Below are 60948 nucleotides of genomic sequence, written 5' to 3'. Positions count from 1 at the left end.
TGAGGACGGTGCATGAGGAGATAGGGTTTGAGAACACAGATTTGTCTGGGACTGCAGCCTTGGAGCCGGACTGCCTGGGTTCAACTCGGCGCTAGCTGTGTGACCTTGGGCAAGTCACTTCCCCTCTCTGAGCCTCGATTTCCTCACTTGTTAAATGGGAATCATTATAATACCAGCCTCCTAGAGTAGTTCAAAAGCTATACCAAGAGAATGTGTGTAGAGAACTTTGCAGGGCTCGCCGTTTTATTATTATTATTATTATTATTATTATTATTATTATTATTAGAGACTGGCGCAGTCACATACCAGCAATGGAGGGGGAACTCCAGGCACACATCTGGTCACAGACCCAAGACACATTTTGGTTTTAGGAACTTTTATTTGCATGAGAAAGATGGGGAAATTGAACCTGAGGAAGGGGTGAGAAGAGGGACAAGAAGTGGAGTGTGGACTCATTTGGGGGGCTCAGCAGCCAGGACCGGGAAGCAGCCCTCACGGTGCCACTGCCTGTCCCGCAGGCGGCGCACCGCCTGCATCTGGGGCTGGAAGGCCCCCCACTCGTTCCAGTGCCGGAAGTCACCAGGCTCCAGGAGGTACTGGTACCCGCGGTAGCCGGGATACTGATAGCCTACCCAGCTACAGGGGTGGGGGAAGCAAGAAGGACTGTGTAGAGATGGCCAGCCTCACTGCCCGCCATCCAGACCCTTGCCTGGACCAGCCAGTCCTCCATGTTTCCCTGCGGTCTCCGCTAGAAAGTGGGGATGGCCACCTTGCAAGGTCTGGTTTCAGTTCTAGCCTCCTCAGATAAGCCTCTGGCCTTTCCTGCACTCCAGCACATCTCCCCAGAAACCGTCCTTCTTCCTCTGGCTTCCTGTGTGGACCATCTCTTCCTTAGCAGTGTTGGACATCATCTCACAGCTATATGTTGGTCTCCCTGTTAGGCTGAGTAAGCCCCCTGAAGACAGGAACTGAGCCTTATTCATCTCTCCCTCCCCGGTGTGCCTAGCACAGTGCCTGGCTCCTACCAGGCACTGCTTTGTACATTTCTGATGACTTGAAAGCAGGGATATGAGTTTCAGGGAAGAAGAAAGGAACAAGAAAAAGGCCAGGACCCTGATGGTTTTACAGGAGCTCAGCAAGAGTCTGCAATAGAGAAATAGAAGCCTTACATTTACCTAGAGGATTGTTTGGGGACAGGGGTGGATAAAATGACCTCCTTTGGGCATCTAACCCTCCCGTTTTCCCACAGACATGGGATCACAGGGTTCTGTTTAAAATGTTTCAAAACCTGAAAGTTCAGAGCAGAAAGAGCCTTTTTACATCAAGGAGTTTCGTGTACCTGTTGTATAAATAGCAACACCGAGGTTCAGAGAGGGGCACGGGGCTTGCCCAGGTTTCACAGCGGATCAGTGACGGAGTCGAGTCTCTTTCATTACACGGTCTCATCTCTCAGAAGTCATTCTGCTCATTTCCCTGGAAGCTCTGGATTTCTCTGAATTTCTTTCTCCCTAGATCCACCCACACTCATCTATCTGCATCAACTCGGCCCCCTTTACTCAGTTATTCTTTTAATCCCAATATGGGTTTAGAAGCCCCTATTCTCTCCATCTTCATGCTTTTTAGACTCAGTTGTCAGGTTTGTTTACACTGACTTGTAACTCATCAAACAATGACTCCACCTCCCCGAGGGGTAAAGCTCCACTGGTGGAATTCCCGCCACAGCTCTGGCAGAACTAGGGAGAGGCTGTGGCCTTTCCTACGCGTCTGATGTTGTATCATCTAAGAGGCACAGACGCCAAGTCTGTCTGTGCTTGAAGCGGGGGCTGAGCATCTGGCAGGAGGACACTTACGTTCCACTGGAGACCCTCACGCTGCCCACGCGGTCACAGAAGCCATAGACCCAGAGACTGGGCACATCGTCCTCCTGGATCTCCATGGTGTTGCCCTTGAAGTTGGCTCCTTCAAACAAGCAGATCTTGTGCTCCTGGGAGTCCTGGGGAAGGAGAGACCGAGCCAGGCATTGTAAGTATGAACAGGGCAAAGAGAAGCAACTTAGCTGGGCCTCCTAGATGTGAAAAGTCTGCTCGGGCTACCGTGGGACTCTCCCTGGATCGCTGCCGTCCAGCCTGGAAGGGCTCTCCTCACCTGTGAGAACAGCTGCCAGCCTCTACTTCATGGAATTGATACATTTAACCACGAGGGTTAAATGAGCTGATACACACAGAGCACTTAGCACAATGCCCAACACACCTTCAAAATTCTTATTCATTATTTTTATGACTACAGTCAGGATGCAGAGGCTCAGAGACATCAGTTCTTGATTAATGTCACACAGCCAGCAAGGGGCAGAACCTTTTAGAGAAGCATTTTATTTCTCCCATCTGATTTGGTACCCCTCTCCCCTCCATTCCCTTTGGCTGATTTTTTCTTTTTTATCCTCACCCAATTACTTTTTTTTTTTTTTAATTGCTTTTAGAGAGACAGGAAAGCAGGGAGAGAGACAGAGGGAGAGAGAAAGAAAGAGAGAAACATCAATTGGTTGCCTCCTGTATGCACCCCAACAGAGGATCGCACCCACAACCTAGGTGTGTCCTGACCCGAATCGAACCTGCAGCCTTTTGGTGGATGAGACAATGCTCCAACCAACTGAGCCACTAGGCCAGGGCCACACATCCAGTCCTCCTAGCTTCAGAAACTTTGCACTCACTGTTCCCTGGAAGGCTTCTCCACCACTCTTCACATGGCTGACTCAGTGTCCATCCTTCAAGAGTTGTCTTCCCTGATTAGCCCCTGAGCACTCCTCCCCCCCAATATCAGAGCTCCAGTTCCTCCCCTCCGCTGTCCCAGCACACTCATTGCATGGTCCCTGTGCAGCGTGGACCACACTGGTTTGTCATAACAGATTGATTTCCATGATAAGGTTTCAATAGCTGCCTCCCACGAAGTCAGGGACCATGCCTGTCCTCTGCAGAGCTGCAGCCAGAGCCTCCCACTGAGCCCAGCGGAAACAGATCAACCAATAGTGTTGAGAGGCATGACTATAAGTGGAAGATGGTTGGGTTAGAGATCCTTCCGCTACCCAGAAGAGGAGGCTGGAAAGGAGACAGGGAACTCAGTGCAGAGGGAACTGGAGATGTCCGGGGGGGCAGAGATAAAGGTGGCCCCCAGCAGGATGGAGGCAAGGATGAGGGACTGGTTTAACCAGACCAGCGGCTCTCAGCCCTGGCTGCACAATCCACCTGGGGGCATGAAGAAGATAGCAGTGCCTGCATCCTAGTCCCAGAGATTTGGATTTCGTCAGTCTGGGGAGGGGTCCAGGCATTGGGAATTTTTTCTAATAATATATTTGATTTAAGGAAGTATGTCCAAAATATTATACTTTCAATTGGTAACCAATATAACAATATAAACAGGATAGTTTACATTCTTATTTTGCTTTTTACTATGTCTTCAAAGTCTGGTGTGTATGTCGCACGTACAGCATGTACCCCGTTGGACTGGCCCAGACGTAAGTGTTCAGCAGCCACATTCGGCTGCTGCCCCCTGTACTGAACAGCAAGGCTGTAGGAGCTACTGCGAGTGCCCTAGCTGACGGCCCTTCCAAAAAGCTCTCTTGACCTAGACTGTCATTTAAAGACGCTTCCTTGACAGAAAGATACACCTATGAATTCTTACAAAGGGTCCATTATAAAGGCTAATTCATTCAGCCTCAAATTCTGAGAAGAACGTTGGAAACGATCTGGTTGAATAATCCACTAAGATAAGTTGGGTGGGGCCCAAAGAGCTGGCTGTTGGCCTCCCAGGGGGCCACTCTGAAAATTCTTCAGGAAAATTCCATCCAGGGAGGCACAAAAGTCGGTTACCATGAGAATCGGGTGCTGGCGAGTGAAGACGTGGTGGGTTCATGAGTCACAGTCAACACACTTCTGGAGAAACTGAGGATTGCTTAGGGGTGACTCCACCTATCTTGGCTTTGAGTCTTCTTTAAGTCACACTATTTAAATATTATAAAAGGGCTAATGCAGTATATCGCCTTCCCATTGAGAAGTTCCAGGTGCCTTTCTACAACACCCCTCTTCTCAGACACTGCACAGGTTTCCACCTGCAAGCTGGGTGTTTTGAATGGATGCCCGGATGTTCAAAGCTCCCCAGGAGGGTCTCCTGTGTAGCCGGGAATTGGAAACCTTCCACACACAGAATCAAGGAAGGTGCTGAAGTTTCTAGCTCCAACCCCTGGGAGGTTGGGTCCCCTCTTGATAGCAGCAGGGAAGGAAACAAATGGGTTTCATGTTTCTCATTTACCCAGGGCTCCTTGCTGGGGCTGGACACATTGGAGATGCCTCAGAACTCTGATGGCACAGACTCTGATGGCACAAGAGTCCCTGACCTTGGACAGTGCACAGGTCTCCACGCCTCCTTGCTCACCAATCCCTCCATCTTTCCCTTGCTCATTCCCATTTGCTTGCTTGCTGTCAGACCTCAGACTTGCCCCGGCCCTCCCCACCCATGCCCCAGGCCCTGTCTAGGAGCCACTCACCATCCTGACCGGTCGGAAGGACATCAGCCGGTCGCTGCGGTAGCTGCTGGACCAGGTGTCCCAGCGTGGGTACTCGCCCTTCTCCAGGACAAACATCTCCCCCCGGAAGTTGGACTGCTCAAAGGCGACCCAGCTGGATGTGAGAGAGATGCGGAGGGTGAGGAGGGGCAAAGGCAGAAAGGAGAGAAATCGTTAGCAGAAGCCCCTCACCCACTTGCAAGGTAGCCCCAAGGCCAGTGGTTCGATTCTAGTCTATGCCACTTTCTGGGTTTGTGAACATAGGCAGGTGGCTTTACCTCTCTGAGCCTTAGCTTCCTCATCTAATACCCCTATTTTCCTGGAGTTAGAGAAGGATTACCGTATTTTTCAGACTATAAGATGCACCCCCCAAATTTGGGAGGAAAATGGGGGTGTGTCTTATAGTCTTAATGTAGCTTACCTAGCTCACTGGGGTGGGGTGGGGAGGAGTGACGATGGAACCGGGGTTTTTTTTTCCTATTTTCCTCCTCTAAAACCTAGGTACGTCTTATGGTCTGGTGTGCCTTATAGTCTGAAAAATACGGTAAATGAGACAGTATGTGTAGTTAAGTGAGCAAAAAGTTCCCCCGATGTAGGATTCACTCATGATTTGAGTACTGGGAGAACCCGGTGTAAAAGACCACATGAGAAGACATTTTCCTTTGAAACCTGATTACAGCCAGCAGACTCGCCTGGGTGCCAATGTGCCCTGAACACTAAGCTCCGTTTTTGTAGCAATGGAAGAGCTGGCCGCGGGCACAGGGCCTGGGGCGGGCAGCAGCCCCACAGCGCTGCTCTGTGCTCATCGTAGTCATTTCTATGGACGCCTTTCACTTACAGCAGGAGATACCAGCTTTCTGTCCGTAAAAATGATGTAAAGGTTCTTTTAAAACATATTTGTTTCTGTTTAAAAGGGTCATTTTAAATGAAATATATTAAATAAAAGTAGTTCTCCAGGTCGAGAGGAAAGGGGACAATTGATAAGGTGATTAAATCACGTGTTCAGGATAAAGCCTGGCCTGGCCGTCCGGGCCCCGTCGCTCAGCTGGTTAGAGCATCGTCCCCAGCATTGAACCCCAGGTTGCAGGTTCAAGCTCCCGTCAGGGCAGCAGGGCAAGTACAAGAATCAACCAATGAATGCATAAATCAGTGGAACAACAAATCAATGTCTCTGCCTCTCTCCCTTCCTCTCTCTCTAAAAACCAATAAGGATAAAAAACTGGCCTGGCATACAGAAGACACTCCGTAATTGGTATGTGGGCAGTAGAAGGGAAATGATAGATAATCATGTCCACCTCTCAGACACCTATGAGAATTAAATGCGATCGTGTATATGAAGGTGTTCATTCCTCAATAAAAACTAACAAGCTTGAAGACAAATGGGGGCTTTGCCTGCTTTTTTCCCTTCTGCTGCCTGATTAAGGAGGGAAGTGAGGTTGTGTTAGAAGGACCAGGGATTCTGGGGGAGATGGGATGATCCCCATTTCATTGATGAGAAGGCTGAGACTAAGGGACCCCTTGACCTTTGCTCTTTATGCGTTTTCAGGAATGAAAGAGGACACTGACATCAGTATCTTCTCCCTGGGGGCTGCTGGGACGTTCCTCTACCCAAGGAGATAGGGAGATAGGGTGGAGAGTTGGCTACCACCGTCACTGAAACAGAATGTGTCCCTGAATTCTCAGGTCTTGTCTGAGGAAGGAGCCAACCCATACAGGAGTGATAGAATTGAAGATTCAGACTTATCCTCCCAGAATGGAGTTGAATCTGCCTCAGTCCCGCATGGCATGGAGTAGGTAAGAAAAGGAGGGATGGACGGATGGATGGATGGATGGATGAACCGATGGTTGGATGGATGGGTAGATGAATGGCTGAGTAAGTGGGCAGGTGGCTGATGGACGGGTAGGTGGATGGCTGGATCTGCGGATGAGAGTATTGATGGATGGACGAACGGCTGCATGATGGAGAATGGGTGGGTGGAAGGAGGGGTAAGCAGGTGGATAAATGGATAGATGGATGGGTAGATGGATCTATAGATGGATGAATGGGTGGATGGAAAAGGGATCCTTGGAAGAAGGTGCCAGGTAGGAGTGGAGGGCATAGCCTCTGACAACAGAGACCTGAGCTCTAATCCCAGCTCATCACTTATTTTCTGTATGAATTTGGGCAAGTCGCTTAAGCTTGCTAAGCCTCAGTGAGAGAGGAAATGACTGCATCTACCTTGCCAGGATGTTATGAGGGTCTAAAATAGGAATCTACAAAACAAGTCCAGCACAGAGAAAGCACAATAAATAGTATATTATATGACTGAAGAGCAAGGGAAACTCCCGGAGGGCTGAGCTCAGGGAAAGGCAGACACTGATGTGGTCTCGCCACGCTGCCTGCTTCCCCCAAGCCCCCCCCTCCACCGTCCTCTTCATAGTGCCCGGGGAGGACCTGTTACACGAGTAAGAAATGTCCAATGTTTGTTTCAGTGCCTTTTCTCATCTCCTATGACTGATTTGAGCTTTAGGAGCAAGGAGAGAGGTAAGGCAGGAATCTGAATTTACAGATCTCGAAACTGAGGCTTGGAGGGGTTCAGTCACCTGTTTAAGGTCACACGAGGTGGCAGGTGGCAGGTTGAGGTCTCCTAGGCTTCAGGCAGGCAGGCCCCTGAGCTGAGGTCACGCCTCTCCTCCCCTCCCCTGCCAGCCTCATCCTCTCCAACCTTTTTTCCCACTATCGTTTTCCCTCATCCCTGCTGGTCCCCACACCAACCAGGGGCCCTGGACCACGGGATCTTTTCTCTCCCCATCAGGCACGGCCCGGGGACACACACTAAAGACCAGCTGTAGCTTTGTTTGAGGAGAAATACTTTGGGTTTGAATCACTGGCACTGAAAAAAGCTTAAAAACCCAAACTGGCCACATCCGGCAGCTTCTGTTCCCAGCTGGGCTTTAGGAATGGGGGTGGAGCTGAGGCTGTGTTGACCACACTGGGGGTGGGGGTGGTTGCAGGATATGGAAATGTGCCCCGCCCACCCCCTCACACTCAACCAGGGTGACTCAGCTAAAGTCACGGGCAATGAGGAAGGCCAATGATCATCACTGTCCCTGCCATACTTGGGACTCAGGAAGTGCCAGCCCCAAGCTGCATTATCTCCTTCCGGGCTCAGAATAATTCAGCGGAGAGTAGTGGGGACATCATTTCAGAGATGAGGACACTGAGGCTTGGAGGCTGAGCAAGGTCTGGGGGACTGGCACCCACACCTGTCTCAGCGCAAAGCCCATCTCTGCTCTGCGTACTGCAAAGAGCCCCAGGATGCTGGACATACGGGCTGACCATACCCCTTGGGGGCTTTTGGGCTAGGGAGACAAGCAGCAAAGGGGCCACGTGGGTCTTGTCATGTGTCCTCACTTCAGTCCACAGGACTGAAGCTGGTACAGCCACTATGTCTAATGGAAAATTATTCCTGGGGGTCACTCAGGCCCAGAGAAGCCCAGAAAGTCAGGGCAGGCGGGGGACCATTAAGCATGAACTTGGTCAACTGGTGTTGAACCCAGGTTCTACTGGCAGGGTGACTTTGGCCAAGCAACTTAACCCCTCTGAGCCTCAGTTTGCCCATCTGTCAAATGGGTATAAGAATAGCTCCTCCCGCAAACAGCACTGTACGATCTAGATAAAGCCCTCAGTCTGTGCCTGACACCTAGTGGGTACTCAACAGATACTTATTGTTCCTCTTAGGGTTGCTTAATGCCCAGGAGAGGAGACAGCTGGTAGACACTGGCTCTTGGTCTCCTGCCCTCAGTGAGGGGCAGGGCTCCTCTCATATAGAAGCAGCATGTCTCTGGAGCCCAGAATCGTGACTTACTGTCAGTGTGACATTATGGTAATCAAATCACCTCCTGAGCCTCAGTTTCCTCAGTAAAACAGGGAGAATAATAGCTCCCTCTCCTCCCCCTCAGTCCCACACGGAGACTAGAAACAATGTGTGTGTCTCTGCCAGCATGGAGCAGACGCCCCGGTCAACGACCGCAGCTACTGCTGCTTCATTGTTGTTTTACTCTGGCAGCAAGAGTGTTCCTCTCCTGCCCGACACTCACGGTCCAGAGGTGACGATGAGGCTGCGCACTCGGTTGAAGCCTCGGTCTCCCAGGTTCAAGCACTCCCCGGAGAATTCCACCCGATGGCCCTGGAAGTTCTCCTGCTCAAAGACCACCAGCTGGAGGAGAGAAGCCCCAGGTCCGGGGTGGGTTGGGGGCAGAGTGAGTGGAAAGGAGCACCTCCAAACTGGAGAAAACTGTGTTAAGTCCCTCCGTGAGTGAAAGCAGGTCATGTACAGATCCCAGGAGAGTGTGCCATGAGCCAAGGTCTGAGAAATGACTCTTTGCTCCCTCCACTTCTGAACTTAATATCCGCACCATTGTTAGGAACTGATGGGTCTTCCTTCCAGGCCTTTATCTGTGCTGTTCCTTCTCCCTGGCACGCCCTCTCCACCACACATCCCCATCCCAGAGCTCATGTTCCCTGTTCTGTTTCAGGCTCAGACATCACCTCCTCCAGGAAGCCTTCCCTGATGCCCTCTCTTTAGGTGCACTTGGTTGAGTGCCCACTACTGTGCTCACTCCATCAGCAGCAATACAAGTAACACACTATACACTCACACTGCTTTCCTTCTGGGTCTCTCTCTATGCACACCCCTCCCCCTTTTCTCAACCCCTCTGAAGACCAAGGGCTCCTCCAGGAATGCGGGGTTGACCCATTCCTGGATCTCCAGCTGCAGCCCAGCACCTGCCACAGGGCTGATGCTCAGGAACCACTTGACTTAACACGTGTCCACCCAAGAAACTTCTGTCCCAGGATACATAGATAAGAACATGCTGTCCATGAGGCTCCCCTGAGCAAAGCTAGCAATTATGCACATGGTCCTGGGGAGTGACTGTCACACTCTGAAAAACCGTGCAGCTGTGAAAAGGAATGGCCCCCAGCAATGCGAAACAATGTGGATGACTGTTGGGGACTTCAGAGCTGGCGAAAAGCAAGGAAAAGCCCAGGATGACCACGTATGGCATGTTGCAATAAGCTAAAAACACATGAACAACAAATAAACACTTTTAAAGGCACAGCGCCTAAAAATGCATTAACAAGCAAACAAAACAAGCAGTGGACAGATGGGGTGAGGATGGCAGTTACCTTGAGCAGGGGAGTAGGGCGGTGGGCTCCTGGGGGACATTTCCCTTAGAATTAGAGAGCCTTTTTTTTTTTTTTTTTTTACCAAGTCCTAGCTTTTAATATGGGTGGTGGGTCTGTAGGTGCGAGTTAAAAATGAAATAAAAATAAACAATTCAGTAAATGACTAGGTAATAAAAGCCGGCCAGCGTGGACCACACGAGAGAGTATGCCGCTGAGGTGGAAACCATCCCAACCCAACGCCTGGGGCCTGGATGAACGAACGCCTTTGCTCTCCAGCAGGACTTGCGGCCTGAACTTCGGACGATTTTCAGGAGGGTCGAGGCCACCCTGCTGTCTTCAGAGAACCTCCGGGGACAGGTGTTTCCTGCTGCTGAGCCAGCCCCCTTTCTTCCCTTCTTTTGTTTCTTGCTTTCACAAACGCTAAACGCGTGCTCGTGCAGGTCAGAGACTGGCAGGACGGGGGGAGGAGGGAGGAGGAAGCGTGGAATGGAACTCAGTCACCCCACCCCCAGGTCCTTACCCGGTAGCTCCCAGGAGGCAGTTCCCCCACTTTGGCGGTAGGCTTGGGCGTGGATGCTGGGGCCGGGGCGGGGCCGGGGGCGGGGCCTGTGGGCGGGGCCCCCTTCCCCTTGCTATCAGGCCCTGGGTTCACCGCAGCTGTGGTTGAGGTCTTGACAGGCTGAGACATGGTTCCCACCAGCAAACGCCTGTAAAGGCACCTTTGGCCTAGGTTAATTCAGGGGTGGCACCCCAAAGCCTCCTCCCCACTCTCATACCCCCTGCCTCTGTGTTTTTCAAGCTCCTTTCAACTCATTTCTGATTTTCTCCTTCTAAAACATAATCCTCGAAGTCTTCTGGCCTGACCTCCCTCCCTAAGCAAGAAGTTCCTGACTGGGGACCATGCCTCCCAGATATCACTTCCTCCAGGCCTTTAACCAGGGGGATCCCTCCACCGGTCTTGCCTTTCTTTCCACCTGCCATGTTCTTCCTGTACACCTGTAGTTTTTCACACTCCTTATCACACTTCTTTGCTTGTGCAGCTTCAATCTGCCTCACCAGGTTAATAACAGGAAGTCGCACTTGTGTGCAGGGTAGGTATGCCCGGCTCTGCTGGATGTAGTAATGATCTCATCCGGTCTCATCCTAACCTCATGCTGCAGGTGCCATCTTACCCTCTCTGAGCAACCTGAGGCCCAGAGAGGGAAGCTGACCTGCTCAAGCCCACACAGCCACTAAGCGGTAGGACTCCAATTTCAGCTCCAGTGGATGGACCCAGCAGCAGGGCTAGGAAATGCTCTGCTGTTTACTTATGCTGATGCATTCACCCTCCGTCCCCAGCACCTGGCTCAGCCCCTGACACGAAGGGGATTCTCATCTAATGTGTGCTCAGAGAGTGAGCGGATGCTCCTTCCTGCCTCATTCCCCAGTCAAACTGCTGCCTCCAGCGTTCTCTGGGAAGGAGTGTGTGGGTGCAGATTTGGACCTGGGACTGGGGAAGGAAGGAGGTCCCCAGAGGATATCTTCAGTGCATGTCCGGGTTCTAAAATGAGGATTGTGGCTGTGTAGGCGTTGGGTGGAGAGGGCTGTGGCCCAAATTTCAGTGGTTCCTTGTTGCTTTGGGGTCATGGATGCCTTTGAGTGTTTGACAAATGCCTCGTCTTTGTTCCTCCCTGGGGGGGGAGCCCCCTCTCATTTTAGAGACAATTCCCAAGGAGTCGAAGACCCCTTGACAATGCAGATCGAGACCCTGTGGTCCAGCGGATTGCAGAAGCCAGCCCCCCCTTTCCCCCGGGGAAAGACTGTTACTCTGGGGTGCTCTGCCCGCCGTGGGCAGGCCAGACATCTGGGCCACATCTGTGGCTTCCAGGCTCTTGCTTACTCCCCTGTGTCATTCTGTGAACCAACACTCCCTGGGCTAGTGGCTGGACTCATTTCTTCCTGGAGATATATTCCTGTTCATTTCCTCCCCACCCGACGCCTGTCTCTCTCCTCCAGCAACTTGCTTCCTTAGAATCTCTGCCTAGCCCTCTGTCTGTTCTTTATTACCATATTTTCTTCTCCCTCCCTCTCCCCACTTCCCTTTATTGCCTCCTCTCTCTAACTCTTCTGCAACTGTTCTCTCTGCCTCCCACCTTCTCTGACTCCTCTCTCTTCTCCCCTCCCCTTCAGCTCTCAGTGGCGTGGTGAGTTCCCTCTTACCTGGGGACCTGTAACTTCCTGCTGGAGGACAAGCAGACGGATGGGTGGGTGCTGTGGGCCACTGGGGCCGACCCCCCACTTTATAGTCTGGCAGATACCAGGTCCTGTAGTCTGTGGCACAAAGAGGGATCTGGCTCAGCAGGCCCTGGGCGTGCAGTGGGGGTGGGAGTGGGGGGCCTGAGGCTGCCACCTCCCTGGGTTACTGCAGAGAGAAGCACTTTCCATTGTGAGCCCAGCATGCCCATCAGAAACCCCGGTCAGCAGGGACTGCACCCCGTCTCTCCCCTGCTGCCTCACTCTGAAACTCCAGCCCGTGGGGAACTGTGGGGTCCCCGCCAGTTGCCAATTTGGGGGCAGGGAAAAGGGCCCCTGGAAAGTGAGAAACCTGGATTTGAATCCTGGCTCAGCCACTGTGTGCTGTGTGCCTTTCGGCAGGTCTCTGCTCTTCGGGACCTCTGTGACTGCGGGTACAGCGTCCCTGCTGGGAGCTGAACAGGAAAGAAGGTGGTGACGAGCACAGGAGATGGGAAAATGCTTTGTAAAGGCTCGTGGGGTTGTAATATTCACAGCCGCACTTACGAGTGCTTGCTGGGTGCCATCTGGATCAGTATCCAGGACAGCCCACCTTACTGGCACTTTCATTACACCCATTTCCCAGATGACCGAGGCTGGGGCACAGAGAGGTCAGGGTCAGGAGTTGGCCCAGGTAGGGAGGCCTGAATGCTCCATTCTCATGGTGTCTGACCTTGGCCCTGGCTTGATTTCCTGCTTCTAGACAGAGGGATAGGGATGGAGGGATCTCCCTGGGCTCGGTGGGTTGACTATTTAACGCACAGGCAGCAAAAACAAGGCCCGCGGGCCGAATCTGGCCCTCCATCCTGTTTTATCCAGCCTGGCACCTTGTTTCTACCCGGTGGCAGCACCAAGCTCTCGCTTAACTGTTAAGGAGCAGTTACATTTACACAGTCCTAAAATTACACTCGGCCCTTTGAAGGCAACCACAAGGCTGATGTGGCCCCTGGTGAAAATGAGTTTGACATCCCTGATTTAATGCTTGGGTCCTGTTCCTCTGCTCACATTGGGCCCAGACTCCTCTCCCCGCTTTCTCCCGACCAGCCTATAGACCCTCATCCCACCGTTTGACTCCAGGGACAGAGCTGGTGGCTGGGACCACGACTGCTCCTCTCGGAGCTTCCTCTGGGAGACTCTCAATACCACCACACCCTGTCACCCCCAGGCCTCAGCACCTGGCACAGGGCTTGACACAGAGTAGGTGCTTTATCAGTTTGGGGGGGCTAGATGGTCACAGTGGATCATAATGGAAGGTGGGGTACAGGGGGAGATAGGGGAACCGAGATGGGGAGGCAGAAATGGGGACACTGATGGGGAGAAGTGGAGAGCGACAGAGAAAGATGATGGAGACAGAAATACAGAGGGGCTGGGAGGGGACCAGAGAGTGAAGGAGAGAGAGGGGAGCAGACAGAGAGAGGGAGGCAGACGGAGAGACAGGTGCAATAGAGTGATAGACCCAGAATAGGGGAACAGAGACCAGAAGTCCTAGCAGCCAATTGCCTCATTTCCCAGATGGAGAAACTAAGCCCAGGCAGGACAAGTGACTTCAACCAGGTCACATGGTGTGAACTCACAGTAGAGCCAGGGCTGAAGGAACCCAGAGGAACTGCTGAGCCAGCTCAGCCTGCAGTCTGACCTCCTCCCGCCCTACCCCAGGTGGGCTTGGGAGAGAGGGGGGCTTGCCCGGGTTCCTGCCTCTTCTGCAGACTTCCAGGGGCCCACATTTCCCTTGGAGCCCAGCTCTGCCTTGAAATCACCATAGCCAGTCCTCTTTTCTGCCCCTCCACCCACCCCAGCACTCCCTCACATCCCAGGTGCTTCCTCAGTCTTTCATCCTGGGCCAAGGCCTGGGAGGCAGGCAGGAACCACAGGATGGGACACAGGAACGGGGCCAAGACACATGGGTGGTGGGGGGCCACCCACAGGTCTGGGCTTCAAGGCCAGGCTGTCTGGGGCATTGCCCTGTCTCCTGCGGCATTAGGGCTGCCTGCTTGGCACAGAGGTGGGGAATGGCCCCCCATGCCGAGTGGCTCCACTCTGAGCACATGCCTGACCTGGCTCCTGTAATCCTCACTCTGATGCTGGGGGTCTCCCGGGTCGATCCTATTTTCAGACAAGGAAACCAAGGCAGCCCCCCTGCCCCTCTCTCAGCCTATTGGCTCATCTGTGAAATGCAACTGGGAAGTCACATCTTTTAAACTCCTGGACCAAAGCTCTTCAAACTATGCACTGCTGGTTTTATATGAACCATGATTTAGCAGTAATCACGGCTATTATTTGCAGTGACGATGACAATGATGATGGTGGCACAGAATACCTTTCGTGCACCGGTGTATTCATGTGTAATTCACGTTCCCCCACTTACCCTTATCTCTTAGGCTGACCCGGTTCACTCTGTCGTACCTGTTTCGCGCACGAGGAAACTGAGGCTCGGAGAGATTAAGTTAACCCGCTCAAGGTTATCCAGCCAGCAAGAGTGGGATGCAAACCCAGGCGGTCTGGCTGCTGAGGCTGCATTCTTAGCCTTTTATCCTCAAAGCAACCCTTTATCGAAGCCATGCCTTCGACAGGGCAGCTTGTAATTTAACCCTCCCAGAGGGAGCAACGTCGCCCCTATATAGGCCAGGGGCTGAGATCAGACATTCTCTAGGTCGCCCAGCTATTCAGAGGCAGCTCTGGATTTCACCCAGGCTGGTCTCTGACTCGCTCTTGCCTGCTCTGTGGGAAGCCCCTTTTAGGTCAAATCAGAAGGTGTGGGACGAGGATGCGCGAAGCAAATTCTACAAAGCCTGGCTATGTGGCAGGCGTGCCACAGACCGTAGGCACGTGCGCACCCACCGGCTGCTTCAGTCTGCCCACAGAGCTACCTGAACTCCTTTACGGGCTTTGTGGGCCCTGTGGGCCTGGGCCCAGGCCATCTTTCCTGCCTGGCTCCCTTTACTCCTTCAGGGTTTCTGAACTCCAGCTCAGTCGGGCTCTTTCTCATACACGTATCCTAAGTTCCCACCTCTGCACTTTTGCCTAGAAATGCATTTCCTTCCATTTCATGTACAAATCCTCCTCACCCTTCAGAGTCTTTTTTAAAATGCCACCTCCGACAGGAAGCCTACCCCGATTGCTCCTGCTGGAAGAAGAAGTAGTGTAAGAAGGGGGAAAGGTATACACATTTGCTGAATATTATGCCAGTCATGTGATATAACATCACAGCACCCCATGATGTGGTTTATTTTTGTCCCATTTCGTAGGCAGAAACTGAGGACAAATGACCCGCAGCAGGTCACACTGCTAGGCAGGACCTGGTTTTTGGACTCCTTGTCCAGTGCTCATTCTCCTGCTCCAGTCAGGGGTCCCATGGAGCTGATTAAGGCTGACCTTCCTCCTCTGGCCTTCTTTGTGGCTGATCCCAGAGGGAGGCCACCCACCTACCCCTTTCCCTCCCAGCTGAAGCCAATGGTGCTGACACCTCTCCTCTGGGGCTTCAGCCCGGGCTGCCTTTTGTTCCTGCTGCTCACTTGCTGAGTCGGAGCTTTGTCTCCCAGAGGCCCTCTCCCCTCCCTGCCTATAAGAGCCTGACCTCTCCTGGTCCCAGGTCGGGCATGTTCTCTGGGTCCGTCCTCGGTAAGTGCCAGGCTTGGAGGAGGGGTGGGCTCCAAACTCTGAGGGAGTATCCTGGGAGGTAGAGGAGCCCAGGTGCCCAATCCTGGGGACATCACTGTGTCATCCTGCATGGCTTCCTTATCCTAACCCAGGCCAAGCCCCAGACATCAAGACTCGTATCTGCTATCCCCACTTAAAAGCAGAATTATTCTTGTAGTCCCATTGCTTTGATTTCCAGCAGAGCGGGTGAGTTTTGAGATGGTGACAGGAAGGAAGCAAAGCAAGTGGGAAGGGAAGGAGAGGGACAGGCCAAAGCTGTGCCTTGCCCCTAGCCCAGGCACATCTGGACCCCATCTGGATCCCTATCTTGCTTAATAGGAATGTCAGCGTCAAGGAAGAGAGCAGAGTCGGGGCTCAGGTTACCATGTTCTTCTCTTGTGTAGGAAGGCAGCAACATGACCTTGCAATGCACCAAGTCAGCGGGACACTGGAAGGTAGGAAGGGGCATGGGAGGTGCCTGGGAAGTGGGGGGCACGGGTCAAACCCAGGTCCAGGACATCCCTCACCCCCACCTCCATGGAATCCCCACCTCACAGTTGTGAGGCCCCCTTTCACAGAGGATGGAATCTATGTTAAAAGAGGGGAAGGAACTTGGCCAAGGTCACACACAGGGATTTTAATTTGGGTCCTCTGGTCCCCAGATTTAATCATTACACTCTCGGGCAGAGATGGCAAACTGGTGATTGCACAGTCTTTCAGCATTATTTCTCTGGCCTCCTCTGTGTTTTAAAAAAAGCCTTAGATTTGTCATCCCCTTTAAAAAATTTGAGGGGTGCAGGTACAATGATTATCTTCAGGTATTGGGAAGTTGGCCCGCATCCCCACAGGACAACAATAGGTGGCGCTGTGCAGAGGCCACCTATTCCTGCCGGGCCAGTGCGCTCCTTACCAGTCTGGCTACTGGAGGCATCTGAGTTTGCCTGCTTTATATGTCCCGCCTCATCTTGAGTCCTGGGGTGAGCCCCTAGCCCCTCATCCCCGCAGGACTCTGGTGTGGGTCACCATCTTTTCTCTCTGTCCTAGATTGTGGTGTGGGACGAGGAGGGCTTCCAGGGCCGGCGGCATGAGTTCACCTCGGAGTGCCCCAGCGTGCTGGAACTTGGCTTTGAGACCGTGCGATCTTTGAAAGTGCTGAGTGGAGCGTGAGTCCGGGGGAATCTGAGCCGGGGTCGGGAAGACAGCAGGGCGTCTAGAGAGGGGTGCTGGGACCTTTAGATGTTTTAGGCCCTATCTTCCCAGGCTGTAACTTCCGGTGGGTCAGAGAGCTGGGGAGCGCGCGGAATGGCAGTGTAAGGTTATGTAGGTTGTGCACCGCCCACACATAGGGGGCGCCATTCACACAGATCCTGTCCACTGGGTGAGAGGACACTGCCGGGGCTGAAACGTCCTTGTTAGACGTCAGTCTAAAAGCAACATCACTTACCACAAATGGAAGGGAACCATTAAAATATAATTTAAAAAATGCTATTAATTTTTAGTTGAACATTGTTGCTTGACTGAAACTCTGAGCAGGAGATATGGGGGGGGGGGATGATGGATGAGATGGACAGAGGTGTTAAGGAGACACCAATACCATCCTGAGACTTTGTAGATCAGCGCGGTTCAGGCGAACTTTCTGCGGTGATGAAAATACTGCTCCTCCGCACTGTTGGTTTTGGAGCCACGGCCCCATAGGGCCACGGAGGGCTTGAAATGTAGCTAGTGCGACTAAAGACCTAAAGCTTTGATTTAATTTGATTTAGTGAAGTTTACCTTTAATTGGCGCCACGTGGGTAATGGCCACTGTATTGATCAGAAGTTTCTAGAAGGCTGGAAAGTAGATTGCAAGGAGAACAGTGTTCTCCCCATGTGTTTGGTCATGCCATGCTGTGCCTGTGAGGGCACCGAAGGTCATCTTGGGTGGTATTTTTGCCTCTCGCACCAAGGTGAACACCCTTTTAGCTTCTGCTTCGTGCAGGTGGGGAACTGGGGCTCAGATGGGGTCAGTGGGGTCAGATGGGGTCATCTGGACGACTGTCCAGGGATATGTCCAGCAGGCCAACAGACTGGGCCAGAAAGGAGACAACAAGCTCAGGTAGACCAGACAGTGTATTACTTATACAGACAGCAAGGGCAAGGTCAGCCTCCTGTGTCCCTTGTCCCATAGGATGGCACCAAAACAGCAGGGGCTATCTGAGAGCAAGAAGGGCGGGCCCTCTGCTGCTGGGGGGGGGGCAATGTATACTTCCGCTGTCACCTGCGCTGTACCCTCCAGGGTGGCGAGGAGGAAAGTCCCATTCTCCCGTGAAGCAGGGAGGCAGCTGAGCACCACCTCATGGAAGGGAGATGGGTGAGACCTGGCATATGGCAGCTCCTTGCAAGGTTGCCCATCTTCCCACGGTCCCGAGGATCGCATGGAATCCCTTCAAGACTCATGTTAGCCTGGGGTCAAGCCTTGCCCACATGGCCTAGAGGGACACATGCAAGGCTGTCAGGTAGCTGCATGGAGCAGTTCCTTCCCCATGGAACACCCAGCGAGTCAGTGGGCTGCTAGGTCTGGACTCGGTTTCCCCACCTCGGCACAATTGACGGTTGCAGCTGGGTAATTCTCTGTTTGGATGGGGGCCTTCCTGTGCTTTGAAGGAGGTTTAGCAATATCTCTGGCCTCTATCCATTAAATGCCATTTGCAAACACCCCTTCCTCCCTCCTCCCAGTATCTTGAAGAAAAATGTCGGCAGACTTTGTTGAAAGCCTCCCTGGGGGGCAGAGGCAGCCCTGCATGATAACCATTGGTCTGGAACTCTGGGTGGGGGGTCTCATCTCTTGTCTCTTATGCTCTCCGCCCTCTGTCCACAGGTGGGTGGGCTTTGAGCACGCTGGCTTCCAAGGACAGCAGTATGTGCTGGAGCGGGGCGAGTACCCGTGCTGGGATGCCTGGGCCGGCAACACGGCCTACCCTGCCCAGCGGCTCACCTCCTTCCGGCCCGTGGCCTGCGCTGTGAGTCCTACTGCGGCCTCCTCCCAGGGAGGCCTGAGCCCCTTCCGCAGGGGCTTGGGAACTGGGTGTCCCAGAGTTTGATTTCTCTTGTCACTACTTCAAGCTGTGGGACATGGCAGTCCCTCCCCTCTCGGAGCCTCATTTTTTTTTAATTGTGAAATGGGGCCCTAGTACTCATATTGTGGGGAAGAAGAATGTTCAGCATCTGGGCAAACCCACCGCAAACATTCCACCCATTACCACTTCTGTTACAACAGGAGCAGAGTTAAGATATGAAGGAGACACACGGATGCTGGGCACCCCCTTTTTACGACTCAGGGACAGGGGAAGAGCTGGGTGCTGGAGATGGCAGGGCGAGGTGGGGAGGCAGGGTTCTAGTTCTTGCTCCTGATTCATGATCCGTGTTCCCGATTTTTGAGCTGCTGTTTATGGCCTATGGGTGGAGATGGGCATTATTATTCCCATCTTAGAGATGAAAAAAAAAAATCGAGGCTCCGAAAGGTATACTATCTGTTTCTTCAACAGCAATTTTTATTGATTTAAAATCACATAAGTCATACATATTTATCACCTAAAATTCAGGAAAAGCCCTGACATGCAGAATAAGAAAATAAAAATCACTCATACCCACACCTCTGAGATAGCAGCCTGTTGTTTATAGCGCTGTCTATGTCTAGATCTGTATAGCTATGCACACATATCATTCTGTTATAACAGTTAAATCGTAACAAACCAAAGGCCTGGAAACCAGCGTTTGTCACTAGGCAAATATATCACGATGATCCTCCCTGGAGATTAAATCTAATTTATAACATCATTACATTTATTCGAGCTCTGTAGAATTCCATTTTGTGAGCAGGATCATTTGTTTATTCACTCCACACGCGCCGGGGTCTTGTGCTGACACGGGACCCACGGTAGACCCTGACAAATGCAAACCCGCTTCCCTTAGTCCTCAGAAATAGTCCTGAAAAGCAGGTATGGTTAGTTCCGTTTCAGAGACTCGCAAACAGACTCAGAAGTGCTGTGTGACATGTCTAAGCTCGGCCAGCCAGTAGGTGGAGAGCAGGATTTGAACCCAGATCTCTGCACCCTTCTCTGATTCACAATGCAATAGGCCAGTTTATTTCCCGATTCCTATTGTTGGATAGTCGATTGAGTTCCCCTCCCCTCCTCTCTCCTCCCCTCCCCTCTCTTCTTTTTTTTTTTTCTTTACCTCTTGTAAGGTTTCTGGTGCCTGTTGCCCCTTTCCAAAGGATTGCAGGGAAGACAAGGGCGGGGCAGGGGTGGGCAGCAGAGGCTCCTGGACTTCCAGCTGTGCACCTGATGGTCTGCCCCTGTTCTCTGTGCCTGCAGAACCACCGTGACTCAAGGCTGACCATCTTTGAGCAAGAGAACTTCCTGGGCAGGAAAGGAGAGCTGAGTGATGACTACCCCTCCCTCCAGGCCATGGGATGGGCTGGCAATGAAGTGGGCTCCTTCCACGTCCAGTCCGGGGCGTAAGTGGATCCAGAGCTCTGTCTGGCAGGGAAAGGATGTTGGGAGGGTTAGGGACACCTACTATGACAATAAAGTGCTGGTGACTTTTGGGCTCTGATGCCCACATTCCAGAGAGGACACTGAAACATGGGGAGATATCAGGCAGAATTTCTGGGACTGCAAGCAATGGACACCCAGAGCAAACTGATATTAAGCCTAAAAGATATTTACTGGCTCCTGCAATTAGCTTCAGGTACAGCTGGATTCAGCAAGGTTCTGTTATTCTCCCCCTCCTGCCCTGCTCGCCAGTGTGGTTATATCCTTAGGCAGGCTCTTACCATATGAAGATGGCAGCTCCATCCTTTCATTTCAGCCAGCCTGAGGGAAGCAGTTTCTTTCTCAGTGATCCCACCAAAGGCCCCAGGGAAGGCTCTTATTGGTCCAACTTCAGTCACGTGTTCAACTCAGAACCAATCACCATGCCCACAATCACTGGGTGCTCTGATTGGCACCCATGCTTGTTGCTAGAGTGAGCATTTTCCCACACTGGCTGAGAGGGGGAGTGGGGACAGGCTCTAGCACCAGAGAGCAGAGGATGCACGACCAGCCACAACCCAGAGGTGGGTCAAGCTACTTGCTCCAAGTCCACCAGCAGGGAGGTGACTGAATCCAGCTTCCAGCCCAGAAATGACTGCCCCTTCCCACCCTTTTTACATAGGAGATGGCAGGTGAAGGCTGAGGTGTGAGGTCCTCAGCTGGGGAGGACATTGGAGCCACCTGCTGAGGTGCCCTTTGGCTTCTGGTAGGCAGGGCTGAAGGTGGGAGGTAGGTGAGATAGGGTTTTTGTTTTTTAATTTTTTCAGACATCACCAGAGAACTATATTGTTTTGGAGTAGGGTAGACCTCTTGTGATTCTTGAATCTACTCAGAAAAACAAGATAGCAGTTTTTGTCCAGTCCTGGACAGCATAGGGGTCAATGAATGGAAAGAATAGGCCTTTTCTGGGAAGTGCCTTTGGGTAAGGAAGGAGGGGGAAAGAATGACTCCCCAATCATCCATCCATCCATCCATCCATCCATCCAGCATATACTGAGCCCCGCCCCTGTGCCAGGCACTATGTTGGGCCTGGAGAGGACAGTAACCAGGTACACACACCCTTATCCCCAGGAGCTTACTGTTTGTTGAGGAGGGGGCATTTTACAAGTAATCTCTTAGTTACCTCATCACCTGAGTGCTCCAAACCTACAATAAGGGACTGCGCCCTAATGTGGAGAACAGTGCAGGCCACCCGGTGGAGGGATGATGGAGCTGAGACCTGAAGGATAAATACCACTTGGCTGGGCAAAGAATGGCTGGAATGGTGTTCCTGGGAACAGGGAACAGCATGATGAAAGGCACAGTGGTAGAAAGCGTAGGGCACCATCACGGCTGAAATGGGTTTGCAGCATGGGTCTCTTTGTCCCTGTCCCGACCACCGTGCTGGTGCCTCTCTAGGGTAACAATCTGCCTCTCCCCTCCCCTAGCTGGGTTTGTTCCCAGTTCCCTGGCTACCGAGGCTTTCAGTACGTGCTGGAGTGTGATCACCACTCAGGCGACTACAAGCATTTCCGGGAGTGGGGCACTCACGCCCAGACCTTCCAGGTGCAGAGTGCCCGCAGGATCCAGCAGTGAGCAGGAGGGCCGGCGCCCAGCCGGAGCCGGTGCTTGCCTGGAGCGGAGGTGCTGTGGGAGGTGGTATGTGCTCCCCGCCCCTGCAAGTCCACGTGGACCCAGCACCCACGTGAGCCAGTCCACGCGTGCACGGTCAGCACGAAAACCTAAAAGTAATAAAAACGTAATAAAGGTCCAGTGTTAGCTTGTGCGCTTTAATTTTCTTAATCCTCTTCCAGAACCACTTTTTAGCTTTGTTAATTTCCTCTACCATTTGTCTGTGTTTTATTTCACTGAGTTTTTGCTGTTTAATACTTTTCCCTTCTATTTACTCCAGGTTTACTTTACTTTTAATTTTTCTAGCTTTTCAAGGTAGACTCGAAACACTAAGTTTAGTCCCCTTTCTCCACCCTTGCCCCGTACAGTCATTTAGAGCTATGAATTACGAGCACCGTATTAGCTACTTCTACAAATTGTAATTCGATGTATTTTCAGTAGCGTTCGGTACCTGTGCTGCCGAAGTGGGCACCATTATCTTTCAGTTTGATATTTTTTAGTTTCCCTTCTGGTTTTTTTAATTCGACCCATGGGTTAAAGGTGTGTTATCTAAATACTTGGGATTTTTCTAGATAATTTATTGTTATTCCTTTGTTGTATTAGTCCATTGTACTCAGAGAACAGACTCAAGATTTCAATAACCTGGAGCGAGTTGAGACTTATTTTATGGTCCCGTATGTGGTCTATTTTTGATAGATTTGAAAGTTATTTCCATTCTGCAGTTATTGGGCATAATGTTCTGTAAATGTTGGTTAGGTTAAGTTGGTTGACTGTTGGGTTAGCTATTTCTGTATCTTTGCTGATTTTTTATCAGTTACTGAGAGAGGGCTGTTAATATCTCCTACTCCCTTTAGTTTTGTCCATTTTTCTTCCTGATTTTTTTTCTTCAAGAATTTGATGCCCTGTTAGTTGATGCACATATATTTATGATTGCTGGTTTCCAAATATTGTTTCTAGCTGGTGTTTTTTTAAGCCATGCACGGAGAGAGCCTAGTCTGTCCCCTAGCAACACTTTTATTCCTTTTCTCCCCCATTCTCTCTCACACACACCACCCTGGCGTCTCACTTACATTCTCCACCCTCCAAAGAAAGTCTTCGAAACAAAGAAATACATTTCCGTTCCACTTGCAGCCTAAGTGGGGAGATCATATTCATTCTCCTTCTCTCTCTCTCTCTCTCTCTCCTCTACTCCTTACTCTCTCCTGGTTCTTTATTCTATAGATTATCTTTAACAGTCATAAGCCATTTGGCTCTTTTTCTGCACGACCTTCCTCTACCATAACTGAGCTATAGGGACAGGATGGGTGCTGGTCACAACGACACGCTGGAAAAGATGCCATTACCTGGCTCAGGAAAGGGAGGGACATGTTTAGGAACATTTGCACTTAATTTTCAACCCCTCATTGTATCATTGTATCATTCCATTCATTCAAATGACCATCTGCCTGGGATCTACTGGGCACCGGGGCTGGGAACCAGTAAGCAAGACACAGAAAGTCCTTCCTCTCACCCAGCGGGAAGTGGAGGGCAGACGGGTGTGCCATGGATTGCAATATCCTGGGATAGAAGCTGTGGTGGGGCAAGTGTGGGGCTGTAGGGCTGCAGGAGGTAAGAACAGGCCTGGGACAGGAGATGAGAGAGGCAGGGAGGCTGCCTCTTCTTGGTGCTTATCCCCCCGCAGACCTCTGCTCTAATCTCCTGTGTGGAGGGGGTTTGGGGGACTGGATAAAATAAGGTGAAGGGATTAACATTAGCCAAAAAATGTACATGCATAACCCATAGATACAGACAATAGTGTGGTGACAGCCAGAGGGAAGTGGGGGGTGGGGGGTAGGGGGGAGTAGGGAAAGGGGGGAATGGGGACAGAAAGAGACTTTGCTTGGGGCAGTGGGCCCACGATGCAGAGTGCAGGTGATGTTTTATTGAGTTTTACACTTGAAACCTTCATGGTGTTGCGAACCAATGGCACCCCAATGAATTCAACAACAAAAAATAAATAAATAAGATTTGCTTTTAAGAAGAAAAAATATAAAGAGTTAAGAAAGTAACCCCTCACACTTTAGTATAAATAACTGGGGAGTGTCTCTTCTATGATAAGAAAGCCTTAGATCTTTGGAAACAAAACAGACAATATTTTCTGAATGAATGAATGAATGAATGAATGAATGAGGCAGCCTCATTGGAATTTGATGATGGCCCTATTAAGGGCCAGCTGCAGTCAGAGCCAAGAGCGAGGCCAGAGACCATGAAAAATGGGACCCCAGATGTGTGATGATGGCTGGAGTGACAGGCAATAAAGAGACGATTTGTCAGGGGCGATTTGGGGAAGGGAGGAAGGAGAGCGTGAAATTATTTTTCATATCTTGCCAGGAGACCAATTTTTCTAGGTTATAAAGGAAAGGGAACTTGAATTATTGATGGTATTTGTTCAGAAGTAAGTGGTAAGCATAGAACACCCGTCATCCAGAACACGGAACTCAGCCAGAAGGACTGATCATGGGGTCTGGGCCTGTGAGTCCCAAACCAGTGTGCTCTTGGCCCAGAGTGGGGGAGGCACTCGCTCAGGGCCACACAGCAATCATGATCCATGTTGCTGCTTCTTCCAGCCTCATCACTCAGCCACTCACACCTGGAGCGGGCAGCGAGGCACAGAAGGTCACGGCCATTTGGAGGTGCACACCCCTGGGTCTGAATCTAGGATCCCGAGCTTTCTGGATAGAGTGAGCTTTGGGGGCCGCTTTGCCTCAGTTTCCTCACCTCCTTAAGGTGGGGCCAAGGTCAAGGAAAGGGATACCTAAAATGGTGCTGTGACAAGATACGACACCATGTGACAAATAAGATGCGGCACCATGTGAGGCTTTCTCTTTCTTCCTCACTGGCTCCGCCTGGTCGGTCCAGTTCTTCCTCTTGTGGCAGGCCCCTCTCACTACTGCCCCACTGAGTCCCCTCCCCCACCCCCGCCCGGAGCAAAGCAGCAGTGACAGCAACGGTGGTGGACAAGGCCAAATAAAAGGAAAGAAACCACCTAGAACACAAGGGGTTGAGAAGATGAAGATGCCTCATCTTGGGTGTGTTTCTGGGAGGGAGGGAGGGAAGGAAGGGACAATGGAGAGAAGAGGAGGGGAGAGAGGGGGGATAGAGAGAGAGAGAGAGAATGTCTTTTCCTGCACACCCTTGGAGAAGCGACTGCATGGAACGCCTACTGTCACTAACAAGGACCGAGGCACTGGTGGTAGCTCCTGTAATCACAGCTCATCTGCACAGCCTTTGTAGAAAGGCGGGAGAAACAGCATCCACGAGTGTCCACTGGGCGTTGGGCACAAGGTCAGGCACGCCCACATCCACTGTATCTGAGCCTTCCTCACTGCTGCCTAACAGGCATGTGGGCAAGGGAGGCCCCCACCTGCCCCGGAGGGCGGGGAGGGGGCTGAGTCTTGCACAAACCTGAGCTGTGGGTGGTGAGTGCCCACCCATCCCTACTTCCTGGAGCCTCTGTTTACAGTTGCCATAATTACAAGATGAATGGAGGGGAAATATCTCCCAGGTGGGGTCTGTCCCTGCCAGGTGCTCCTGAATCTTCTCCACACAAAATGTCGTGGAGGCAGGCCTGGGGGCCGTGGCAGTTTCCTCCCAGAGGGGGCAGTCTGCTGTTTTTACCTGCGGGGGATCTTCAGCAAGCAGCGTCTGGGAGGAGTCCCAGTTTTAGTTTAAAGAACTCCCCCATCTGAGTTAATGCATCCAAAGGGGTTGATTTGCCCTGATTCCAGAGGCGAGGATAGAACCCAGGTCTGGCCGATAATAGTCACTAGACTTGGCCAGGGATGGGCACATGACCCAATTTAAGCCAATGCGAGTCAGCTCTGGAATTTTGCTTGGACCTGTCTGGAGAAAGAAGCCCTCTCCGAGCTGGGCTTGTGAAGAGATAGGGTGTAAGCTTGGTACCTGCCACCAAAGGCAGCCCGGCAACCAAACCAGTGCAGGGGAAGGCAGGGGCCAGAACGGGGAGAGGATGGCCTAGGTGTTGTCACGGCCAGTCTAACCACCCTGACACGCAGACACCCATGTGATTTTGTCACGTGGGCCCAAAACACCCTCTCCCCACTTTTTTTGGCTTAAGACCTTTTAAGATAAGTTTCTGTCATTTATATTGTCAAAAGTCCCGACTCTTACTCCCCTAAGCCCACAAGGAAATGAAGAGCTTACCACTCCCACTCCTGTCCCAGCCAGCGTCCCTGATGGCCTTTCTTCTTCTCCCCCACAGCTCGGAAGCTCCCCATCCTTTACCCTCTGGCTGCTCTTGGTGTTAGTGACCATGATCATCTCCAGCCCCGTCTCAGTTTCCCCTTCCTCCAAGGGGTGTATTCACCCCTTACTCCCACGAGAAGACTGAGGCCGAGAGAGGCAACTCGATGTGCTCGGGTTGGCACAGAGACCTCGGGACTCCTGCATCTCTGTCCAGGGTTCTTCCTTCTAGCCCCCTTCATACCCGGCACGACGCTGATTTCCTTGCTGAGGTTCAATCAAAAGCGTGGCACCACCTCGCCGAGGTTCCTCACCCTTGTCCGGGCCCCTCCCACCACTGCAGGCAGCTCCTGCACAGAGGTGTCTCCCATTCTAGAAAACCTCCTCCGGAGACTTGCGCCGCACTGCCACCTAGTGCTAACACAAAAATACACCCTCCAAGGTGCTGTCGGAAAATTGTTTCTGTCCTGGGGGCCCTGGGAAAGGGGCAGAGGAAGAAAAGGATCAGTGGGCCAACTTCTGGGGAATTAGAGCTATGATATATGATGAGAGGGCCTGAGATTCCTTCTCTGTTCTTAATTCTCTCCACAGCTGAGTCTTTGCGCATCTAATTTCTTTTCTCCGGGTAGACCTTGGAAATTTGCAAAACTTTCCAACTGCAAAAAGGGAAAATTGCATTCCCTTTTTTCATTGGCTGTTGGGAAGCTCAGAACCAAGGCCCATAGGATTACTAGCAACTAAATAGAGCCATGTGGCAGCATTTGGAACTTAATTCCTGACTTTATATTCTTTGGCCCGATTTTTATATCTTATTTTATATTTAGTCTTCTGGCTATGCTGAGGACATCTTTAAAAACCACATTAAATCCCCTCTTTTTTGGTGGGGGGAGGACGAATCAGAGCTATACATTCAGAAAGCGCTTGCCAACTTTCTGCAAACCCCAGTTTCCTCTCCTGTAAGGTGGGCACGTGCCTCCCTGCCTTGCAGGGTTTCGTGTGGATTTCAGGAGATGCTCAGTTAATATGAGTTCCCACCCTATTTCCCAACTCTCCACCCCTACCCCCAACCAAGGACTCTTGGCCCAACCTCCTTGGCCTTGGGCAGGCCAGGAGGCAAAGGGGAGCCAAAGAACAGATCCCTTTATCCCCAGTTCCACTCTGTGCTCTGCAGGCCCACCGGGTGGCTCTGCTGGAGCCTGGTGCCCGGAGCCCAGCCCCTGCCTGCCTCCTGGAGGGCTGTTGGCCTCAACGACCCTCCACCTCCCAACTGCAGGCGCTGCAGCATTCCTGGCTGATTTGCAGTAAGCCAAGATGCACCTCATAAATGAAGAATGCACTGTCCTGCAGGGTGGCTACAGCGTGGCCGTGTAGGGGTGAGAAGGCTGGGTCAGATGGAGCCTGGGGAGGCAGGGAGGGCTGTGCAAGGGCTGTCGGTCAAGCAGGGGGATGATGAGAGCCTGGGAAGGTGCAATGGGACCAGGATGGGGCGAGGGCTCCGTGAGGCCACGGTCTGGATTCAGACTGCTGGGGCCGAATCTCGGTTCACACCCTTGTAGCTGTGCCCCTCTGGCCTCAGCTTCCTCCTCTGTCAAACGGAGATGAAATCAATGCCTGGCACCATTGGGCCGTTAGAGCTACTGCATTTATAGCATTCAGCCCAGGATGTGAAACACAGCAAACGTTCAGCAAGCATCCTTCCTTAGTGTCTTTCCCAAGAGCTTTGTGTTGTTTCTGTGGTGTGGTGGGCACTGAGGGTGGGGTTCGGACTGCATCTGTGTCTGGGAGAGGATCCCAGGCTACAGGAGTCGGGAGGGAACAGGTAGAGGCATTTGAGGAGACAGGAGCAGGTGTTTGGAGCAAGAGACACACATATAATCACCAGTTCACAGAGCCAGGCACGCACGTCCCTGAGAGGGGACCAAGTGTCTGCGTCTGTTTCAGGTGGGTGCATGAGGTGCCGGGGTGGCTTCTAAAGGAGAGGCAGACCTTTGGGGAGCCTTAGGGACAGTAGGATGACCCTGACAGCATGACCACATTGGAGGAGAGACGTTGGGTAGGTCCCTTTCCTTCTCTGGGTCTCTGTCCATCTATGAAATGGTTTCAGAGGGACCTTCCCGAACTGCAGCATTTTACGTTGTTATTCTTCTAACAAACATACGGCGAAGGCTTCCGGTACGTCAGACCATGTGCCAAGCCCGGTGATGACATCATGGAAAGATAGGGCAGATTTCTTCCACGGGGGGGTTGCACAGTTGGGTGGTGGAGTGTGTCTGTGTGTACAACAGACAAGCAAATGAATATATGACCCCAAACTGAAACAGCCCGGAAGGAGAGTAGCAGGGGTCAATCAGGGAGTGTGTGTAACTAATGGACTTGACTTTCACTCAGAGGTCAGAGGATGTTTCCTGGAGATGATGAGGCTTGGGCTGGGCCGGGCTGGGCTGGGCAGTGTGTGGCTGGGGCAGGAGCTCAGCGAGGGATGAATGTGGAGCGGGCAGCAGGGGCCAGCCAGGGCGGGGCCTTGCAGGTAAAGGTAAGAGCTTGCTTTTCATCCTGGCACCAGTAGAATGTTGCTGAAGGGCTGTGGGTTGGGGAGTGGTGAGGTCAGCTTTGCATTTGGAGAATCTTCTGGCTTGGGTGGGGGAACAGGTTGGAAGGACCTGGGGTGGAAGCCAGAAGTCACAATAGGGGATGACGGAGACAGAAACTACGGTGGCACTGGGTGGGGTGAGGATGACTTGGTGAAATGTTGAAGAGGGTACTTTAATGGGGCTGGGGTGAGGGAGAGAGAGGGGAGGATGACTTCAATTGGGGATGTGGAGGGGGGTCTTTGTAAAGTCTACTACATGGCTTCTCTCCCCGACCCCAGTTCCTTTGGGCCCCCCCCTGGCTCCGCCAGCATCTGTGTTTATGGGAAAGCAGATGAGGTGGGAGGGCCGGGCAGGGGGAGACAGCGGCTGTGCTGGGGGCTGCAGGCTGCGCCTTTGCCTTCCTGCTTTTCTCTCAGCAGCAGCAGTGAGCGGCTGGCTGGCTGCAGCACCTGCTGTGGCTGCTGGGAGGGCCGGGAGCAGGTGCGGGGCGTCTGGAGGGGGTCTGCACGCAGATGGACAGATGGATAATGAGACGGAATGGATGAGAGCAACACACACCCTGCCCCCCTTCTCCGTTGTCTGCACACAAAAGCCGAGACAAAGAAGCAGCGGGAGCGCAGGCCACAGCCACACAGCACACACATGCTGGAGACAAAGAAATGGGGTGGGAATAGAGGCAGCACCCCCCCCCCCCCCCCCAGGAACCAGGAGGGCGGGCGGGGAAGTGCCTATGACCTCAAGCAAGACCTGCTAGTCTCTAAGCCTTGAGCTGGGCCCCAAACCTCACTAGGTCCACTGGACTTTTTCTTAGGGGAAAATAGATCGTGGACTCCGCAAAGTTGAGGATACGTGTTTAGGTCATGGGGATGGAGACGAGGGCTGATGATAAAGAAAGTGACCGTGAATGTGCTGTGGAGTTGACCTTGACCTGTGTTTAGTCAAACCAACAGCCCGATGCACACGTGAAAGGGAGCAAGTGTATCTGTGGGCGGGACTTGTTATTTGCATGCTCTGCAGACAGCGTTGGGTCTACGTAGTGTCCTAAGCCCCTTCTAATAATTCCCAGGAATAAGAACTCCAGGTCCTGGAAAGTCTCTAATGATGCTCCCAACAGGGAGAGATGGAGAGAGAGAGAGTGTGAGAATTTACTGACCCCATGGTAGGGTCACGTGTTTTCCCCACTCGGATCACTGAATTCTTCCAGGAGCCTGGCGAGAGAGGTTATGTTATCTGCATTTTATAAGAGGACGCTGAGGCCCAGAGGGGTGAAGTTCTTTGCCCAAAGTCACATGGTAGAGTAAAGGGCAGAGGTGGGGTTCACACTCAGGTCTGTCTGACTCCCGTGTCCACTTCTTGGCTGCTGGCCCTGGTTGAGAGTCCCAGAAGCAAAGAGAGGAAATAAGAGGAAGTGGGTCTGGCAGCCCCTGGTGGGCTCCTCCCAGCTACTCCTGCAGGCAGCTGGAGAAAGACGGATGCCTAGTAATGTTTGAACACCTGGATACAGCTGTGCCTGAAACCATTATGCCTTGGACTTGTTTCTGTCCCCTCGAAACTGAAAAGGGCCTGCAAAAAAATTAGTGATCGATAGAGTTGTACTTATTTTTATGTGTTTGATTCTCAGTACCTGGTACAGTGTCTAGCACTTGTAAGGCTTTCTCTTGACCTTGAAGACCAGTTGTGCCACAAATGTATATTGTCATAAACTGCTCAAACTTCCTTGATTACGGCATTGACCACAGTGACTTCTGCTTTCTGACTGGGCTGTGAGCTCCTGGAGGGTGGGGCCCTGTGTGGCTCAGCAGCCTGTGTCAACTTGGCACATAGTGGGGGAAGTTTCTCAAACTGGGGTGCCCCTGGATTTGTGACCCCGGGGTAGGCTCCGCTGGGGTGGCATTGGGCAGTATGAGGGTGATGAGGGAATGAATGACTCACTGGTCCCTGTCGTGCATGTCCCCTTGGCACGCGCCATGCCCAGGCGCCCCAGTGGCTTTGTACTGCAGACATCTAGGACTCTGGTGGTCTTTCTGGTGAAGGGCATGTGTTTGCTCTGCTCCTGGGGCCGCCTGGAGGTGGCGAGGGGTGGCGATGTGCAGGGAGCTATGTGACATGTAAGAGTTGGTGTGTAAGCACCCTGGCTTCCTTGCCCTCAGGTGGGATAGTGCAGGTGCGCCCCACACAGCAGTATCCTGGAGGGCCTCCGCAGGACTGGGTCCTGGCCGCCCACATGATGTGCTCGCTGTCGTGGACCGAACTGCGCTCCTCTGAAGTTCATATGTTGAAGCCCAAAGTCCCCACCGTGACTGTACTTGGAGGTGGGCCTGTACGGAGATCGGTCACATCAAATGGGGTCACAGAGTGGGGCCTAACCCAGGAGAACTGGGGTTCTTACAAGAAGAGGAAGAGACACCAGCAGGGTGCCCATAGAGGGGACCATGTGAGGACACAGTGGCCATCTGCAAGTTAAGCAGAGAGGGTGAGGAGAAACCAACCCTGATGGCACCTTGGTCTTGGACTTCCAGCCTCCAGAACTGTGAGAAAATGCATTCCTGTGAGTCCCGCAGCCTGTGGTACTTTGTTATGGCAGCTGTAGCAGGTCGATATTCTCATCAATGCACCTGGCTTTTCTTCCTGTCTTACCACTTCACTCCGTTGTCAATGCTTCCTGGGACCACCTCCCAGATAAACTGCTTGCACTTGAACCCTCGTCTCAGGGCCTGCATCTGGGATGATGTAGGCTAATATTCCTGTCCATGCCTTGTCTAGCGGGACTGCTGGTCCCCACGCATTAAGGCCGCCACTTGGGGCAGGACAGCTAAGACTCTGGAGAGCACCAGGCTATACTCGTCCATGGCCATGATCTCGAATGAGGGATGTCCCTCCTAGACTGAGGCAGAGATGAACTGCCGCCGGACATGCCCAGGGCAGGGCGAGGTGGCGGGGTCACTGTCTGGCTGCTGTGGGGCTGTGCGTGTCTCCTTAGGAAAGGAGGAGGTGAACGCAAATACAGACAGGTTTTTAGAGCTTCTGAGTGCAGCTTCTGGAATCAGACAGTGCTGGTTTTGAACCGCAGCTTTGCCACTTTCTAACTGGCTGTCCTTGGGTGGGTCACTTCCCCTCTCTGAGCCTCACTTACCTTGTCTGTCAGACAGAAGTGATATCAACCCTTCCCCAGAGGGTGTATATGGGTAAAGCACTCAGAATTGTGACAAGTGAGGGTGAAGGAGTCAAGTTCATTACATTTGAAAATGGTTACAGGGAATTTTGTAGCTACAGGGAATTGTTGAAAGGCTTTTTTTTTTTTTTTTTTTTTTTCTGGGCCACACCAAACACCATTCTCCTCAGCTGTACAGACACCCACCCCCACCCCTGAATTCAGGGAGTCCCATCCTCAGCCCAGGCAGGGGTGGCTGCTTGCCTGCGTCAAAATGAAATCTTTTATCTGGGTGAAACTTATTGGGGAAACAGCTGTCAGAGAGGAGCTCCCTGAGCAGCCCAATGGTGGTGCAATCTCCGTTAATAACATGGCTGGAGGGCAGACAAAAACTGGCTTTTCCCAAAACCTGTCCTCAGGGGCTCCCGCAGCTGTCAGGCAGAGAGGTGGCATTGTGTGTGTGTGTGTGTGTGTGTGTGTGAGAGAGAGAGAGAGAGAGAGAGAGAGACTAGTTTAGGCTACCAGGTGAAAAAGCCTTCCCGGCCACTCCTCTAGAACCCCTTGACCAGGCTCATCGAGGAGTATAAAAAGAGGCGCAGAGAGGTGTGTACCCCAACGTGGAAAAGAGGGACTCAAACAAATCCTTGTAAGCGCAAGTTCACAGCAGCATTATTCACAACAGCCGAAAGGTTGGAAGAAGCCCAATGTCCATCCGCCGGTGGAGGAGGGTAAGCAAATTGGGCTATACCCATACAATGGGCTCTTAGCCGGCCATCAAAAGGAAGGAAGTACAGCATGGCTAACCCTCCAAAACATCATGCTGAGTGAAATAAGCCAGAATGGAGAGGACAAATATTGCACGGTTCCCTGTATATGAAATAACCAGAACAGGTAGATCCACAGAGACAGAAAGTAGATCCGTGGTTGCCAGGGGCTGGGGCGGGGATGGAGAGACCGGGGAGTGACTGCCCAACGGGTGAGGGGTATTACTTGGGGGTGATGAAATGTTTTGGAAGCAGCTGGAGGTGGTGGTTACACAACACTATGAGTGTGCTAAATGCCACTGAATTGTTCCCTCTAAAGTGGTTCATGTTGTATTACATGAAGTTCCCTTCAGAACACAAACCAGCCAACAAATGAGGGCTCAGTGGCACCCAGGGGCCTGATGAGAGAATTGCAACCGGACCCCAGACCTCTTGTGCCACCTGCACTTCTGCAGGCTCTGCTTTAGAGATAAAGACCCCTGGGTCCCCTCTGCTGGCCATGTCACCAGGGTCAGAATTCCCCTGGAAATCTTGGGCTGCTGGGCTGTGGCATGAGCGAAAGACTATGTAGCTTGCAGATGTGATGTCTCATGGGAATAGGTGAGGTAGCCACCTGGTCCAGTTTAAAGAGGCAAACTTTATTCTGAAGTGGACCTTCAGTATGATGGTGCCTTTCCCTGTTGTCATGGCAACCCACACTCCATAAGAAGCAGCTCAGGCCATTTTCAATAGAGACTGGAGAGAATACCGACTCTTCCCTTTGGGTTTTCCGTCTGCTGCTGTTACTGGCTCGTGGGCTCTCCGGGCTCAAGTCAGCCCCGTAAACGTCCCCTGGGAGATTGGTGAGATGTGGTGAGGATGACATTTACCATCTTGGGGTGTGCTCTGCCATGTCCTGGGTCCCCCTGGCAGATAAAGTGAGGGTCAGAGTGGCATTGATGGGGAGCAAGAGGCATGCCAGCTCTAGCCATCAAGCTCGATGTGAATCCCAAGGGAGGTGGTCACTGTGCCCAGAGGCCAAAGGAGAGGGAGCAGGCACTGCAGGTCTCTCACCCTGCCCGGGAGGGTGGAGGATGCCAAGGAAGGTTTTGCTCCCATAACTCAGCAGATGAGTGGAAGAAAGGCAAAGGATCAGCTGAATTCCCCCAGGTTGGCCAGTTTGGGCTACCCATGATTAAAAAAAAGGTGCTGTGTTAGAAAACCAGGGACAGAGGACGGCAGGCAAGCCCACACTGGTTTGGGAATCTGCTGGGTAGGCGGTCTGGCCCCTCCGTTGCATGACTCAGTGTAAGGCTCACCCGAGTCCACCGGAGCCGGACATGACCTCCTTGCAGTGGGCCCACAGGAGCTTCTAATACTCACCGCGTTTGCCCCCTCCTTCACCCTGCTGTCCTCCTTGAAAGGATATCCCTGGAACCAAGATACTTGGAAGAAGGAATCTGGACTCATTGTTCCGCTTTGAGAAGCCCCAGGGAACAGAAGAAGAGTTGAAAATTGGGAGCTGGCAAGTGTCTTCATTTTCTCCAAATGGATGTTGGAAATGATAGGCTGATACTTAGGAAATTCAGGAACAGGCTATGAAACAAGTGGCTTGGGAATCCTTGAAAGGAAAGAGTGATTCCTATGTACCCCCTGTGTTCATGGGGAGCACATCACGCTGGACACCATTTCCTCCTTTGTTTGTGGTCTGGTGATCCAGGAGAAGCTCACAGGCCTGGTAGTGACAGCAGTGTGGCCGTGTACTCTGGCCAGTGCTGTGCCCTCACCCCATGGTGCCTGCTCCCTGTGGGTTTTCTCTGGCAGAACCAGCAGCTCTGCTAGGGGGAGGCTACATCTGGGACCTCCCTGGGGCCTTCTGGGTGCCTGCAATGACCTTGGGGTGGGATCATTGGAAATGGGCTATAGGTTTGTTGAATTGGGTTTGGGGCTTCTGAAGATCAAAGCTGTGGATCCCAGCAAGAGATGGGCAGTAAAGAGGATGGCTAATAAACTTGGAACCTGAAGTGGTAGGCTCAGATGCCCCCTGGGTCCCTGAGAGTGCCTGGGGGCAGCTCTCCTTGCCCCATCTGAGCCTTACTGTCCTTATCTGAGCTGCGAAGATGATAAATAATGTTCACGAGAGCATGAAAATTAAAGGAGATAAATAATACTGTAATAAAAATATGTTTTTGAGTCCTTACTAAATGCCAGGCATCCCTACCTGGCACCCCCACCCATGTATTTCCTCATTTAACCCACAAAACCCTAAGAGGTGGATTCTAATATTACAGATACTTTATAGACCAGGAAACAGAATTTCAGGAGTCGGCTAAGGGACATGGACAGAGCTGACATTTAAACCCAGGACAGTCTAGTTATAGAGGCCACTGGGATGGTCTAGAACAGTGATTTAAAAAAAAAAAGAAAAAAAGATTTTATTTATTTATTTATTTTAGAGAGGGGAAGGGAGGGAGAAAGAGAGGGAAACAGCAAGGTGTGGTTGCCTCTCCAGCGCCCCCTACTGGGGGCCTGACCAGCAACCCAGGCATGTGCCCCGACTGGGAATCCAACAGGCCCAGCCAGTCTTTGGTTCACAGGCTGGTGCTCAATCCACTGAGCCACACCAGCCAGGGCTGATTTTTTTTAAAGATTTTTAAAATTTATTTTAGAGAGAGGGAAAGGGGGTGGGGGAGAAAAAGAGAGGGAGAGAAACATTGATGCGAGAGAGAAACAGATGGGTTGCCTCTCACAGATGCCCAGACCGGGACCAAACTGAAACCCAGGCACATGCCCTGACAGGGAATCCGACTGAGGACCTTTTGCTTTGGCTGGTGATGCCCAACCAAGTGAGCCACCCCCGTCAGGGCTAGAACAGTGATTTCCAGCCGGTGTGCCACAGAATTTTTAAAACATGCAATACCCAACTATTTAGTCAGGGGCACTGACCCATTTTCCCTTAGATTGTCAAATAGAAAAACAACAGCCAGCCCAACAATAGATGTCTGGTGTGGATGAATCAAAATTATACCTACTTTTTGTCAGATTGGCAAAAAAATTTTTTTTGGTGTGCTGCAGAATTTTAGTAGTTTATGTGTGCCATGAGATAAAAAAAAAAACAAAACCCAAAACCAACAACAACATTGGAAAACGCTGGTCTAGAACCGTGGTCCTCAAGCTTGAACGTGCATCAGAATATTCTGGAAGGCTTATGAAAACACAAACCTCTGGTCCCCAGCGCAGAGGTTCTGGTCCAGGAGCTCTGTGGTGAGGCCTGAGAATTCACATTCCGGGGGCGTTGACACTGCTGCTGTAGGACCACTTTCTAGCTCTAGAAAGCTCTGGAGGTAGTAGGTAGTAAGGAGCGGGCAGTTACAAACAAAGACCAAATTTATAAAAGTTAGGCCAAGCGACGTCGTGGCACGACCGTGGGCGTGAAGAACCAGACCGGGTTCAAATCTTGACTCTACCACGGGCACGTGTCCATCTAGCGGGGTAAACTGAGAGGCAGACACGGAGGCTGTGCGGGTTAAAGCAGCTGGTACTCCAGGCCCAGTCCCTTCGTTCTCATACGCCTGGGTCCAGGCTTGTGCTCCCCGGGTCCGCGGTCGGGCACCGCAAGCGCGCCTCCTCTCCATCTCTGAGCTCTAGGCGGCGGGGTCCAGCCCGGTAAGCGTTGCCATGGCAGCGCCGCGGGCCGGGATGCTGGAGGCTGAGCGCACCTCGAGGCTGGTCCCTTTGTGCGGTGGGGGCAGCGGTGCCCCCCCCCCACTCCCTGGTCTGGATCCCCCAGGAGGAGGTAGGGGGTGGAATGTGGTGTGGCAGGGGTGCGGGGAGGAGCGAGGAGGGCCGAGGCAAGGGCCGGGGGTGGGGCACCTCCGACTGCCAGACGCTCCCGCATTAAAATTTCTTGGGCGCTGCAGCAGCTACAAAGACGATGCCGGCTGCGCTCGGGGGACCAGAGGGAGGGAGGCTGCGGACGAGTACGGGGAGGAGTTTGCGATGGGAGGCGCTTGCAGGGGCTCCCCAGTTCTGCGCTGTGAGCCCGGGCACAAAGAGACCTCTGCACTCGATCCGCAGGACCGCCGACCCGAGGTGAGCCGCCGCCCCATCCTCACAGCGCCCTCTCCCCAAGCATCCCTGTCTCCGCGCCGGGAACAGCCTAATCCCCTGAGGGTAGGTCCCAAGGTCCCAGGGTCCCAGGCAGGGTTCAGGGGATGGCAAACGCTGTCTGAAGTGCCCCTGATTTGGTGGCTGAAGAGCCTCTCCCTCCAGCCCGCAGTTACCAAATGCCGCTAAGACGCCGGCTTGGGTGGGGCACGGGGGAAGGAAAAGGGAAGGATGCGCTGGGAGTCCAGTGAGGATCGGGAACAAAGGCCTTCCTCTACCCCCGCTACCGGACAGGCATGAGGGGACCCTGGACCTTTCTGATCCACCAGGTTAGCCGTTAACTGGCCAAATCTTGGACAGAGCCCAACGGTCTCAGAACTGGGGCTGGGGCTGGGGTGGTGGAGCAGCGTCCTGGAGCCCCCTCCCCTCATATTGACCCCACCCCCACCCCCCGCAGCCCAGCTCCTGCCAATGCTCCACTTCTGGGACTCAAATTCCAGATGTCCAGCGTCCTGTGTGTGGCTCCAAAAGGGCGGAGAGGGGCAGAAAACCATTGGTAATTGTAATAACAATACATCAGTTTATGCGGAGCTTACTCCATGCCAACAACGTGCTCAGTGCTGTGCATGCGAATCACAACAGTCGCGTTTTAAGGGTGAGGAAATTTAGACCCGGAGAGCGGTAGGTGTGCGTCCAAGGTCACAGAGCTAGGGATTTTGAGTCCAGGTGTGTCGGACTCTAAAGCCCAGGTTACACCCCCAAATGGGGCTGAGGAGACCCCAGAGCCCACCGGCTCCCTGCCCATCTCTCCTCCCCTCCAATACAGTCCCTGGAGAGGCTGGGAATTGGGCAGGGAGGGGGCCAGCTCTGTCCTTTCCCCCCAGCAGAGGGCCCTGGACTAGAGACATTGCTGCTTGGAAGGTGCAGGGGGAGGCCCCGAGAGCCTGGACTCCCCACCCTCATCCCAGGCTCCAGACCAGGGGCTGCCGTGAGCCGGGATTGCTGGCGCGCACACCCACTGCAGTGCCGCGGCGGGGAAAACGCCCCCACCTGCTGCTGGGGGACGAGGGGAGGGAGGCAGTGGTGCGGAGAGGGTGGGGAGAGAAAGGTGAGTTAACATGCTGGGAGCGGCTTTGTTTTTCTCGGCGCCAGCGTCGGACGGAGTGTGACCCGGGGGCGCGGTGCTTTACTTTGCAAAGCACATTCCCCGTTGGGAGTGTCTGGGGGCTTCTCGATGGCTGGGCGCGGGGTGGGGTCGGGGGCTGGCGATGAGTGATTCCACTTGACAGACGGGGAAACCTGAGGACAGCGGCGCTCTGACTCCGGGGGCCGTGCTGCACGGACGCAGACGCGCGGGCCACGTGGCCGGGGATGAGTCGGCAGGACTGGGTGGGGCTGGGCCTCGGGGTGTCTGCTCTGACCCCTGCCTGCCTCTCCTTCTGCCGGCGGACCGACCGTCGGTTGAGAGAACAGTTCCCCACCTCTGTCTACCCTCAACCCTCACCCAGAACCATGTAGCAGTCTGGGCAAAATGGTTTCCTTTGGAGACACCTTGGCAGCACCTAGCTTTTGGGTGGCAGTGAAAACCCATACCCAGTTCAGTTAATTGCAGGCTGGAGGATTTTGAGGTGACATTCCCTGTGCCCCCAGAGCCCACCTATTTTATTACGTAATGACCCTCCACGGAGAAAGATTTTGAAATCTACCTTGTATCCTTCTTCCCGCATTTCCCACCCATCTCTCCACTTTTTAATGGAGGAGAGAGCTCTAGTCTTCACATAACTCTTTGCCAGGAGCCTTAGAAGAACCACTCTCTCTGCCCGTTTCCTAAGGAGAATTTTATGATTTTTGGTGAGTTTTACAAATTTGATAAAGTTATTAAAATACATGATAATTGTAGAAGATGTGAAGAAAAGGAAGGGAAGAAAACTCCATAGTTGTCACCCAAGAATAACTTCCGTATTTGCCGTTTTCATGGGTCTTCTTCTGGTACCTGTTTCTACACGGAAAATACTGAGACAGCGCGATGCGCGTACAGCTTTAGCAAAGGTACATCCAAGGCGTCTCTCTGTGTTTGTGTGCCCTCTGCAGAAGTCACCGTGAGCGGGTCGGTGTTTCAAGAAGTAGAGAAACACGCTCGCTCTGCTCAGTTTCCTAATGTCAGGCCTGCTGGTTGCTTTCTGCTCTTTGTTTCCACCTTCATTTTCAAGTGTCTTTCTCTGGACCCGACCCATGCTTCGCCCAGGGCAGGACTATGCTCTCTGAATGTATCGCTCCCCGAGGCAGTGTGGTGTGGGGGAAAGAGAAAGGATCCTTCTCTCCACTTGCTCTCTGTGTCAGCTTCAGGAAGGAGGTGATTTCCCTTCTCCGAGCCTCAGTCTCCTCATCTGTAAAGTGGGAATCAGGGCCCCTGCTTTAAAAGGCTGAGGCTATGAACCAGTGTGTGTAAAATGCCTGACACCCAGCAGGTGCTTAATAAAGACACTGCTGCTATAGTGCAACCACTGTGTACACGCTGAGGTCACTTCCACGGCCCCTAAGTCCTGTCTAGATGCTTAGTTATTTGCTTTCATTTGTACTGGGCTGTTGGTTCCTCAGGGCGAGCCTTGGGCTGTGTGGGTAGGGTGTTTCTGGAGCGCTGGGTCCATTGTGCAGGTTCAATGGGCTGGTGAATAACTTACAGCAGAGGCCTTTGTTCCCAGGGGATCCTTCCTCTCCTCTCCTCTGAGGGCTCATCTGTCAGCTGGAGCTCCGGAACAATAGCCAGAGATACTCAGGGGCAGAAGCAGAGGCCTGCTGAGGGTGACATCTGTCTCCCCATCCCTCTGTCGGCTGATTGGATCAGATGTGGCAGGTGTCCCCTTCTCCCTTGTGGTGCCAGGTGGGCCCCTCTGAAGGTTACTGAACGCTACATGAAAGGGAGGGAGGGGTTGACTGTTGTGTGCCCAGGGGTGTGGAGTAGATCATTAATTAACCAGCTCTAGCTACTGTTTGGTAACTGTTGCCCAAGGTTCTCCCTGGACACTGCGTCATCCACGGTAAGGCTGGGAGTCCGGCACTACAGACAGGAAACTGAGGCTCAGGAAGGTGAAGTGACTAGCTCGTGGTCACACAGCAAGCTCATCGTGGAACCAGGATTTGAACCTGGATCTGGTATAACTCAAGCGTGTTTGTAACTAGTACAGTACCCTGCACTGCACGACAAGACCGCCTCTCCCCAAAGTGGACTGATTATCACAAGATCGATGAAGTAGTTGGAGTAAACCCATCTGAGATGGCTTAACAGTCAAGGTTGTTTCTTCACAGTAATGCTAATTTTGACGACCAGTGTTTGCCATTTACAAGTACCTCCTTCAGGTCTTTTCTCATTGAATCCCCACCCCCACGCTTGCACAGAAGTCTTCTGCCCCATGTTCTGCCCCGTGGGGCCCCGCAGGCCCGTCCAGAATCCATTTGCGCCACTTTCTCTCCAGGTGACCTGGGAGCAAGGCACTTTACCCTGAACCTCAGTTCCCTCCTCTGGAAAATGGGGACAATAACCCCAGCTCCTGTTTTGTCAGGTAGATGAAGGTGTCCCCAATTAGTATCTATCCTCAGGAAATGTTCCTTGACCTTCCTTTCCCTCCTTCTTGCTTTTCTCCTCCTCTCACCTCCCCCCAGCTCAGAGGTTCCCTAGTTGGAGGGAGATGTGAGTTCCGAAGTTCCTCCTTTGTGTATGTTGTTTGACTTTATCTAGAAACAATACATTCTGCGCCTCTGCAGAAGCCTCTGTTCCCCTCCGCTCGGCTCCTGCGCGCACATCGTGCTATTCCCAGGAGCTTCCTTATTTCTCGGCACTCACTCATCCGAAGCAATCTAGGCCAGCGTTTCCTGTGTGCCTCCTGTCTCTGCTATTTTATCCCAGAATCAGGGAAAAACCCCGAAGCCCAGAGGGATCCTAAGATGCACCCGAATGCATGTTTTCCTGGCAGCTGTTCTTCGTTACCAGGAACAGCGCACAGAGTTTGGGGGGAGAAAAATGAATAGCCTCCGGATGGTGTTAATGAGCGGTGTGCACAAGGGTAGTAGAGTAGAATGCAAGCGGATAGAGAGTATTTATCGTCCCATTTAATCCTCACAATAGCCTTGGGGGTCAGCCACTTATTGTCTCCAAGTCATGGGTAAGAAGCCAGGCCCAGAGGGGTGATGCGCTTGCTCAGGGGGGCAGAGGACAGGGACCCAAGCGGTGAAGCCCCTGTCGTTTCCAGTGGGATAGGGTGTTTTTTGTGGTGCTGGCCCCACCCAGGTACCTCCCAGTTTCCTGTTTTGCTTCTGCTCTGCATCCGAAGAGATCAGTTTTGGGTATAGGCTCTGATTTCAGACCAGGACCCTGGCGTCTACTCTCCAACGTGCCCACGGGTAAGGAATTATCCCCCCACCCCTCTCTCCTTCTCTCTTGATGACAGGTAGAGGCATCTCTCTGCCCGCCCATGTAGGTCCAGACAGTTCACAAGGCCGCCATGACCCCAACAGCATCAGAGGAGCAACCAAGATGACCCTGCCTGTCCTCTGGTGCCCAGGGGGCGGCAGAGACCAGCACCTCGTTCAGGCCTGTCTACCGTGAAATCCATTTGTGCTGAGACCTGGATCTCAGAGGTAGGCGGGACCTCCAGGGTTCTCTGCGCTCCAGTCCCTCCATCGAAGCTTCCCCGGTGGGGCACTGGACCTGGGCTTGAAGTGGGTGGGGTGTGGCTCATGTGGGCTAGTGGACTCGGAGATGCTGGGCCCTGGGCCCCCCACCAGGCCTCTGTATGGCCTTTCCTCCAGCCCTCTTCGGTTCTTGTCCTCTGTCTTCACATCGAAACAAGCTTTGCAAGAATGACCTTACTGGGGTATAATTTACATCCAATGAAACACACCCATTTGAAGCATACGTTTCAATGTGTTTTAATATACATGTTACAGAACAGACCCAAGGGGGGGTGAACGATATACTATTACCGAAAGGACCCCCCTTTCTCTCTGGGGGTCCTCCCCCCCACCTACTAGGTTCGCCTTGCCTGCTGCCACAGGAAACACGTCTCTCAATGCCAGAGACTGGTGAAAAGGAAAGGAATTATTTACTTAAAAGTTATAGACTTAGAGTAGTGACTTATGTCTTCATTAAAATACTAGCCCTTTACAGTACCCACAGACACACACAGTCCTTCCTTCTCCCTCTGCCCAGTCCGGGGTATCGTATCTCAGGAGAGGAAGTAGAAGTCCGTGATTCAGGCTCCCGGCACCATCAGCTGTGTCGCTGCCATGGGGTCCCCATTCTGTCAAAGCCGCGCGGTTCTCTCCCCCTACTCCACCAAAGCCACGTGGTCTTCTCCTTGCGTGGCTGCCGTGCCTGGGTTTAAATCCCAGCGCCAGTCTTCCTCTGCAGCCCCATTTCCGACTCCTCCTACAATCAGTTACACCTGCCAGCATCCCCGTATTCTTCCAGCTTTACTGGGCTGCCATAGTAAGTCTGGGCAGGTGTGGCCCCAAGGTGTGGAGCCAATCATCTCCAAGCTTTCATGCAGGTGCTGTAACCCCAGGGGGACTTGCCTCCCAGTTACATCTTGGGTGGAAGTCACTTCCATCCCCCTGGCTCAAAGCATGGCCACAGCTACTTAACATACCCATGTAACCAGTTAAAGGTTATAGATATGTTAAATGACCATGCCAGAGGTTAGCTGCACAGCTGTTGCTGTACAAAACAGCTCTGAATGGCCCTGCTCCATGTGTCCCTTCCCCCAGCTCAGACTGGTGGGGGTGAGGACATCCTATGTATATTTTTCTAATATTTCCTGGACACCTTGAGTTCTGGACCCCATTACAGATCCTATTTGGGGCTGCCCCTCTTGGCTGCACCCTGTTACATACATGCACGTAGCTAACATACACCTGGCAATCAAGATAGAAAACACTTTATTCTCCTGCAATGTCCCCTGTCAATCGTCTTCCAGCCCCAGGCACGGGAAACACCGTGGGTAAGATCGCTCATCCTAAAGTGCCACGAATATGGAAACTTTTGTGCTTGGGCTCTTTTTTTTTTTTTTTTAAACTTGGCACCACGTTTTTGAGGTTTGTACTTGTTTTTGCGTGAATCAGAAGTTCTATCCTTTTTTGTCTAACTTCTTGGAGGCATAATTTAAATCATACAACTCACCCACGTCAAGAGCACAGTTCAGTGATTTTCAGTAAATTTACCAAGTTGTGCGCCCAGCACCAGCGGTTGGTTTTAGAGTTTCTGTTGCCCCGATAAGATTCCTCGCACCCATTTACCATTAATTTCCATCCCCCCCCCCCCCACATGTAATCCCAGGCAATCAGCAATCTACTTCCGGTCTCCGTAGGTCTGCCTTTTCTGGGCATTTCATGTAAGCGGGACCGTCTGCACGTGGTCTCTTGTGCTTGGCTTCTTTTCCTCTATACGTTTTTGAGCTTCGTCCCTGCCGTCCTACGTATTGACAGTTTGTCCCTCTTCCCTGCTGAGCAGATTCCACTATGCGCGTGTACTGTGGTCAGTTGGTCCAGTCACGAAGAAGAGGTTTTGTGTGAATCAGATCTGTGCTTCCTAACTGGGTGTTCACCACCCCCCCTCACTCCAGGGGACACCTGTGCCACTGGAAAACTATGGCTCGTATTCCTGGGACATCAGTATCCCACAAAGATTTACTCAAAGTTTAAGTCATTAACTGGTGCGAGGAATTTTTGGAACACCTACTGTGCGCCAGGCACTGGCGAAGCCGTGGAGAATGAACTTGGAGTCACACGTTGGACACGTGGGGTTGGGGGCCATGGACTCATCTATGTTTGTCTGACCTCAAAGCCTTCTTTTCTTCCCTCCTACGCAGCTGTCAGCCTGACGCAGGAGCTAACGTTTTCCTTGAGAACTCCGTTGTCTCACTGACATCAAGGATGGGCACACGAGGGCGGGGAGACAGGGTCTTTCTGGTCGCACAATGCTCCCCTGAGGGCGTCTTTGCAGCACGCAGCAAGTTCCTGGGGCGGACTTGAGAGAAGGGAATTTCTGAGTGCTTCCGGATGGCCCGGACCACACGGGGAGGCAGCCTTGCAGATAAGTATTCGAACTTACTGGCCCGCAGCCTCCCAGCCTGCCCTCTCCTGGTCTGTGCAGGCAAGTGTCCCCCGGTGGGAGGAGACATTGGTGATGTAGCTCATTCACTTTTCTTCCTCTGTGCCCCACAGAAAGAGCTTGTCCCCACGTTATGGGGCCCCCCAAAAGGTAATTTTCACACCCCACTTCTGGCATCAAGGCTAGTCTTTTAGGAAGTCCACCGTCAGGAAGTGCTGAGGGGCTGAGTCGAGTTGCTTCATCTTGAGAACTGGCAGATCCTGTCTCAGAAGGAGGCAGGGGGCTCCTGGTGACTTGGGCGGACCCTTCTGTCCTCAGTCCTGGCCCTTTGTCACCATATTTATACAACTCGGCCAGGGCTCCTTTGCCTGGCGGTCAAGTGGGGACCGCAGCCACTGCCTCTAGGACCCATTCTTCTCAGTGCCACTCCTAGATCCCAGGTCCCAGGTGCCGACAGGGAGTTCTGAAATATGCGTGGAGGGCCATTTGCGGGACTCTCCTAGTCCCGGTCTGCCAGGCGATGAAGGTGGCTTATCTGTCACCCAAAACAAAACCTGGGAGATGATCTGGGCCAGAATTAGTGGGCATCTGAGGAGCGGGGGCAGAAACATAACTGGCTGAGCACCAGGGCCCCTGCTCTTTCCCGCCCACTCCCCCCCTGTGCACCGTGGGTAACTGTCAGGGCTGGAAGGGTCCCCCGGCCCCGGGAGCGGGGCACAGACTTCCCAGGGGTACACAGCGTGACAGAGCCGGGATCCCAACTCCCCACTTCCGACTCTGTTCGGTTTTTCCTAGGTCCCATTCCACTGTTGTTGGGGACCAGGGAGGTGGGTGAAGGACATTCTGGGGTGGGAGGACGGGAGGAGGAGGGTGATGAGGCTGGGCCCACGTCTCTTTCTCTCAAGCCTTCCTCTTGTTAGCAGAGGATTCTGCTCGGGCCCGGGTCTGGGTCTGGGGAGGGGGCCTGGCTGCAGTTTTCTCCTGCAGTGTGGTTGGCTCTTTTGTCTTCCAGGATGGGCCTGTGGGGGTCTACGTGGGAGCCGGGACTTGGGCCCGAGCTATTGGCGCATTGGCTGAGCACTGCCAGGTGAGCCTCGGTAGGCGTGGGGGAGGGAGGGTCCACTGAACTTGTTTCTTGGAGGGAGATTGTCTCCCTACTCAGACCCCACCCCAGGCCTGGCCAGACACCTCAGCTCTTGAAAAGCAGGCTTGTTCTGTGTGGCCTTGGTAGGGATGGGTCGATGGCAGTGGTTTCAGCATCTTCTTTCATTCAGCACACACATGGACCAAGCCCTTCTCCCAGCCTGACGACCCAGAGGTGAACACCACACACGTGGTTCTGCCCTCGCAGATGATCGTGTAAGAACGTGCCTGATCACAGTCTCAGCGAGGCAGTGAGCTCCCCATCCTGGGAGGTATGCGTGCGTGTGTATGTGTGTATTGCATACTTTGGGAGGGCGATGAATGTTGCAAAAGGAACCCAGGCCTCCCAAGGACCCTGAAGGCCCCTTCTGCGCCTGGCACCTGTGGCCCTTGGTTGAGATGCTCATGGGGCCGGCTCTGGGTTTCCATGATTGCTTCCTCTTCTCCGAGCTAGTCCTATCCAGGTTTTTATCACTTCCTATTCTTCTAGAAGTTAGTAGCACTCAGAACCCTCACCCGCACCCCGTCTATGTGTTAGGGGCACAGGAGGGAGCCTGGGGGTCTCTGAAGGCGTCTCCCCTCCAATGTGGCGTCAGGCTGGGCGGATGTGAGGTGCTGGGGACGGAGGCTGTGCTCTTATCCTGACTCTCTGTGCCTTCCGCAGGCGTCCCCGCAGCTCCAGGACTCCCGGCCTGTTCTTGTCGTTGGAGCCTGCGTGACTCTGGCCACTGTGACACAGGGAGCAGCCTTCGGTGGTTTTCTGGAACCTTGGCTATTTCTCCCAAGACCTTATTCTTCCCGACTCCTGGGACGGAGCCTCTCCTGGATGGACCCCCGGCCCTCCTGGTCGATGCTCAGTGGAACGGGGACCTGGCTGGGGAGGCCAGCTTGAGGGGTGCGAGGGCGGCCGGCAGTCCACCATCCCCTCTGCAGCTGCCTGGATCCGCCTTCTGGGCCTTCACTTTCCGACCTTGCGCGGACTTGGTTCCTCTTTGAATTTCTGCTGGTGGTCCGAGCCAGCCTGGGCAGAGGCCCCCTGACTGCACCCTCCCCAAGGCCAGGTCCCAAGGACCCTATAGGATGGTGGGGGGCAGGAGCATGAGGTGGGAGTCGGGAGGAGCTGCCAGTGGGAGGGAGGCAGACACAGCTCTGCTCAGTCTGTTGTGCGCCATCTGCCTTGTGAGTGGTGCTCTCTGTGGGGGATGCTTTTTGGGTGGGGATATTTTGTGCTCTGCTTTCTGATGGCCACTGGGAGGAGGCCGACCGGGTCTGGGAGGGGCGGCTGTGGGGGTGGGTATGGGTGTGCTATCCTGAAAGAGGAGGGTTTCCAAGACAGGAGGAGACCCAGCCCAGGGGCTCCTCAGGAGACAGACCCTTGGCCCTGCTCCCACCACCCAAAGGGCACGGGCTGGACCTCAGAGCTCTGCTCCTCGATTCTGTCACTGTGGGGCGAAGGTAGGCAGGGCAGGCCCCATGCTTCTCCCTTCACACAGGCTCACTCACGCTCACCTCTCCATGCTCCATTTATCCCAGCCCTTCCAGAGGGGCTGGTCCCAGTGTTTGCACAAGCCCTGCCCTGGTAGTTCCTTAGGCAAGCTTAAAACTAGGTATAGTTTTCCCAGGGTGGGGAGGGGGCCTGTGGTAGTCAGCTCGGGCTGCCGTTACAGAATACCACAGACAGAATGGCTTAAATAGCAGACATGTATTGTCTCACAGTTCTGGGAGTTGAAAGTCCAAGATCAAGGTTCCAGGGTTGGTTTCCCCTGAGGCCTCTCTCCTCAGCTGGCAGGTGGCCACCTTCTCGGTGTCCCCGTTTGGCCTTTTCTCTGTGCACACACCCAGAGGTGGGGGTGGGGAGAGGTGAATCCGGTGTCTCTCTCTCTTTTCATAAGGACACCAGTCCTACCAGATTAGGGCCCCACCCTAATTTAGCCTTAATTACCTCTGTAAAGGCCCCATCCCTAAACAGAGTCACACTGGGGGTTATGGCTGAAACCTATGAATTTGGGGAGGGACACTAATCAGTCCATCACAGGCAGTTGTAACAGAGTGTGGGGGGCCTGGGCTAGGGTGGCCCTGGGTGCCTCGGGGACTCACAGAACTGACTGAACTCAGGATAGTGAGGAGGAGGCCCCCAGGAGAGGGATGACCTGGGAAGAACCTGGGCTTGGACTGAGGGTGCGCACTCTGCTGTACCACCTTGGGCACGCCCCCTCACCTCTGTGAGTCTGACTTCCACCCTGTAGCAGGGGCCATCTGCTCCCCTGGGGGGAGGGTGGTCAGGGGGATTCAGCGAAATCAAGTGCTGGTACAGGGCCTGCCTTTTCATAGGTACTCACTAAACACTCCCCCCGCCCCGGAAGTTTAGATCTAGGATTTGCCTTTTTTTCGGTGCTCTGGACTGTAAGGTCAGCATCTTCTGATCCAGAGGCATTTCTGACCAGCTCCTCCCCTGCCTGTTTTCTAAAGATCCCTCTCTGAGTAGCTCGAGGAAGTGGCTGCGTTTCATGGCCTCCGCAGTGGCTCCAAAGCTTCCTAAGGTATCTCAGTTCTACTCCTCACATCAGTATTGAGCATCTATTGGAAGCCCCTCCCTGTGGAGCCACTGGGGAGAGGCACAGGGGAAGCTCTAGCGGTGGTTCCAACACCCAGGATTTCACAGCCAGGCTGAGCGGGAGAAAAGCAGCTTCCCAGAGAGAACTGGAGAACGAGGCAGAAACCAGTCTACTGAGGCCCAGGTTCTGCGAGCTTGGGTGTGGGAGTAAGATCCCAGCAAGGCCGACCCAACCAGGGCGTTGGAAATTGAGAAAGATGTGGCTTAGCTTCCAGTGGGAGTTGGGGTGGGGGTAGGAATTAGAGCAGAGATTTCCCAAGTGAGTTCCAGGAGATGTCATTGCTCTTTAAAAAAAAAAAAAAAAAAGTGAGTTCCAATTCAGTAGGTTTCTGTACTGTAGGGCTATCAGAGCCTTTACAATGCTGGTGGAAACTGAATGCTCAAGGACAGACAGAGGACGAGGTGTTCTCCCCAAACTTTATTGGGCAGAATTTTCTCTCTCAACAGAGTGTCAAGGAGACCTGGCAAGTGCTGAGGTTTTTGTGGGAAAGTTATAGCAATGATGGGAGAGGCCGTAAGTGGGGCGCACACTGGTGCTTTGCAGCATTGGCTGGAAAGGCCATAGACCAGGAGGGGCAAGGAAGTCTGACCTTGGCCCTCAGTGTTGAGCTCAGCACAGGGTGGGGATGAGGTGGAGACAGGCTCGTGGGTGGAGCAGCCAGAGGCCCAGCTGGTGGTGACCTGAAGCGAAGCCCTCTGCACACCATGGTTCTGGGGCATTGGCCCTTTTGTGGGAAGATGTGTGTGCACGTGTGTGTGTGTGTGTGTGTGAGTGTGTGTGAGTGTGACAGGATCCGGCCCTCTGGGAAGGGCCTGACCAGAACCAAGCAGGGGGTTTCTAGCTAAAACAAGCGGAGGGCTATTTTCAGGGGAACTGAAATGTTCGGTGGGAGGGTCTCTGAGGCCCACAGTTGTGAAATTGGGAAGCAGAATGCCTCTGGGCAGGGTCCACGTGGATGGTCTTGGTTCGGGTGGGGCTGCGGGGCCGGGAGGCAGACCCCCTGCCCTGGTCAGGCCAGGCTCCCTGGCTGGTGGGGGCGGGAGGCCTCTGGAGCTGCAGCCGAGGGGCTGGGCAGTGTTGCATGGTGTGATTAACCTACTAACCCAGGGCTCGGCCGGGTCGCTGTGGCGTGTGACGAGGTGCCTGGCCTTCTGCCAACCGACTAACCCACTAACCAGGCCCGAGCATGCCCTACTAACTCCCCGCAGCCTGACCCTACTAACCTTGCAGCTGAAGGGCCTTTCAAGGGGCCGGGACGTGGGGGCCGACGAGGCCCCGGAAGGCCGTGCCCACGGCCTGGGGTCTCTGTGCAGACCCACGTTCCAGGGCAGGGCGTGCAGCAGGACTCGCCGGTTCTGCCACTTCCTGCTGAGTGACTTCGAGCAGTCAACTCACCTTCTGAGCCCCATTTCCTAAGCAGTGGTTTGGGAGTCCTGAACTTTACCTCACGGGGTTCAGTGAGGAGTCCTATGAATATTACGGACTTGACAAGTGGCAGATACTTAAAAAAAAAAAAAGGAGCTGGGGTGAGGGTGGGAGGCCCAGAAAAGCCGGTCGACCGTGAACCCCGCCCAGCCCTGGGTCCTCTGGGTGTTCTGCACATAGACCCTGCTGCCTGGGGCCGGACACTCGCTTTGAACCCCTAACTGGCTCTTCCTCACACTCTTCCTTCTTCTCAGCCTTCTTTTCTGTAGGCGGCTCTTGTGTGCGATTACTAACCCGTCTAACCCGGAGGGGCCTCAAGCGCACCCCGACCGTCCCTTAACAAACTAATGGGCCTGCGTGCGTTCTCCCTTTTCTCCTAGTGCCTCCTGTGTGTGTCTGCTGAGGTGCCCCTGTCTGCTGGTGCTGTGCCCTGACTTACTAACCCCGCCTCTACTAACCCTGTTTTCTCTTCTTACTAACCCCAGCCCTGCCGAGCTCTGGGCCCCCTCGGGGGCTGGTCCTCCCTCCTTTTGGCAAGCAGATGGCCTGGGGCTGGCCCTGCAGGCAGATGCTCCACTTGGCTGCCCCAAGTGGTGGTGAGCTCAGAGCCCATTGGGCCAGGTCTGAGGCAGGGGACAGCCCTATTGACCGGACGGGTGGCCCGGAGGAGGAGGTGGTCATGTGGACACGGGCTGGCCTCCGAGCATGAGCATCTCCTCCGTGCGGAAGTCTGGTTGCCACTGGGAGTGGGCGGGACCAGGGAAACCTCCGGGGTGTGCGTGTGGAGGCCTGTGGGTCTAGAGTGTGGCACTCTGGGCTTTTCCCAGCCAAGGGGTCAGAGAGAAGGGGCCATGTGTCCTTCTTTGGAGGGTAGCGAGGGCAGAAGTTTTCCCTTTGGAAAGTTGGTGCTGCACAGGAAGTCAATGGGGGGGCGTGTCCTGCATTGGAAGTCAGCAAAGGGGGCTCGCCTCACACTAGGAGTCAGTAAGGGAAGCCAATAAAAGGGTTTTTCCCATACTGGAAATTACCGAGTGGAGCATCTAGCACAGGAAGTCAGCCAGAGAGAGCAGTTCCCATATTTGAAGGATGGGAAGAAGGGCATTTCTTACACAAAAGGGGTCTTTTTGGCCTCCTCACAAGGTGGTGAGAAGGTATGGCCAACAGATCGGTGAGAGTGGCTGCTCCTGTAACAGCAAGTTGGCTAGAGGGGCCTTTCCCGTATGGGAGGCTGGGATAACTGGATCTCCCACATTGGAAGTAGATAAGGGCTGTTTACCTTACTGGAAGTCATTGAGAAGGGCTGTCCATGCCAGGAAGCTTGAGAAGGCAGGGAGAAAGCAGAGATACTCTGGGTCTGAAGTTTGCAGGAAGAGGAAATGGGAAGCAAGAAATGAACCCCAGGGCTCCATAGGGTGCTGCAACCCCTCGGGCCAGCTGGGAGCTCGTCCCTGGCCCCCTGGCCTGTTCTTACCCACACCCTGGCCCCAGCCTGCCTTACCCAGAGCCCGCCAGCTGCTAGGCCAGGGCCACACCTGGGGGTGACTTTGTACCTCACCTCCAGTAGGCACCTTGGTCTCTTTGGGCTATTCTCTGGCTCCCTTGCACTAACACTTGCTCTCACCCAGCTAATCCCTGCCTTGCCCTGGCTGCCCCTAGGGGGGCTGACCACTAACAGCCAACCCTGCCCATCTGGGGGCTCCAGGCTCTCAACCTGGCTCTGACCGGCCCTTAATTAACCTCTCCTTCAACCTCAACTAACTCCTGCCCTCCTGGTCTGTTCCTTTCAGCAGAAACTAACGGCTTGTGAATTTCCTTCTGACTAACAACAGGTCTAACACTCCTCCTCACTATTACTATTAACAGCTTGGATGTCGGCATGGCTGGGTCGGGGCTAACACCCCCTTGGATTCTGACTAACACAGGGGGAGGCGTAGCTAGTGGCATTGGACTTGGTGACTGCTCTGGGTCAGAACCGTCCAAAGTCAGTAAAGAGCGAGGTGCTGTAAAGGAGGTGCAGGGCCAGGTCGGGGGGCAGCTCGGGCTTGATGGAGGAGTGGTGTCCGCTGGGGTGGGTCCAGGGAGCAGAGTCGGCCTTCCAAGGTGTTGGCCACTGGACACGTTCTATTAACCCCTCACTGTCTGCGTTTGGGTTTTGGTCCTTAAAACAATAGTCTCGGAGCTGTAATAGTCAAAATGAGCAGCAGCAGGTCTTAGAGTCCTGAAAGTGTCCCCCTGGTGTATTCAGAGACCTTGCCCGTGGCCTTATGTATGAAATCCCCCTCAGTTACCAGTCCAGGCCCTAGAGGCCTTGATTTGGGGGCTTTGGCTTTTGGGAGCCCTAGGACATAAAGCTTTAGATTGGAATATTCACCTGTTGACACCTTAGTGTAAATTAGGTCAGCTTCCTCTTTGAATTTATACGCAATTTAGTTGCACTGAGATGGTGAGATTTTGGCAGGAAGGGAGTTTGGAAGGGCTGAGGAAGGGTCCTTTGGGAGCAGAGAGAGGAAGCCACAAGGCCAGGGGGGTTCCTGGGTGGGGGTGGGGGGGCCACTAGGTTGAGAGGGACATGAGAAGAAGGACCAGTTTTGCTGGCTCCGTCTGGTTGTCAGGGTCTGTGGGGGAGGCAGCTCCTGCGGGACCTGGACAGTTGGATCAGCCCAGGGACAGGGTCCCAGGCCGGCCTGGAGGCCTTGCAGGCAGATTGTGTGGGTCCTTGGATGCTTGTCTGGGGCTGAGAGTCTCTCTGGCAGCCATAGACTCAGCTAACTGAGTGGAGCTGGCAGTGAGGCCTGAGTTGCAAAGGGAACAAGAGGAGGACGCACCAGCAAGAGCTTGGAGAAGGTGCATTGGCTGCTAGCTGGACTGGGGATGGGGTGGAGTCTGCACTGGGGAAGCACACGCCTGCTGCCCTCTAGTGGCTGTCTTGCCTCATTTCACTTGAAGCAGGAAGCTCAAAACATTTCCCATGCCAGGCAACTCCTCTTTATTCATCTACAAAGATTTCATGCTACTGAAGACCTACTCTGTGGCAAGCACTGTTCTGGGTGGTGGGATCCACACAGGAGCTTTTCCGTTATGGTGCTTATACAGCTCGGCGGGGGTGTGGGAGCCATAGTAGGGACCGTCGTGCTGTGGAAGCACCTGGGATACGGACGCGGATAATAACGCACGCGTCCTGTGCCAGGCGCGGTGCCAGGCACTGGAGATGCGCGCTGGTCACACAACATCTGGTCTTCAGCGATTCAGTGCTAGTGTGTCGGGTGGGCGCGGGGTCGAGTGGGGTGTGGGCAGTGAGGGTAGCCTTTCTGCAGAGGGGGAGGCCTCTTAGCGGAGCCCTGGCTGAGGGGAGTGGTGGGGATGAGTTCCGGAGAGCAGGAACGGTGCGCGCAAAGTTCTGGGGATCAGGGGGGTTCTGGAAGGTTCGTGGGGGATGTAGCAGGAGACGGATGGGAAGTGGACGCGTACCCAGCTGTATTGCCAGGGAGTGCGGGCTTTTCCTAAGGGCAGCGGGTGGGGGGTGGGGTGGGGCATGGATGTGATCTGAGGAGCAGAGGTGTTGGATCTGCGTTTTAGGCTGACAACTTGGCCCAGGTAGAATTCTGATGAGCGTATGAGTTCTGGTCGAATTTTAGGTAACGGATTAGAACATTCTGAAACCAGGAGGGCCCTCAGGTGCCCCGGTTGGAGGTGGTGCAGCGGTGATTAAGAAGCAAAGAGGGCAGCGTTCAGGCCGGGCTGCGGCTTGGCTGGGTGACAGTGCTGCCTCAGAAGAGGGGTGGTCTCGAAAGCAGGTCCTCCCAGGCCCCTGGGGGTAGGTGGCTTCCACCGGAGATCTGAGAGGGGGGTGGCCATGAGCTGCAGGTCTAAGAGAATCCCCATTCGTCCTGGGCAGCTGCAGGGGGGACCTGCCAGTGTGGAGGGGTGAGCGTCCAAGAGGCAGATCCTGGCCCTGGTGAGGGCGAAAATGTGCCTCGGTGGGTAATGAGCCTCCTGGCCCTGGGGACAGAACGAATGGGAATAGGACACTTTTGAGACTGGTGATGGCAGTGAGAGTGTGTCCTTGACTTCATACCGGAGGAAACCAAGCCCAAGTAGGCACACTGTGTGTTCCCCGCTCCTCCCCGCCACCTCCCCCCCACCACCCCGGGCTTGCTGGTGTTGACGCTGGTCTGGAGCCCACTGAACTCAAGCTCATTAGGAGCAGGATCTCATGAGTGGGGGGGGGTCTGAAAAGGCATCCTAACCCTTTGATGGGCAGCACCGGGGCGTGGCCACTGTGGGCCCTGCCTGAGGGCTGTGCGGTCACAAATGCTGACATGAGGAGCTTCAAGGGAGCCCTGGGTGGGGGGCTGGTCTCAGCTCCACAAAGGACCCCAAAGGCCCTCTTGAGAGTCTTTTCCGGGACCCACTGTTTTACTTTAACACACCAGAGAGGACATTTTCCATATCATTGCCTCCTGGGGATGCTGAGTGTGGGGACAGAAATTCTGCTGTAGATTAAAAATCAGAATTTTAAATGGCTCCAGCAACGGAGCGTAAACTCGGCTTCTTGTTTTCACCCACGAATGTCACATCTTCTGTTTAAATACCATTTTGATATTAAAAACCAATTCACACCCACTTTGCCTGTTTCTTATTTGGCAAAAGGGACGCATGGTGTCAGGGAGGGAGGGAGCCAGTGGCATTTTCCAGGGGGCAGGAGTGGGTGGGCTCTGCCTGCCTACTTTCCACGACCATGCCCTCAGGTGCCAATACCATCGGGTAGTTTTATTTTTAACTGTAGGAAAATGAGCTTAGCATGAAAGTTATCATCTTAATAATTTTAAGCGTAGAGTTCAGGGGCATTAAGTACAGTCACATTGTTGTGCAACCATCACCTGTCTGTCTGTCTGTCTGTCATCTATCTATCTGGCAGCACTGCTTCGTGCCTAGGACAGCGCTTCGAAGAAAAGCCATGTTCTTCTTGTCTGGGAGCTTATACTTCTTTGGGAAAGCAAAGAGCTCTCTGGTGACAGAGACAATAGAAAGAGTTCAGTGTGGTGATGTCAGGCTGGCAAGCGCGGGACACACACGTTGCAATGCTCCCTTCCAGCACCCGTGGCAGACATTGCTAGTCGATCACCTATCTCTCTTAGGGAACCTGGAGGCATCTTCAGGAGCTTCCTCAGAGTCGTGTTCTAGGCAGCCAAGACCAGTCTGCTGGGGTGCTTTTACACTGCATTTATTGCGGTGTCACTAAAATTATGTTGGTTTCAGGTGTACTGTTCTATAATCATCTGTGTGTTGTATGTTGTGTTCAGCATCTCAAGTCAGTGTCCTTCTGTCACCATTCACCCCCCCACCCCCACCCCTTTACCCTCTTCTACCTCCCCCCACTGCTGGGGTATTTTTAAGGACTTGAAGTCAGCTCTAGGATTGAGATTCTTGACAAACCTTGGTTTGAATCCCAGCTTTGCCACGTACCTGCCGTGAGCTCTCGGGGCTAACTTTCCTTCTTGGAGCCCCGTCTGCTCTGTAAGATGGCACGACTCTCACCGGGTGCGGCTGTTGTGAGGGGTCGCAAGGGAGTGCTCCCGCAGAGCGATGCACATGTGCCCCCCACCCAATTCCATTCTGAGTTAGCACCAGGTGGTGGGATGTGGGAGGGGGTGGGGGGGCCTGTTGGAGAAGAGGTCAGGGGGAGTTGAAGTGAGGGTGGGGTGGTACGGGAAGGCTTCCTGGAAGAATTGGCACACGAGCAAAGCCCTGAAGGATGGGGACAATTGACCGGTGCAAATAAAATGGCCATGGCATCGCAGGTGTTTCAGAACAGCTGCTCCTCTTTCATCAGACCAGTTTTACAGTAGGCGGGGGTGTGGGTGGTGGGCACTGGGAGGAGGTTACAGCCTGAGGTAGGAGGGAGAGGCGGGTCTGCACAGCAGGATTCAAGGTGCGATTAGAAGATTTGGGAATCCCTCAGGATTGGCAGGACCTGAGGGACAGAGAGAGGAGGGAGAGGGGCTGCTGGCCTTATGGAAGCTCTGGACACTGGGGTGGGGAGGAGGGAGCCTGAGTAGGGGCAGAAGCAGGCCAGCAGCAGCCAGGATGGCACTCAGAGGCTGCGTGCGCACACCGACCTGCTCCCCACAGCTGCTGGACTCTGTCCAGCCCCAAAGCACATGGTCCCCGTGCCTGCAGCCCTGGCTTCTGGCTTTAATTCTGCCGCCATCCGGTCTGGGTGATCCTGAGGAGCCACTTTCTCCCTCTGGGCTTCGGTCTCTTCTGTAAAAGAAACAGTTCGTATAGAGGACCTCTAAGGCCCTTTTGTCCTCAAAGGACTACAAGATGCCTAACTAGATGACTTCCTCCTACTGCTGGTGGCAGCGTTCATCCACCCACTGGTCTCTTCTGAGCTCTCTCTCTCTCTCCCCACCCAGCTGTGTTTCCTGCGTCCTTCTTGTGTATTGGGCGCTGGCCCGGGCTCCGGAATGCTAGCCTTTCTCTTTCTCTGATATACCTATCTTACTTTCTCCCGAGCAGCTTTGCTCTGGCTGCTCCCTCTGCTTGGCATATATGTCCCTCTGCTTTTCACATGGCTGAATTGTTTGGGGCCTGCAGGTCTCAGCAGAGCATCACCTTCCCAGAGACGTCTCCCCTGGCCACCCCACTGTAGGAACTGTCACTGTGGTTCTCAAACACTTTGGTCTCAGGACCCCTTTATACTCTTGCTGTCAAGGAAGTGATCACTTCCGAGTCTGCTTGGGCACCACCCACCTGCAAGGCTCAGCTGGCTCTCCATTTCATTCATTCCACAAAACGTTCTTACCCTGGCACACCTGCCATGCCCAGGTGCTGGGGGCCCAGGGGACTGGCCTGACGCAGGCAGGCACCACCCACACCCCGCTGGGGCTCACAGTCCGAGGGAGGCAATAAGTGAGCATGTTGATGAGAAGTCACAGACTGTGCCCAGCTCTCCAAGGACAGGGGACACCTTGCAGGGGGGAGGGTGTGACCGGAGTGAGGCATCGACACAGTCTACCACGTTGGAAGTTAGAACTGAGATGTTTTAAAAGACTTTTTATTATTTCTTTGAAAAATGGTGGCAAAAATAAACTCACTGCACGCCAATGTAAATAACATATTCTTTATGAAAATAACTCTATTTCCAAAACAAACTGAATTTAGTGAGAGGCATTATTTTACCTTTTTTTGGGGGGGCGGTGGTAAATCTCTTTAATCTTTAGCTGAACTGAGGACAGATTCTGTTGGACTCATTATCTGCTTCTGCACTCAATCTGATGCAATATCAGTCACGTAGCCTCTGGAAAACTCTACCGGACACTTCACTCCGGAGGGAACGAGATGAAAAAAGCAAATTAATCTCTCTGGGTCCCCAGACCTTCGGACCACATCTCGAGGGTTGCTGTTCTGTAACAAGGCCTGTTTACTTCTTGCTCAACACTCATCCCCTCTTAGTTTCCTTGCTTACTTGTCTGATTCCTGTCTATTGTCTGTCTCTTTGTTTATTGCACGCTCCTGGACCGCGGGGTCCCAGAACCCACTGCAGGTGCCCAAGAGGCCAAGCCAGAGCTGCAGTTCTTTGGTGTGGCCAGAAGATGGTGGTATTGCTCCAAGATCAACTCTTAGTCGGTTCTTGGACACCGGGGTTACTCTCTGGGGGTATTTGGGAATGCTCTATGGGGACACTGTTCGGATTCCAGAGTTTTGCGGCCCTGGGTAGGACCTTGCACAGGTTGGGGAAGAAAAGAGGCTGGAGAGGATGCAGCTGAGGATAGCAGTTCTGGGAATGGGCTGCTGATTTCTGCTGAGGGCCTCTGTTGTGGAGCCAAGCAGAGCGATGTTCCCTCTCTAAGCCTCAGTTTTCTTTATAGCCAACTATGACTTTGGCTTCCACTTCACTGTGCTTCTCTTGGCAAGGGACACTTTAGATGGACCTCACCGGTGATTCCGGCAATGCAGGGCCCGCTGATGTTCTTCTCCTCTGGGCAAGCCCATTTGCCCCCATTTGCGACCTCCAGGCCCCCTGCCCCAGCCCCCCTGGGCTGACACAAAATGGCTGTTGTAGCCTCTGTTCTGTGAGGTTGGTACATGTTGACTTATGGAGGGCCCGGAACAGTTCCAGAGGTGGGTTTCTCTGTCCCCATTTTCACAGGAGGACGACACCAAAGCTTTGAGAGGTAACGAGATTTGCCCAAAGACGCCTGTTGGGGAAACCTGGCTTCAATACGGTTATCACACCTCGGAGGGGGGTGTCACGCCCACATGCAGACTCCTCCCTCTCAGGAAGGTAGACCCCAATCACCCTCTCTGACGTCTTCTCGTTCCCATCGCTCCTTCTCCCTGTGAGGCAGCCCCTGACCTTGGAGAGCTGAGCACAGTTTGCGATTTCGTATTTATTTGCTCATTTATTGCCTCCCCTGTGAGCTCCACAAGGGCACGGATGATGCCTGCCTGCTTCAGGTCTGTCGCCTGGGAACCCAGAGCCTTGCCTTCACGGGGTCGGAGGTCCAGAGATTTTGTGGAGTGAATGGGATGGGGAGCCAGTTGAGCCTTGGGAGTGGGGGGTGCCCAAGCTGACTCGGGTGTGGCCAGATCCACCCTTCACTGTCGCCTAAGGCTGGTGACCTCACCTTTTGGAGCCTCAGTTTCTTCGTCTGTAATGTGGGGATAACACGGTCCCCTGTTAGAGAGGGCAGGTGAAAAGCATTAGCATATGATGGGCCCCCATCCCTCTCTCTCACATCTGTGGTTTCTTCTGGCCCTGGGCAGGTGTGCCTTGGCGACAGAATCCAGGAGGAAGGTGGATGGGCCTGATCCCCGGGCCCTGAAGATCAGACAGGGGAGCTACTGGACCATGTCACCGAGCAAGTTGGCAGGCAGCACCACTGGGGCTCGAGTGCCCTCGTGCCCCCAACCCCTGAACCCACCTGGAGGGGGACCCCAGGAGCTGCAGTCACGGGGGAGGGGGCAGCTCCATGTTGACATTTCTCGCCAAGCCCACGGCTGATAAACAGATTCTCCCATGCAAAGTGCCCACAACATGGCCAAAACCACAGGGAGCGGGGTGCAGGGAGTGAAACCCCTGTGGAGAGCTGGTTCTGCGGAAGAGTACCCGGTGGTCTCCCCCATCCTCCTGCTAGAGGCCTTTTTTGTGGGAAGGAGGCTTCCTCCCAGAGAAAAGCTCCGGAATGTAAGGAATGCACTGGAACCTCCAGCAGGGCCCCAGGATCAGGGTGCCTTGGAAGCCCAGGGTGGTGGGGGCATTTTCCCAGCAATCTCAGGGACTGTTGGGCCACTGGGCCACCAGGGAACCCATTCCAGACATCACCTCTTGGCACTGGGGTCAGGCCTCAACTGCCTGGAACTTTCCCAGGTTCCTAGGCTGGGAGTGCTGGAGCCCCAGCTGAGCCTGCTTGGTCTTGGATTTCAGCCTCTCACCCAGCACCAGCACCCCGGGGTCGGGGGCCGAGCCCTGTGCTGGGCCCTGAGGTGTAGAGAGGAATGGGGCTGAGCTCTGCCTTGAGCCACCTGGAGGTGGGAGGGATCCCATTTCAAATTTTGACTCAGACACTCAAGTCTAGGACAAGTCACTTTACCTGGGTCCCTGTGTGTAAAATGGGGGTGATAACAGCACCTCCTTCTTGGGGTAATTGTGAGGGTGAAAGGACCCCCCACATGGGATGCTGCCAGTGCAGGCTACGCATGCAGTAAACATGTCATTACTGTGGTTGTTTGTATTTTCCAAAAAACGGCAGCAACAGTATCTTCCAGCCGACACACTCTTCTCAAACTGTGACTTTGGGCCTCCTCCCATGGAGAGGTCAACCCTCTTCTCTCCCCTTGAATCTCGGGGGGCTGTGACTGTGGTGGAACCCAGCTGCTGTGATGTGAGGAAGCCCAAGCAGCTGTGAAGAGGCCTCCTATCCACAGCCCTGGCTGAGCTACCCGCGGCCCCTCCCCCCGGCCCCCCCCCAGCCAAACTAGACAATTGTGTGAGTGAACCGTCTTAAAGGAGCATCTTTCAGCTCTGGCTGGGCTGCCCCAGTGGTTGCACATGGAGCAGAGACCCAGTGTTCCCCACTGAGCCCTGTCCAAACGGCAGGTTCGGGAGCAAAAGAAATGATTCTCGTTTTAAGCCACCATGTCTTGGTAATAAAGGATAGCCAATATATTTCAACTTTGCTTCTTTCTCAGCTGAACTCAGGACCTTCCCCTCCCCTGCAAGCTTTCTTCTCTGCCAGCATCTCCCCTGTCAGGGAGGAGCCCACTGTCCCATCTCTGGGCTCCCAAAGGAGAACTGTGGGGGGCATCCTTCTGCCTTCCCTCACCCTCTGTTCAACCTTTGCCAAGTCTTGTCACCTTCCCTAACTGTCTCTCGGCTCTGTCCACTTTTTCCCATCCCCCTGCCCTCGTCCAAGCCACCGGCACTTCCACCTTTGACAATCACGGCAGCTTCCTCACCGGCCTCACGACTTCTCACGCAGAGCAGGAATCCTGATATGGAAGTGATGCCCAGAGCAGGTAAAGCCTGGTCATGTGATTTCATCTGCCTGCGCCTGGGGCCTCAGCTTGTGACCTGCGTTTGTCTCTTCCTGGCCTGTCCTCTTTGTTGCTCACATGAGCCCGGGAGAGGGCCCTGTGGCCACCCCGTCCTGTCTGTGCCTGACCCCCACTAGGCTGTGGGGGAGGCAGGTGTTAAACAAGGAAGCCAACAGGGTAGGTGTTTTCACCACCGTTCACTGCTGTGAAGGGGTAAAAGTAGGGCGAGGGGACAGTGTGGCCCGGGCTGGACGGGATCGGGCAGGGGTGGAGGTGGCATCTGAGTTTCGGAGATGGGGTCAGCCATGGACCCCATCGGAGGAAGGGATTGTCAGCCAGGACCACCAGCCAGGGCCAAGGCCCTGAGGTGGGAAAGAGTTGGTATGCTGAGGGACAGAGACAAGGCCGGGGTGCAGGAGGCCGTGGGCACCAGTGGGTGGAGGGGCAAGCCTGGAGCCTGGGGAGGAGTCTGTGGAGGGTCTGGGCAAGAAATGGCATGGCTGAGACGCTGGGCTGAGACATCTCTGCCCACTACCTCCGCTCAGCTGCCCGGCTTGTGACGTTCAGCCCCCTGCTCTTTAAAAGGACCTCACTCCCCACCTCTGAGGTGGGAGGGTCTCTCTTCACAGACTCATGTCAGCATCCTGAAAGTCCTCTGGAAGCCCAGCATAGCTGGGAGTCAAGGCTTCCCAGCACTGTCCCAAAGGCTGACTGGGCCACCGGTCACTGTGGTCCCCTGTGACCCTGACCACACCCTCGCCCCTGGCCCACCCTGCCCTCTCTGGAGGGGTGGTGTTCTCTGATGAGACGGCTGCAGCCCCACAGTGCACAACCACTGGATGTGTGTTCTCATCCAGAAGGACCTCCAGCAGGCCACTGCGCCCCGCCGAGCCTCGGTTTCCCCACCGGTGCGACCATCAGGTTGGTCCAACAGGACGACAGCCCCTGGGGGGTCTGTGCGTTGTGAGGGCACGCCCTGTGGACTGGAGGAGGCCATCCAAAGTTACTCACGTGCGTGCTTTCCCAGCCAGGTTGCTAGTCCCTTGAAAGGCAAAGACAGACACCCATGGTCCTCGTGGGGGGAAGTGCCATGCACGACACCGGTGCCCCTGAAAAGCGACCTTCGGTGGGGGCGTACTGCTCTTCAAGCTTACCTTGGAAGCCGGGCCTCAGCACCAGCATCGCCTGCCCCACAGCGACGTCCAGCTTCAGCTGTGCCCACTTCCCTCGCGTCCCCTCGGGCTCCGGACCCACTTCCCGCCAAACATTCCGAGCTCCGACTTTCGACTTTCGTCGCTTTATGCGGCTCTTTCTCTGTGTCTCAACATGCGCTTCCCCAAGTGCATAGGATTTTCAAGGTGGGGGGCTCGTTAAAAATGCCGGCCCCTCTGAATCAGAACCTCGGGGTGGGGGTGGGGGCCAAAGCTGCCTTTTTAATAAGCCACTTGCCAAGTAACTTTTATGCTC

At 53.7% G+C, this 60948-nt stretch overlaps 2 protein-coding genes and 1 long non-coding RNA gene across 6 annotated transcripts; 2 read left to right on the top strand and 1 right to left on the bottom strand.

Moving 5' to 3' along the window:
* Positions 1-359: 359 nt before the first annotated feature.
* CRYBB1 (crystallin beta B1) lies at positions 360-11980 on the bottom strand. Of its 3 annotated transcripts, none has more exons than XM_053927478.1 (6): positions 11925-11980; positions 10246-10432; positions 8636-8754; positions 4538-4670; positions 1851-1993; positions 360-636 (listed from the first exon to the last, which is right to left on the bottom strand). In XM_053927478.1, the coding sequence occupies exons 2-6, from the start codon at positions 10411-10413 to the stop codon at positions 453-455; spliced, it is 747 nt and encodes a 248-aa protein (XP_053783453.1). In that variant the 5' UTR covers positions 10414-10432; positions 11925-11980; the 3' UTR covers positions 360-452. The 3 variants fall into 3 exon arrangements, with proteins under 3 accessions (XP_053783453.1, XP_053783451.1, XP_024422946.2); XM_053927476.1 differs by having other exon boundaries at positions 10246-10444; positions 11925-11977; XM_024567178.3 differs by having other exon boundaries at positions 10246-10451; positions 11925-11969.
* A 3561-nt stretch (positions 11981-15541) lies between these two features.
* Positions 15542-21958, top strand: CRYBA4 (crystallin beta A4). Of its 2 annotated transcripts, none has more exons than XM_053929186.1 (6): positions 15542-15614; positions 15972-16087; positions 16677-16795; positions 18490-18631; positions 19988-20130; positions 21634-21958. In XM_053929186.1, exons 2-6 carry the CDS (start codon positions 16049-16051, stop codon positions 21779-21781), a joined length of 591 nt encoding a protein of 196 aa, XP_053785161.1. In that variant the 5' UTR covers positions 15542-15614; positions 15972-16048; the 3' UTR covers positions 21782-21958. The 2 variants fall into 2 exon arrangements, with proteins under 2 accessions (XP_053785161.1, XP_024422943.1); XM_024567175.4 differs by having other exon boundaries at positions 15548-15614; positions 16037-16087.
* A 14546-nt stretch (positions 21959-36504) lies between these two features.
* LOC123480424 (uncharacterized) lies at positions 36505-51458 on the top strand. Its single transcript, XR_008427395.2, has 6 exons — positions 36505-36636; positions 41097-41286; positions 43515-43906; positions 44769-44843; positions 45031-45171; positions 45564-51458. It is a non-coding gene; the product is annotated as an uncharacterized lncRNA (long non-coding RNA).
* Positions 51459-60948: the final 9490 nt, after the last annotated feature.

Source organism: Desmodus rotundus, chromosome 7 (assembly GCF_022682495.2).
Source record: "Desmodus rotundus isolate HL8 chromosome 7, HLdesRot8A.1, whole genome shotgun sequence".
NCBI classification, from domain to species: domain Eukaryota; kingdom Metazoa; phylum Chordata; class Mammalia; order Chiroptera; family Phyllostomidae; genus Desmodus; species Desmodus rotundus.
This window is presented reverse-complemented; position numbering and strand designations above follow the sequence as displayed.

What these genes read in the sequence shown, in the direction of transcription:
- CRYBB1 (XM_053927478.1), bottom strand. Translation starts at nt 10,413, where the DNA reads ATGTCTCAGCCTGTCAAGACCTCAACCACAGCTGCGGTGAACCCAGGG. An exon ending in CTCATCGTCACCTCTGGACC is followed by an intron (nt 4,671 to 8,635) that starts GTGAGTGTCGGG and finishes TCTCACATCCAG; the next exon opens with CTGGGTCGCCTTTGAGCAGT. An exon ending in GTGAGGGTCTCCAGTGGAAC is followed by an intron (nt 637 to 1,850) that starts GTAAGTGTCCTC and finishes CCACCCCTGTAG; the next exon opens with CTGGGTAGGCTATCAGTATC.
- CRYBA4 (XM_053929186.1), top strand. Translation starts at nt 16,049, where the DNA reads ATGACCTTGCAATGCACCAAGTCAGCGGGACACTGGAAG. An exon ending in AGTCAGCGGGACACTGGAAG is followed by an intron (nt 16,088 to 16,676) that starts GTAGGAAGGGGC and finishes TCTCTGTCCTAG; the next exon opens with ATTGTGGTGTGGGACGAGGA. An exon ending in TCCGGCCCGTGGCCTGCGCT is followed by an intron (nt 18,632 to 19,987) that starts GTGAGTCCTACT and finishes CTGTGCCTGCAG; the next exon opens with AACCACCGTGACTCAAGGCT.